We start from the raw sequence: 72,089 nt of genomic DNA, 5'->3' as shown, positions 1-72,089 counted from the left end.
ACATAACATAGCATTTGATCAAATAGCATTGTTTGATCCCCCCTTTCAATCAGTTTGAAACAGCGACCGACACAATATCCTGTTCCTACCTGTTCTCAAGTCCAAAAGAAACTTTACACATGATCTTCTGTTAAGGAAATCCAACCTCATAAATATTATAACGCAATCACATGCATACACAATCAACCAAACACATTTTAACTCAACATAATGTCCCAGGCTTATCATGTAGGTCCTATTTGAGTAAAATCAACGCCAAAAGAATAGCACGACTCACTACAGCCCATTTTGTAAGAACCTTTGGCTGTTCCAGAGCTACAGTTGGCAACTTCATCAGTCGGGTTACACAGACAGGTCGGATTTCTGACCTACGCTTACTGGTAGATCACGCGTCACAAGTCAACGTGATGACCCATACCTCCGAACGTTGCACTTACGTACCCGTTTTTTAACGGTACGTCATCAGCGGCCATGTTGTGTTTGCTTCTATCCATGCTGAAGGTGGTCTCACACGACTTTAGAAGCGTTTTTCATGTTAAGAACTGACTTTCTATCGGCTTCAGTGTTTGACTTTTCGTTATGTAAATTTAATTTTAGACACTATATGTCACTTATCGATCAATATATCATATTCGACGTAATAAGCGTCCGGTTCTTATAAGCGCCCACGGCGACATTTGCATATAATATTGGCTAGTGAACAATACCAATTCCAATTAGCAATTGATCAATGTACGCAAGATTGATTTATTCGCGTATAATACGCACTCGTGTGTTATATGCATCCTTTATTATGGGCAATTAAATTTTGAAAAAATAATCTGTCGTACATCAACATTTCAGGCTGTCAGCATGAACCACGAGATTTATCTTTCAACTCTGTTTTTTTTTCACCAAAATAATATTCCAATAAGAGCCCCCATTTATAATTTTGAGAGCGCCCTGGGCGCTTATTACGTCGAATGCGGTATACATTTTTCAATATGGATGTTGTAGCGAGTACATTTGAAATCTGGTCATTCTTGAAAAAATTAAAGTTTGATCATTGGTGCGAGCGACTTTAGCATATGAAGTTTCAGCTTCATGCCCAATTAGAGCCACGCGACTGTGAAGTTGATGGCAGATTGTAAATAAGAGCCATGTGTCAGACCAATTAGTTTCATTTTTACATTTCAGGCAAAGGACAAACCTGAGTCACATTATAGTATCTCTCTCGGCTGAGTGGTTTCTGAGAAGGCGTTTCACAATTTCAAATTATTTCATTTATTAAAAAGGAGCGGCGGGGTTGTCTAGCGGTTAAATTCCCCACTTGGGTACAATGTGTGAAGTCCATTTCTGGTGTTCTCCGCCGTGGTATGGCTGGAATACTGCTAAACATGGCGTAAAACCGTTCTCAATAACTCACTCACTCATTAAAAACACTATTTTCTATTTCAACGTCATGTGCAATGTGGTGCTAGAAATACCACTAAAGTTGCAAGCTCATCCTTTCAACCAGTTCGAAGATGACGTTGAAATTATTAAGGACAACACGACCTGCAAAAAATATAAATGTAATCGGGTGAACTAAAAAAGACTGTCGAAACAGATTTTATTGGGCATAAAAGGCAACAGCACAATTATATCCATAAATGTATTTGATAGAATTGGAAAACGATGTCAACTCTAATTATTATGAATAACATACTTGCAAGGATGTATTATGTCTTCGCCCTCATCTACAGGATGGTAGAAAAACTGTTATATCAGTTTTTTTCATCATTAATCTGTAAATAAAAGAACATTAGTTTTCCTTCCTGATAGTGGTTGATGGTCTATGGAATGCCAGCAATGAATATTTCGTCGCATATAAATAGTCAATTTCTATCGGACAGATTGAGAAATTATTTCTAACCTTCTTCGTGTTCTTCGTCTGCATCTTCTTCACGTTTTATACATTCTTCATCGTAGCCTTCATCTACTCAATGGTAGGAAAACAGGGTTACAATTCCCCCTTGGGTACAATATGTGAACCCCATTGCTGCTGTTCCCCGGCATGATACTGCTGAAAGTGACCTCACTCACTCACTCACTCACTCACTCGATGTAGGAATATTACATTATTGTTACCAAGATCAATAGGTATTCGTGTGTATCCTCTTGATACATTGAACCGCTGACTTTAAATACTTTGAATATCTTTAGGGACATATTCAAGTACATGAACTGAACTGAACTTATATAATACGCTGTCTGTGTCGTATGACCATTGTTACCAGACATTCCGTTCCTGCAAGACAAATCTGAAATGAAACATTACAATTCAGTTGAAAGAATATTACAGCTCAAATAGAATTTGATCTTTTAAGAGCACCAATGACTGAATTATATCATACGGCTCAACTTTAATCTCATTAGTTTGGTTGTTCAAAAGTCGATTATTTTAGAGTCAGGTTAACTAACAACCAACCATAACTTATGCATGACACGTTAATTACCCAGAGGTTAAATACTTCTTACAGGATGAATATGTAAGTTAGGTTAGGTAACCTCTCTGTAAATGTCTGGCATAATGATTAGACATTGTTCAGATGAGAATCAATCTAGTTGTTCTCAGTTTCCATGCGTCCTGCCCTGTGTGTGTCAGGATTTCTTTTCTGTAGACGTGGTAAACACCATTGCTGGGATTTAGCTTCATATGTTTGATACATAGAATTACATTAATCACAAAAAGCACAAAAAGCACTTCAAGGGACGTAACTCTACATGAATTGTTTGATAGACATTACTTGGAAGTTGACGGATGACAAAGTAGAGATAATTAATGGAAAGGCGACGTTTCGGTATAGATCCTTAAACCGTTGTCAAGCCTTATACCTTGCTTGACAACGGTATAAGGATCTATACCGAAACGTCGCCTTTACAGTAAATAAAGAAGGTGTTATCCATAAATTATTTCTACTTTGTAACTCTACACGTTTTGAAGATGTCTTTAATAATGTTGTGCAGTCCATGCCTAATACTGAGTACTATGGAAACTACTCATATGTCTTAAAGTGCATGTAGCATGAAAAATAGTAATATTTTTAACATCATTAAGTAGCTAGTATGGTGTACATTACGATGGCTGAGAATAAAGATGTGAAAACGTAAAGTTAGCGCTGTTGCGCTTAATTAAAAGTACGTTGTTTTAGTCTGTATTTGTCACAAGCCAAACGAATCTGAAAAGCACTAACAAGGAGGCGTGGCTTAAATAGCACGACCGGCTAGGCCTGCAAGTTCTTTGGATATTACCATCAGCCGGGTACAGAATATACACGATCGTTTCATTAGTCGTTTGGAGACCAGTGTTGTATATATAATACTGGTATGGATTCCATGTATGTCAGGGGTAAGGCTAGTGGGGGCGTGTCAAGTAACCATGATTTAACGTGAATTATATAATTTTAACATCGTAGGATAATTTCCTTTTCAATTATAGGGGCGCGGATGCCCATGGGGATGCATACTTCTTGCCTAAATGTTTTACCCCGAATTTGACATAGATGTTATGAATGAGTCCAGCATTTCACATATTGTTTTCTCAGTAAACTTCACATAGCATTTGCCTTCATTTTTAACAATTTTCCGTGAACCTCTGAGATCCGTGAAGATTCCAGGGTAGAATAGGTCTTCAGCAACTTATGCTTGCCGTAAAATGTGACTATGCTTGTCGTAAAAGGCGACTAACGGGATCGGTGGACAGGCTCGCTGACTTGGTTGATGCATGTCATCGATCCCAATTGCGTGGATTGATGCACCTGATATCAATCACTGGATTGTCTGGTCCAGACTCAATTATTTACAGACCGCCTTCATATAGCTGGAATATTGCTGAGTGCAGCGTTCAACAACAAACCAACCAGCCAACAAACCCTGAACCTCTGTAGATATATATGGAAATGTATCTTTAGTCACTACGTTTGTCACAAAATGGATCAAGGAATGAGGTTTCCCTTCAGTTCGTAATGTGGGATTGTCGTATACAACTTTGAAAATCAAATGTTTCAACACAATCGCACTTCGTTCTTTTCTGAGATTGTAACCCGTCAAGGAAATCCTTTGAGTTCTTGAGAATGCACATGGTATTAATTCCACCTGTCTCAAATACTTTCTGTGAATATTATATAGTCCTTCCTTCATTGTATTAAGGATAATGATTATACCAAGTTCTCTGAGCAAATAATTAATGTAGGGATGCTAACACATAATGGTTATGTTATTTTGGGCCTTGTCAGTAGGAACAATTACAAACTTTTCATGTGGGGCAGCCCGACTTTGGGTGTCAGCTGGCTGGGACAGAATGGGTTTATTCCAAAGACAACATCATGCACTGACATAACCCACTCTGAAAGACATTCAAAGGGTTCATCTTCTCTTTTGGCCAATTTCTTGGCATATATTTCGACAAAACCCATGATTTTAGAATTGTTATACCAATTGGTAGGAGGGCTGCTCAAGATATTTTGGTCCATACTGGAATAACTGGCGAAGGTTGTTATTGGCAACAATAGGGAAGTCACCTGTGATATTACCTACAGGTTGGAAGCGGTATGATGACTTATGGCAACAACAGCTGGTGGAATGTACATCATGAGCTGCCAAGTCCACGTTCTGCAACACTTTCCAAAACTTGAACAACCTAGATGAAAAGTGTTCGAAAAGAAAATGCAATTGTTGGTGGTTCCTGAAATGTATAATATTGAGGCACATTTTGGGAAACTGATTTTTGCCTGAGAATGTTACTTAAATTTAAGGCATCAATTGCCTTGCTGCAAATTCAAGATCATGCGTTCTTTGTCTGATTTAGTGGGGTCTGTTTCTGGTTTGGCCAAACGTTTCAAAGCGATATCAAGAACTATACTCTCTAGTCGATACTGTGGGCTCTAACAGTTTGTTGACCAACAACCCACCAGCAAAAGTTGCTGCAATCTGATACCATATTCTATTCCCGTCTAAAATATATTCTCTCAAACAGACGTAGTGTGGCTTTACATACGTGCTCCAAGCTTATTATTTGGGGGAAATGTTATAATGGTTCATGCATTAATATGTACACATATAAACTGATTTACTTTGGAAAGCTTCTCATGTCCCCGCGATATGGGTTTTCGGACGTTTAAGACGCTACTCACAAGAACAACTGTAATTCATCTCACTCACTCTCATCTGAATATTTACAATGTCTGTGTGACGTCACATCCCTCGTTTTAGCGCGAGTAATCGGGATAAACATGGGCTGTCCGAAAACGTATTGTGTCCGAAAACTATGATTCGATAACTAGAATTGGCCCTTTAATGCCGAGCGCCAGACAGGGTAAGTGAATTACTGTTCTCTGTAAGAATACATGTATGCACTCACTTGGATAATGTATCAATGCTCTACTTTGAGTACCTTACAAAATACATCAACATATTGCATTCATAGATATATTAATTTTCTTGATGAGTGAGATGAGAGAGAGTCTACAATGGCTTGAGTCATCAAACTTATGATTTATTAATTTAGTAACACCTGTCATCTACCCGCCTCAGTCAGATTTTTTTACAACAGTGGCCAACGGCGCCCAGCACTCATGACCAAAGGCAACGCACTAGGGCTGGGACGAGTCCAAATTTACTACCCGGGTACCCACCCCTCAATTACCCGACCCTACCCACTGTAGGTCTCAAGAGATACAAAATGTTCGATTGGGAATTTTTTTACCACAGCACTTGCAAAACGTATTTAGATACATGTATTAAACGATCTGGTCATGCATACACAGAAGTTGACTTAATTTATATCTTTAATCAACCATATGAAAAGTCAGAAGGAATGGGTGCATAGTCGGAGAGAAATGCGAACATTAGTGACTTGTAGTGTAACCATAGAGTTCCAGATAATATTTGTCATTAAACAATATATCACGCGACTAACCACGGGCCCGGGTAGTCCTGTGGGAACCCGGGCCCGTGGTTAGTACCCACCCGACCCGGGTACGCGAGTTACCCGTCCCAGCCCTACAACGCACAACATACTAGGAGCATGAGTTGCAATAAATTATTTCCATCTAAAACCGATCTTCCCAACACATATTTCTAAATACAAAGATGACTGAAAATGATGACACACATGGTTACAATTTAACTGTCAAGGAAGTAATATGATGAGGTTTAGATTTTTCTCTTTACATCATAAGTACCTCGCATTAGGCTAATGCCTACGCTTGTCGAGACTTCCTGCACACAACTGCATATGTAAGATGCTGATTCAGATTCTTAGTTCTTGCCTTTGGCCGTGTGGCTGCCAACATCGTCCAGCACTCATGATTGGTTGGTTGGTTTGTTGTTTTACGCCGCACTCAGCAATATTCCAGCTATATGACGGCGGTCTGTAAATAATCGAGCCTGGACCAGACAATCAAGTGATTAATATCATGAGCATCCATCCACGCAATTGGGATCGATGACATGCATCAACCAAGTCAGCGAGCTTGACCAAGCGATCCCGTTAGTCGCTTTTTACGACAAGCATAGTCACCTTTTACGGCAAGCATGGGTAGCTGAAGACCTATTCTACCCCGGAATCTTCACGGGTCTCCCAGCACTTATGACCATATGCAACGCAGAGGGTCATAGGATGGAGAGTTGATATAATTAATGGAAAATATGAACAGGAGGTTTCAAAATTGGTCACCAAGAACTTTATGGATATCTAGTGCAAAGAGGTTACAATTATTTTCAGCTAAAACCGAACTTCCCAAAACATATCTTTGAATTCAAAGATGACTGAAAATGACGACATACAAACTATATGCAATTTGACTGTCAAGGAAGTAATATGATGAGGTTACATTCGTTCTGTTTACTTTAGTACTTAGCATTAGGCTAATGCCAAACGCTAGTCGAGACTTCCTGCCCTTGCAGTATCATGAATCAAGTGTAGCCGAAACCTGTCAAACTTTGGGTATTCCAGTTCGGAATACCGTACGCTTTATCAGTATAATTTGATTCTACACCAACCCTACGGAGAACTATGTGGCGTGTGTATTCAGTATCGATCGGAATTGTGTCAGTGAGAATCCATTAAACATGTATATTTGCAACAAAGGATCAATTTAAACACTAGTGAGTGAGTGAGTGAGTGAGTATGGTTTTACGCCGCTTTAGCAATATTCCAGCAATATCACGGCGGATGACACCAGAAATGGGCTTCACACATTGTACCCATACCAGGAATCGAACCCGGGTCTTCGGCGTGACGAGCGGATGCTTTAACCACTAGACTACCCGACCGCCCCAATTGAAACATTAAAGTTACTCACTTTGTAATCGATGCAGGGACAAATTTAAATAAAAGCAACAAAAGATTTTTCTTTATCATAAGAAATGTCTGTAACATCGAGCCCAATGTTCGATTCCGACTATAACATGAGCATGTTTTTATGAATCACAATCAAAATAGTGATGATACCAGGAGTTCGCAGAAAGGTGAGCGTATCCTGACCATGAAAAAAGGGAGCATTCGGTACAAGACCAAAAAAAAAATGGAAATTGCATCGGACATATTTTTTTTTTTTGTCGCTAGGGAATCTCAAACTGAATTTTCCCAACAGTCACATCCATTCATTATGTCTCTGGTCAGCCCGGGACAAGTTGTTTAAATCTAACCTGATGTTTTGCTTTGGTTTCTGAATGCATGGTTATCTTTTAATGGCATTTTAAATTCTCGTAGAAGACAACCCACCTTCCGACTTCAATTTTTTTTATGTTGTTATAGAAATTTCAGCCATTGGTCGTTTAAGACCTAGTTTCAACATTAGTCAGTATTAGCATGCAATGCACAGCAGTATTAAACACACGTTGCATCTTCAGAACGTGTAGAGTTACGTCCCTGCAATTGAGCGGTATAACTGCTTACTGTAATGCTAGTTGTCATGCATATGCTACAAAATCCCAGTAATGGTGTTCACGTCGTCTACAGAAAGGCAGTCCTTATATACACATGGCAGGACCTACGGAAATTGGGAATTACTAGATAGATTCTGATCTGAACAATGTCTTCATCATTGTGTTAGATTTTTTTACAGCGTTACATCAGGGTTACATACTAGTATTCATCCTGCAAGAAATACTTTAATCCAGCTGATGTGAATAAAGTATGATTATTCAGCCATTTGTGCTATGAGTGAGTGAGTGGATTGGAGGGTGGGTGGTTGGGAGGGAGGATGGGTGAGTGAGTGAGTGAGTGAGTGAGTGAGTGAGTGAGTGAGTGAGGTCACTTTTACCAATATCATGCTGGGGAACACCTGCAATGGGGTTTGCACATTGTACCCAACTGGGGCAGAGAACCCGGAGTTTGGCGCGACGAACCAACGCCTTATCTACTAGGCCATCCCGCTTCAGACGACGTTTTCAGTATCATTTCTTTCTTTTTGAGACAAATAATATCACCATAATATCTAACCATTGTGTTGTTAAATGGCAGTGTAACTTATTTTGTTAAACACTGATTGTAACTGAATTACATTGTTTCTGTAGATTCAGTAGGTTATGGTTAGTTGTCAGGAATGGAGTACTATTTAATGTAAGCATTGTTGAGGAAGTTGAGATGTTCGAATTACAAAATTTTAGCCTTATGACAAGAGGGATGACTTCAACTTTCCAATAGTAAACTTTCCCTTATTATTGATGTACAATCAAGCATGCTCTTTCTAGCAATATTTCAAAGAGCGTCGTACAACATTCAAGGTGTAAGTTAAGCTTTTCACGCTTCAGAGACAAGAATGATGTCCCATGCAATTCCCTATTTTGATTCCCGTGTTTGTTTGTTTTTCAGTTGAACAATTGACTTGCTTTTGTATGTGTTATGAATCGTAGGATCTATTGTCTGACATGATTCTTCGTGTGAGGGTGTCAATACCCTGAATTTCTTCTTCTTCTTCTTCTTCTTCTTATCATCATCATCATTATTATTATTATTATTAATATTGTTGTTGTTGTTGTTGTTGTTGTTGTTGTTATTATTGAAAGTGTTCTGTCGTTTTTATTTACATCGCTTTAACAATATTCAAACCCAACTACGACTGGGAAACCAATAGACCTAACAAGTCGTACCCATAGAGGAAGTGTGTGATAAGCCAACACGAGAAGCACATGGTATATCAAACGGTATTTAAGGCATCTCCTGACATTGATTACTTGAACATCATTTTGCAAATTGTATCTTAAGTTTCATAAACAATTCGGGTTTTGTTTATTTGGCGCCAATGAACGCCACTATATCATGTTAAGAAGGCCAGGTACCGGTTGGTATGCACCAAATAACCAATGATTTTTAAAGTATTTTCGGTGCAGTAAATATATCGTTAGCACGGTACTTTTTGATGCTCTGTCATCATATTTGAACATATAAACTGATATCAAGCCAGCTATCTGTGCATAATTTCATTTTCCCGATGTGATATTCAGCTTGATAAGAGCGATGAATTTAAGTGTGAGTGCGCATCAATTCACACTGCTAATAAATGATAGATAAAGAGTGAGTGAGGGAGTATGGTTTTACGCCGCTTTAAGCAATATTCCTGCAATATCACGGCAGGGGACACCGGAAATGGGCTTCACGCCATAGATGAGGAAATTGCGAGTGTCGATGTTGACACACTGTATGTGTTATGATCAGCATTTAATTTTTTTAGTAATGAAATTTAAGTTTTATTAGTATCGTATCTATGTAATCTTATCAACATAATCGTGAATAATAATGTCGTCTTTACGACCCACCTGCTGCAAGAATGGTATACATGTCCTGAACACTACTGTATATATAAAGTTGCCAGCATCCACCAATTCCATCAGACAAAGGCACCGACGACTAAAGATGCTGCTTCAGATTCTTCTGGTGGTGTTGGCAACTAGCAGCTATGGGGCTGCCAATAGTGCCCTACGTTATGAACATGTGCAACAAACAAGATCTGTGGACGGTGAGTTACATTCATTGATAATATCCAAGGATTGTGCTAACGTACAATTACGTTGATAGCAAATACAAGGGTTACAGTTATGTCTAGATAAAACCGAATTTCATAAAACATTAGACCTTTTCAAATGGACTCAGAATAAAGACAATCTGACTGCCATTCCACAGTTTTCTTAAACGAGCCAAGTATGTGGGGCATAATCTCATTGTCAATATGATTTGGTTGATGGTTCTGTACTTCGGGGCGGTACAGAAATGAGTGTCAAACAACGAAATGCCATATCAGATCTGCAAAGACTCTGTTTTTCAAGTAGAGGCTTTCTGAACAACCATTACTTCGAATTTATGTGCGTGTGTTGAGAAGATCAGCAACATGATGGTGTGGCTCGATCATTTTATTATCGTCTTCCCAATATGTGTGGTTTTGACACAGGCCCACCATGTTACGACCCAGAATATTTAGCGAGCATCATGTAAAATGATAAATACCAAATTCTGTGGAATAGGTCCGTATGCACCCTCAAACCCGATCAAGCCAAAAAAAACCCCGATCTTGTCCTTTTTGATAAATCCAATGAAATCATTTGTGTCATTGAATTTTCCGTCCCTTTTGACACTAATGTGATTGACAAGATTGAGGAAAAACATAGCACATACGCGCCCTCGCTTTCGAAATATCATGCTTGCATCCCAAGTACCAACATGTCCGATTCCCCATTGTTGTCGGTGCCTTGGGTTTGGTACTTCCCAATCTGTTGACTGGTATGGGTAGAGTTTGCTGCCAGGAAAACAGTCCTTTTGACAATCTGGGCAATGCAGGAGGCTGCAGTGTGAGGGATTTTACACATTCTCCGAAAAGTCCTGGGTGGGTCTGACTGGGCAGGGCGTCCTGGGAGTCTCAATCATAATGCAACAATTACTACAATTACTACTCCCTTGTTGTCATCCATGTTTCATGGTGTAACGTTACGCTGGTGTATTTGTCGTCATTCACTTGATGCTCAGTAAATTAATATATTACAGGAATAATAAGGAGTAGCACCACTCAGATTACCTGACAAAGGTTCACATTTGGGATAACTTGTCTCTTAGAGAATTATTCAATCTCAGATTTGCTTATAAATCCAGGTCTGAAGTGGGGTGAAGGGTGTGTTGTGTAATACACACGTGACAGCGCTGCTTGTGTGGAATAATCAGTTGAGTTACAAAAAAGACATCCATCAAAGGATTAACCGAAAATACGTTGATTGATTAAAAACTGTTATATTTCACAGTGGATTTGTCAAAAGTAAATGTTTATATGTATAGGTTTACTAAAGCAGTCGAAATACACCCATATATTTGCGAAATTACATAACGTTGGTCAGTTGTCATTACGACATTTTGTTTTCATTCATTTGCTGTAGCATTGAACAGAATCATTCTTGTTCCTCAACGGTATCGTTAGGAAGTTCTTTGACGTGAGACAGACATCACTAAGTCGTTGTTTTCACGAGCCCCTACGTTTGTAGGCATGTATATGTCACTGACAATGTGTAAAAATCGATTCATTTATATAGACAATTTATAAAATGTCTAAATTATACAAATTGACTGCAAAATCTGTCCATCTATTTAACAGATTAACTAAAAATTATTAAGAAGGGCTTAAAAACACCACAAAAGACTAATTATGCTAGGTATAAACGGGTAAAGACAAAGGCAACAACGAGTCTCTGTGAATTGGACCCGTTAAGATCCGGGAAAGAATTGGTCTTCAGCAACCCATGCTTGCAGTAAAAGGCGACTATGCTTGTCGTAAAAGGCGACTATGCTTGTCGTAAAAGGCGACTAACGGGATCGGGTGGTCAGGTTCGCTGACTTGGTTAATGCATGTCATCGATCCCAATTGCGTGGATGGATGCTCATGATATTAATCACTGGATTGTCTGGTCCAGACTCGATTATTTACAGACCGCTGGAATATTGCTGAGTGCTGCGTTAAACAACAAACCAACAAACCAACCAACCCTGTGAATTGTCAGAGATCATTGCACCTTTAAGCCAATCACATCTTTATTCTTAAGGCCCTCCATTCATTAAGTTGCAAGTGAACCATTAAGTACCTTATAAGTTGGCGATTCATTCCGTTTTGTAAACCACTCATTCAGTTAGGAATAAGCTGATCATTTTTTGTTCTTAAGGCATGTTCATTCTGAAAAAATAAAGCGACAAGAACCCTTTCCATAATCATGAGAAATCACTGCTAAAAGCAAAAACCATTGTACCACTCCGACTATTCTTAATCATGTGTATAGGAACCACAATACCATAGTGTTGATACTGGGTGTTCTCGAAAAGGTGAACATACCCCACCCCACTGGTGGTTCCCATCACAAACATATGCAAAGCAAGGCAAGTGTTCACCTAAAACAAGGGAACATATAGTTCAAGTCAAAAAGGGAACCGCATTGGACATCATAATGGTTATTGGTGTGTCGCATAAGGACATGTCATCCACATAAACATAAAACGTTTTAAAAACTTTGCAAAGGCCTTGAATGTTTCAACCTTAAAGCAAATTATTGAGCAATAGTATTATGATGGGTTCTTTTTAATCTTTGTAGACGATAATGTAGCTCAACATTTGTGAAATGTAGGCACCAAAAGGTTATCCCTCTTGTCATCCCTCTTGTCATTCAGCCTTGTGGTAAATTTGTTGTCACTCTGAATCTCCGAATCGCATAAATCAAACTTGTATTACCAGATCAGGAGGATAAATCAGTGCAAGGGAAGAGGCAATTTGACTGTTATTGGACGCTTTTTGTCACAATTTTTGGCCAAATTTCCTTGGTTTGATTTTGAAATTCCTATTCATATGCATAAATTATTGTCCCCCTAAGAGGGTATTTAAGTCCAATATCATTCAAAGTATTTTTCTGCATGCCAGGTTTTTAAACGTAGAATATTCGTCATTTTAATGTTTGGCTTAATTAGTACACTGTCGCCAGTGACTGAAGGGATGATATAAATCCTGACGGGGTCCATGCAGGAAGCAAAGGTTCTGTAAGTCCCCATGGATCCTAGCATGGTGATCTATCTTCAGTTGCTGGCGATCTCTAGCCCATTTTTATATTGTGTTCTCTGATACTTATGACTTTTATATATTCTCAACTAGTTTTAAATAGATTCTGTGATATTCTAGTTATTGTACTGTCCTTCGTTGACAGCTTTTTATATTGTATACATTTATGTATTATTAATGTACTTCTCGTCACGATATGGCTGAAATATTGCCGATGTGACGTTAAATATTAACTCACTCACTCACTATTCATATGCATAAAGGAACAGATCAACAAGAAGGGGAACACAATTAGTGCCCATTGGAATGGTTACTTCTTACCCATGTCCTTTCCCGAGGTTACACACTGTTGTCATTTATGAGGATGTCCAGCAGTTTCATAAATTGTTTTCTCAGTAAACATCAGATGACAATTGCTGGTATTTTTAACAAATTGTCCTCAACCTTTGACGACAGGTACGTGAGGTTTTCCTTAACCTTCTCGCGTTCGAAAGTGTTTTACATTGTGGAAACATGAACTATTTTGAAAGAATTGATTGAAGTTGGTTCTCTTCTGAGATTGCAAGATTTCAAGCAAATCATTTGAGGTTTGAGCATCCCCACGCTATAAGTTCTAGTTGTCTCAAATACTTTCCATGAATGCAAAAAGTCTCCTTCCTTGATTATGTTAAGAATTGAGATAAACCTTTGGAACTTGCGATATATATATTAGTATGTAAGGTGAGAAATATTGAAGTCAGTCAATAGGTGTCGCTTCATTATGATGTGATCCGTAATACAACAGGCAGACGGTTAATATTAAATCTTTTGTTTCGTTTGTCTAGTCATGCATTGTTTAATCTGAATCCATGGGAAATTCGAGTGACTTTTGTGAGTCAGGAGAATAATATTATCACTACTATTTTTCCTTTTGCCTAAAATGTATCAGCACATAATCGATTATTATGGCGTTGACGTTTTGTACAAGTATCTCCCATGCTATGATTTCAGTTGAATTATAACTGTTTTGTTTTAGATGGTGAGGTAGACCGAGATATCAAAATGCTTGGTAAGAACTACTTTGTATTTGCATGCCATTGGATAATATGCACTCTGTAATCAGTGTTTTATCATGACCTGGACAGAAATCATTATGGAAAAAACGAGCAATAATATGGCATTAAGGTCAATATACATAGCACGCATTTGATGTTAGCGACCCAACGACAATGCCAGGAGGATACATACACATATACTCTAGAAACTTATTGATTTGCTAAATAACACCAAAACATGGAAGTGCAAACAGTGTCTAAAAAAGCTGTTTCTTTTCTTGCTTTTAGAAATAGTGTTTCAGAACGCAGTTTCCTTAGACTTCCATAAACGTTTGTTATGATACATTTTTCCTTGATACAGCACTGTTTGTTTGTGATGTATTAAGATCGACAATTTTCAAACACTCATAGATGAAGACAAAGATGTGGGAGAAAGGATAGATAATGTCGCGATATGGCACTGTTGGTGTGCAGATATATCAAAGGCCGGTCCTGTTGTTTGATTTAAACGTATGATGCAACTTCTTCAGATTTGCAATACGTTTTCCGTTTCATTGTTTTAGAAGAAGAAGAAGAAGACGAAGATGGGGAAGACGAAGAAGATGAAGAAGAAGAAGTAGACGAAGACGAAAAAGGTTGATATTACTAACGCATACTTCCATGTAGTTATTTATTGTTTCCTTACAGAATCGGAATTTCTGTCATTCCAAAGAAATTCCAACTGGTGGTCAAAAGGATATTTTTTATCTTTTATATGAAACTGTATTCTTGCAGATATTAGTCTGGTCAGTAATCTTCCTCATGTAAAGCTAAATGGATTTCTTAGTATTTATTACTCACTTTTCCCAAAATTGTTTTGAACAAAGATAAAGACGAAGACGGTTATAAATCCTCCAAATTTACAATTGTTTTCCTTCGTCATGATCATTTCAAGAAATTCAACTGCAAGAAGACAGGATATGTGTATATATTCATTTATACTCTGTAGTTAGGGAGGCCAGTTATGTACTGTGATTTAGACACATGATGTTATAAATGCAATGTCTTCAAATTTGCAAAACAATTTTCTGATTAAAGTTCTAAAAGAAGAAGAAGATGAAGACGAAGAACGACGAAAACGTGAGGAAGACGAAGATGACGAGGAAGATGAAGAAGGTTAATACAACCACACACTTCCAGACACTTATTTATTGTTTTCCTTTGCAATCAGAATGTTGTGGCATTGTTCACAAATTTCTAACTTTTCAAGGAACAATGTAATATTATCCCATTCTGATATGACACAACAGTATGGTAAATATAACGAAGGCCAGTTCTGTTCCTTCATTTAAACACATGATCTTATATATGGATGCAACTTTTTCACATTTGCAATACATGACCCTTGTCAATGTTCCAGATGAAGATGAAGATCGCAGAAAACGTGAAGAAGACGAAGATGAGGAAGACGAAGAAGACGAGGAAGACGAAGAAGACGAAGAAGATGAAGAAGATGAAGAAGGTTAATACAACCACACTCTTCCAGACACTTATTTATTGCTTTCCTTTGCAATCAGAATTTTGTGGCATTGTTCACAAATTTCTAACTTTTCAAGTAAGAATGTAATATTATGCTATCCTGATATGACACAACAGTATTGTAAATTTAACGAAGGCCAGGTCTGTTCCTTGATTTAAACACATGATCTTATTAAGAATGGAAGTTTTTCACATTTGCAATACATGTTCCTTGTCAATGTTCCAGATGAAGATGAAGATCGCAGAAAACGTGAGGAAGACGAAGAAGACGAGGAAGACGAAGAAGATGAGGAAGACGAAGAAGATGAGGAAGACGAAGAAGATGAGGAAGATGAAGAAGATGAAGAAGGTCAATACAACCACACACTTCCAGACACTTATTTATTGCTTTCCTTTGCAATCAGAATTTTGTGGAAGGAAGAATGTAATATTATGCTATCCTGATATGACCCAACAGTATTGTAAATATAACGAAGGCCAGTTCTGTTCCTTGATTTAAACACATGATCTTATATATGGATGCAACTTTTTCACATTTGCAATACATGTTCCTTGTCAATGTTCCAGATGAAGATGAAGATCGCAGGAAACGTGAACACGACGAAGATGAGGAAGACGAAGAAGATGAGGAAGACGAAGAAGATGAGGAAGATGAAGAAGATGAGGAAGATGAAGAAGATGAAGAAGGTTAATACAACCACACACTTCCAGACACTTATTTATTGCTTTCCTTTGCAATCAGAATTTTGTGGCATTATTCACAAATTTCTAACTTTTCAAGGAAGAATGTAATATTATCCTATCCTGATATGACCCAACAGTATTGTAAATTTAACGAAGGCCAGTTCTGTTCCTTGATTTAAACACATGATCTTATATATGAATGGAACTTTTTCACATTTACAATACATCTTCCTTGTCAATGTTCCAGATGAACATGACGATCGCAGAAAACGCGAAGAAGACGAAGATGAGGAAGACGAAGAAGATGAAGAAGATGAAGAAGGTCAATACAACCACACACTTCCAGACACTTATTTATTGCTTTCCTTTGCAATCAGAATTTTGTGGAAAGAAAAATGTAATGTTATGCTATCCTGATATGACACAACAGTATTGATAATTTAACGAAGGCCAGTTCTGTTCCTTGATTTAAACACATGATCTTATATATGGATGCAACTTTTTCACATTTGCAATACATGATCCTTGTCAATGTTCCAGATGAAGATGAAGATCGCAGAAAACGTGACGAAGACGAAGATGAGGAAGATGAAGAAGACGAGGAAGACGAAGAAGATGAGGAAGACGAAGAAGATGAGGAAGATGAAGAAGATGAAGAAGGTAATACAACCAGACACTTCCAGACACTTATTTATTGCTTTCCTTTGCAATCAGAATTTTGTGGCATTATTGACAAATTTCTAACTTTTCAAAGAAGAATGTAATATTATGCTATCCTGATATGACACAACAGTATTGTAAATATAACGAAGGCCAGTTCTGTTCCTTGATTTAAACACATGATCTTATATATGGATGCAACTTTTTCACATTTGCAATACATGTTCCTTGTCAATGTTCCAGATGAAGATGACGATCGCAGGAAACGTGAAGACGACGAAGATGAGGAAGACGAAGAAGATGAGGAAGACGAAGAAGATGAGGAAGATGAAGAAGATGAAGAAGGTTAATACAACCACACACTTCCAGACACTTATTTATTGCTTTCCTTTGCAATCAGAATTTTGTGGAAAGAAAAATGTAATGTTATGCTATCCTGATATGACACAACAGTATTGATAATTTAACGAAGGCCAGTTCTGTTCCTTGATTTAAACACATGATCTTATATATGGATGCAACTTTTTCACATTTGCAATACATGATCCTTGTCAATGTTCCAGATGAAGATGAAGATCGCAGAAAACGTGACGAAGACGAAGATGAGGAAGATGAAGAAGACGAGGAAGACGAAGAAGATGAGGAAGACGAAGAAGATGAGGAAGATGAAGAAGATGAAGAAGGTAATACAACCAGACACTTCCAGACACTTATTTATTGCTTTCCTTTGCAATCAGAATTTTGTGGCATTATTGACAAATTTCTAACTTTTCAAAGAAGAATGTAATATTATGCTATCCTGATATGACACAACAGTATTGTAAATATAACGAAGGCCAGTTCTGTTCCTTGATTTAAACACATGATCTTATATATGGATGCAACTTTTTCACATTTGCAATACATGTTCCTTGTCAATGTTCCAGATGAAGATGAAGATCGCAGGAAACGTGAACACGACGAAGATGAGGAAGACGAAGAAGATGAGGAAGACGAAGAAGATGAGGAAGATGAAGAAGATGAAGAAGGTTAATATAACCACACACTTCCAGACACTTATTTATTGTTTTCCTTTGCAATCAGAATTTTGTGGCATTGTTCACAAATTTCTAACTTCCCAAGGAAGAATGTAATATTATGCTATCCTGATATGACCCAACAGTATTGTAAATATAACGAAGGCCAGTTCTGTTCCTTGATTTAAACACATGATCTTATATATGGATGCAACTTTTTCACATTTGCAATACATGTTCCTTGTCAATGTTCCAGATGAAGATGAAGATCGCAGGAAACGTGAAGACGACGAAGATGAGGAAGACGAAGAAGATGAGGAAGACGAAGAAGATGAGGAAGATGAAGAAGATGAAGAAGGTTAATACAACCACACACTTCCAGACACTTATTTATTGCTTTCCTTTGCAATCAGAATTTTGTGTAAGGAAAAATGTAATGTTATGCTATCCTGATATGACACAACAGTATTGTAAATTTAACGAAGGCCAGTCTGTGTCTTGATTTAAACACATGATCTTATTTATAGATGCAACTTATTTAAATTTGCAATACATGTTCCTTGTCAATGTTCCAGATGAAGATGAAGATTGCAGAAAACATGAAGAAGACGAAGATGAGGAAGACGAAGAAGATGAGGAAGACGAAGAAGATGAGGAAGATGAAGAAGATGAAGAAGGTTAATATAACCACACACTTCCAGACACTTATTTATTGCTTTCCTTTGCAATCAGAATTTTGTGGCATTGTTCACAAATTTCTAACTTCCCAAGGAAGAATGTAATATTATGCTATCCTGATATGACCCAACAGTATTGTAAATATAACGAAGGCCAGTTCTGTTCCTTGATTTAAACACATGATCTTATATATGGATGCAACTTTTTCACATTTGCAATACATGTTCCTTGTCAATGTTCCAGATGAAGATGAAGATCGCAGAAAACGTGAAGACGACGAAGATGAGGAAGACAAAGAAGATGAGGAAGACGAAGAAGATGAGGAAGATGAAGAAGATGAAGAAGGTTAATACAACCACACACTTCCAGACACTTATTTATTGCTTTCCTTTGCAATCAGAATTTTGTGGAAGGAAAAATGTAATGTTATGCTATCCTGATATGACACAACAGTATTGTAAATTTAACGAAGGCCAGTCTGTTTCTTGATTTAAACACATGATCTTATTTATAGATGCAACTTATTTAAATTTGCAATACATGTTCCTTGTCAATGTTCCAGATGAAGATGAAGATTGCAGAAAACATGAAGAAGACGAAGATGAGGAAGACGAAGAAGATGAGGAAGACGAAGAAGATGAGGAAGATGAAGAAGATGAAGAAGGTTAATATAACCACACACTTCCAGACACTTATTTATTGCTTTCCTTTGCAATCAGAATTTTGTGGCATTGTTCACAAATTTCTAACTTCCCAAGGAAGAATGTAATATTATGCTATCCTGATATGACCCAACAGTATTGTAAATATAACGAAGGCCAGTTCTGTTCCTTCATTTAAACACATGATCTTATATATGGATGCAACTTTTTCACATTTGCAATACATGTTCCTTGTCAATGTTCCAGATGAAGATGACGATCGCAGGAAACGTGAAGACGACGAAGATGAGGAAGACGAAGAAGATGAGGAAGACGAAGAAGATGAGGAAGATGAAGAAGATGAAGAAGGTTAATACAACCACACACTTCCAGACACTTATTTATTGCTTTCCTTTGCAATCAGAATTTTGTGTAAGGAAAAATGTAATATTATGCTATCCTGATATGACACAACAGTATTGTAAATTTAACGAAGGCCAGTCTGTTTCTTGATTTAAACACATGATCTTATTTATGGATGCAACTTATTTAAATTTGCAATACATGTTCCTTGTCAATGTTCTAGATGAAGATGAAGATCGCAGGAAACGTGAACACGACGAAGATGAGGAAGACGAAGAAGATGAGGAAGACGAAGAAGATGAGGAAGATGAAGAAGATGAAGAAGGTTAATATAACCACACACTTCCAGACACTTATTTATTGCTTTCCTTTGCAATCAGAATTTTGTGGCATTGTTCACAAATTTCTAACTTCCCAAGGAAGAATGTAATATTATGCTATCCTGATATGACCCAACAGTATTGTAAATATAACGAAGGCCAGTTCTGTTCCTTCATTTAAACACATGATCTTATATATGGATGCAACTTTTTCACATTTGCAATACATGTTCCTTGTCAATGTTCCAGATGAAGATGACGATCGCAGGAAACGTGAAGACGACGAAGATGAGGAAGACGAAGAAGATGAGGAAGATGAAGAAGATGAAGAAGGTTAATACAACCACACACTTCCAGACACTTATTTATTGCTTTCCTTTGCAATCAGAATTTTGTGTAAGGAAAAATGTAATGTTATGCTATCCTGATATGACACAACAGTATTGTAAATTTAACGAAGGCCAGTCTGTTTCTTCATTTAAACACATGATCTTATATATGGATGCAACTTTTTCACATTTGCAATACATGTTCCTTGTCAATGTTCCAGATGAAGATGACGATCGCAGGAAACGTGAAGACGACGAAGATGAGGAAGACGAAGAAGATGAGGAAGATGAAGAAGATGAGGAAGATGAAGAAGATGAAGAAGGTTAATACAACCACACACTTCCAGACACTTATTTATTGCTTTCCTTTGCAATCAGAATTTTGTGTAAGGAAAAATGTAATGTTATGCTATCCTGATATGACACAACAGTATTGTAAATTTAACGAAGGCCAGTCTGTTTCTTCATTTAAACACATGATCTTATTTATGGATGCAACTTATTTAAATTTGCAATACATGTTCCTTGTCAATGTTCTAGATGAAGATGAAGATCGCAGGAAACGTGAACACGACGAAGATGAGGAAGACGAAGAAGATGAGGAAGACGAAGAAGATGAGGAAGATGAAGAAGATGAAGAAGGTTAATATAACCACACACTTCCAGACACTTATTTATTGCTTTCCTTTGCAATCAGAATTTTGTGGCATTGTTCACAAATTTCTAACTTCCCAAGGAAGAATGTAATATTATGCTATCCTGATATGACCCAACAGTATTGTAAATATAACGAAGGCCAGTTCTGTTCCTTCATTTAAACACATGATCTTATATACATGTATGGATGCAACTTTTTCACAGTTGCAATACATGTTCCTTGTCAATGTTCCAGATGAAGATGAAGATCGCAGGAAACGTGAAGACGACGAAGATGAGGAAGACGAAGAAGATGAGGAAGACGAAGAAGATGAGGAAGATGAAGAAGATGAAGAAGGTTAATACAACCACACACTTCCAGACACTTATTTATTGCTTTCCTTTGCAATCAGAATTTTGTGTAAGGAAAAATGTAATGTTATGCTATCCTGATATGACACAACAGTATTGTAAATTTAACGAAGGCCAGTCTGTTTCTTGATTTAAACACATGATCTTATTTATAGATGCAACTTATTTAAATTTGCAATACATGTTCCTTGTCAATGTTCCAGATGAAGATGAAGATTGCAGAAAACATGAAGAAGACGAAGATGAGGAAGACGAAGAAGATGAGGAAGACGAAGAAGATGAGGAAGATGAAGAAGATGAAGAAGGTTAATATAACCACACACTTCCAGACACTTATTTATTGCTTTCCTTTGCAATCAGAATTTTGTGGCATTGTTCACAAATTTCTAACTTCCCAAGGAAGAATGTAATATTATGCTATCCTGATATGACCCAACAGTATTGTAAATATAACGAAGGCCAGTTCTGTTCCTTGATTTAAACACATGATCTTATATATGGATGCAACTTTTTCACATTTGCAATACATGTTCCTTGTCAATGTTCCAGATGAAGATGACGATCGCAGGAAACGTGAAGACGACGAAGATGAGGAAGACGAAGAAGATGAGGAAGATGAAGAAGATGAAGAAGGTTAATATAACCACACACTTCCATACACTTATTTATTGCTTTCCTTTGCAGTCAGAATTTTGTGGCATTGTTCACAAATTTCTAACTTCCCAAGGAAGAATGTAATATTATGCTATCCTGATATGACCCAACAGTATTGTAAATATAACGAAGGCCAGTTCTGTTCCTTCATTTAAACACATGATCTTATATATGGATGCAACTTTTTCACATTTGCAATACATGTTCCTTGTCAATGTTCCAGATGAAGATGACGATCGTAGGAAACGTGAAGACGACGAAGATGAGGAAGACGAAGAAGATGAGGAAGACGAAGAAGATGAGGAAGATGAAGAAGATGAAGAAGGTTAATACAACCACACACTTCCAGACACTTATTTATTGCTTTCCTTTGCAATCAGAATTTTGTGGAAGGAAAAATGTAATGTTATGCTATCCTGATATGACACAACAGTATTGTAAATTTAACGAAGGCCAGTCTGTTTCTTGATTTAAACACATGATCTTATTTATAGATGCAACTTATTTAAATTTGCAATACATGTTCCTTGTCAATGTTCCAGATGAAGATGAAGATTGCAGAAAACATGAAGAAGACGAAGATGAGGAAGACGAAGAAGATGAGGAAGACGAAGAAGATGAGGAAGATGAAGAAGATGAAGAAGGTTAATATAACCACACACTTCCAGACACTTATTTATTGCTTTCCTTTGCAGTCAGAATTTTGTGGCATTGTTCACAAATTTCTAACTTCCCAAGGAAGAATGTAATATTATGCTATCCTGATATGACCCAACAGTATTGTAAATATAACGAAGGCCAGTTCTGTTCCTTGATTTGAACACATGATCTTATATATGGATGCAACTTTTTCACATTTGCAATACATGTTCCTTGTCAATGTTCCAGATGAAGATGACGATCGCAGGAAACGTGAAGACGACGAAGATGAGGAAGACGAAGAAGACGAGGAAGACGAAGAAGATGAGGAAGATGAAGAAGATGAAGAAGGTTAATACAACCACACACTTCCAGACACTTATTTATTGCTTTCCTTTGCAATCAGAATTTTGTGGAAGGAAAAATGTAATGTTATGCTATCCTGATATGACACAACAGTATTGTAAATTTAACGAAGGCCAGTCTGTTTCTTGATTTAAACACATGATCTTATTTATGGATGCAACTTATTTAAATTTGCAATACATGTTCCTTGTCAATGTTCTAGATGAAGATGAAGATCGCAGGAAACGTGAAGACGACGAAGATGAGGAAGACGAAGAAGATGAGGAAGACGAAGAAGATGAGGAAGATGAAGAAGGTTAATACAACCACACACTTCCAGACACTTATTTATTGCTTTCCTTTGCAATCAGAATTTTGTGGAAGGAAAAATGTAATGTTATGCTATCCTGATATGACACAACAGTATTGTAAATTTAACGAAGGCCAGTCTGTTTCTTGATTTAAACACATGATCTTATTTATAGATGCAACTTATTTAAATTTGCAATACATGTTCCTTGTCAATGTTCCAGATGAAGATGAAGATTGCAGAAAACATGAAGAAGACGAAGATGAGGAAGACGAAGAAGATGAGGAAGACGAAGAAGATGAGGAAGATGAAGAAGATGAAGAAGGTTAATATAACCACACACTTCCATACACTTATTTATTGCTTTCCTTTGCAGTCAGAATTTTGTGGCATTGTTCACAAATTTCTAACTTCCCAAGGAAGAATGTAATATTATGCTATCCTGATATGACCCAACAGTATTGTAAATATAACGAAGGCCAGTTCTGTTCCTTCATTTAAACACATGATCTTATATATGGATGCAACTTTTTCACATTTGCAATACATGTTCCTTGTCAATGTTCCAGATGAAGATGACGATCGTAGGAAACGTGAAGACGACGAAGATGAGGAAGACGAAGAAGATGAGGAAGACGAAGAAGATGAGGAAGATGAAGAAGATGAAGAAGGTTAATACAACCACACACTTCCAGACACTTATTTATTGCTTTCCTTTGCAATCAGAATTTTGTGGAAGGAAAAATGTAATGTTATGCTATCCTGATATGACACAACAGTATTGTAAATTTAACGAAGGCCAGTCTGTTTCTTGATTTAAACACATGATCTTATTTATAGATGCAACTTATTTAAATTTGCAATACATGTTCCTTGTCAATGTTCCAGATGAAGATGAAGATTGCAGAAAACATGAAGAAGACGAAGATGAGGAAGACGAAGAAGATGAGGAAGACGAAGAAGATGAGGAAGATGAAGAAGATGAAGAAGGTTAATATAACCACACACTTCCAGACACTTATTTATTGCTTTCCTTTGCAGTCAGAATTTTGTGGCATTGTTCACAAATTTCTAACTTCCCAAGGAAGAATGTAATATTATGCTATCCTGATATGACCCAACAGTATTGTAAATATAACGAAGGCCAGTTCTGTTCCTTGATTTAAACACATGATCTTATATATGGATGCAACTTTTTCACATTTGCAATACATGTTCCTTGTCAATGTTCCAGATGAAGATGACGATCGCAGGAAACGTGAAGACGACGAAGATGAGGAAGACGAAGAAGACGAGGAAGACGAAGAAGATGAGGAAGATGAAGAAGATGAAGAAGGTGAATACAACCACACACTTCCAGACACTTATTTATTGCTTTCCTTTGCAATCAGAATTTTGTGTAAGGAAAAATGTAATGTTATGCTATCCTGATATGACACAACAGTATTGTAAATTTAACGAAGGCCAGTCTGTTTCTTGATTTAAACACATGATCTTATTTATGGATGCAACTTATTTAAATTTGCAATACATGTTCCTTGTCAATGTTCTAGATGAAGATGAAGATCGCAGGAAACGTGAACACGACGAAGATGAGGAAGACGAAGAAGATGAGGAAGACGAAGAAGATGAGGAAGATGAAGAAGGTTAATACAACCACACACTTCCAGACACTTATTTATTGCTTTCCTTTGCAATCAGAATTTTGTGGAAGGAAGAATGTAATGTTATGCTATCCTGATATGACACAACAGTATTGTAAATATATCGAAGGCCAGTCTGTTCCTTGGTTTAAACACATGATCTTATTTATAGATGCAACTTATTTAAATTTGCAATACATGTTCCTTGTCAATGTTCCAGATGAAGATGAAGGTTGCAGAAAACATGAAGAAGACGAAGATGAGGAAGAAGAAGAAGATGAGGAAGACGAAGAAGATGAGGAAGATGAAGAAGATGAAGAAGGTTAATATAACCACACACTTCCAGACACTTATTTATTGCTTTCCTTTGCAGTCAGAATTTTGTGGCATTGTTCACAAATTTCTAACTTCCCAAGGAAGAATGTAATATTATGCTATCCTGATATGACCCAACAGTATTGTAAATATAACGAAGGCCAGTTCTGTTCCTTGATTTAAACACATGATCTTATATATGGATGCAACTTTTTCACATTTGCAATACATGTTCCTTGTCAATGTTCCAGATGAAGATGACGATCGCAGGAAACGTGAAGACGACGAAGATGAGGAAGACGAAGAAGACGAGGAAGACGAAGAAGATGAGGAAGATGAAGAAGATGAAGAAGGTTAATACAACCACACACTTCCAGACACTTATTTATTGCTTTCCTTTGCAATCAGAATTTTGTGGAAGGAAAAATGTAATGTTATGCTATCCTGATATGACACAACAGTATTGTAAATTTAACGAAGGCCAGTCTGTTTCTTGATTTAAACACATGATCTTATTTATGGATGCAACTTATTTAAATTTGCAATACATGTTCCTTGTCAATGTTCCAGATGAAGATGAAGATTGCAGAAAACATGAAGAAGACGAAGATGAGGAAGACGAAGAAGATGAGGAAGACGAAGAAGATGAGGAAGATGAAGAAGGTTAATATAACCACACACTTCCAGACACTTATTTATTGCTTTCCTTTGCAGTCAGAATTTTGTGGCATTGTTCACAAATTTCTAACTTCCCAAGGAAGAATGTAATATTATGCTATCCTGATATGACCCAACAGTATTGTAAATATAACGAAGGCCAGTTCTGTTCCTTGATTTAAACACATGATCTTATATATGGATGCAACTTTTTCACATTTGCAATACATGTTCCTTGTCAATGTTCCAGATGAAGATGACGATCGCAGGAAACGTGAAGACGACGAAGATGAGGAAGACGAAGAAGACGAGGAAGACGAAGAAGATGAGGAAGATGAAGAAGATGAAGAAGGTGAATACAACCACACACTTCCAGACACTTATGTATTGCTTTCCTTTGCAATCAGAATTTTGTGGAAGGAAAAATGTAATGTTATGCTATCCTGATATGACACAACAGTATTGTAAATTTAACGAAGGCCAGTCTGTTTCTTGATTTAAACACATGATCTTATTTATGGATGCAACTTATTTAAATTTGCAATACATGTTCCTTGTCAATGTTCCAGATGAAGATGAAGATTGCAGAAAACATGAAGAAGACGAAGATGAGGAAGACGAAGAAGATGAGGAAGACGAAGAAGATGAGGAAGATGAAGAAGGTTAATATAACCACACACTTCCAGACACTTATTTATTGCTTTCCTTTGCAGTCAGAATTTTGTGGCATTGTTCACAAATTTCTAACTTCCCAAGGAAGAATGTAATATTATGCTATCCTGATATGACCCAACAGTATTGTAAATATAACGAAGGCCAGTTCTGTTCCTTGATTTAAACACATGATCTTATATATGGATGCAACTTTTTCACATTTGCAATACATGTTCCTTGTCAATGTTCCAGATGAAGATGACGATCGCAGGAAACGTGAAGACGACGAAGATGAGGAAGACGAAGAAGACGAGGAAGACGAAGAAGATGAGGAAGATGAAGAAGATGAAGAAGGTGAATACAACCACACACTTCCAGACACTTATTTATTGCTTTCCTTTGCAATCAGAATTTTGTGGAAGGAAAAATGTAATGTTATGCTATCCTGATATGACACAACAGTATTGTAAATTTAACGAAGGCCAGTCTGTTTCTTGATTTAAACACATGATCTTATTTATGGATGCAACTTATTTAAATTTGCAATACATGTTCCTTGTCAATGTTCTAGATGAAGATGAAGATCGCAGGAAACGTGAACACGACGAAGATGAGGAAGACGAAGAAGGTGAGGAAGACGAAGAAGATGAGGAAGATGAAGAAGGTTAATACAACCACACACTTCCAGACACTTATTTATTGCTTTCCTTTGCAATCAGAATTTTGTGGAAGGAAGAATGTAATGTTATGCTATCCTGATATGACACAACAGTATTGTAAATATATCGAAGGCCAGTCTGTTCCTTGGTTTAAACACATGATCTTATTTATAGATGCAACTTATTTAAATTTGCAATACATGTTCCTTGTCAATGTTCCAGATGAAGATGAAGGTTGCAGAAAACATGAAGAAGACGAAGATGAGGAAGACGAAGAAGATGAGGAAGACGAAGAAGATGAGGAAGATGAAGAAGATGAAGAAGGTTAATATAACCACACACTTCCAGACACTTATTTATTGCTTTCCTTTGCAATCAGAATTTTGTGGCATTGTTCACAAATTTCTAACTTCCCAAGGAAGAATGTAATATTATGCTATCCTGATATGACCCAACAGTATTGTAAATATAACGAAGGCCAGTTCTGTTCCTTGATTTAAACACATGATCTTATATATGGATGCAACTTTTTCACATTTGCAATACATGTTCCTTGTCAATGTTCCAGATGAAGATGAAGATCGCAGGAAACGTGAAGACGACGAAGATGAGGAAGACGAAGAAGATGAGGAAGACGAAGAAGATGAGGAAGATGAAGAAGATGAAGAAAGTTAATACAACCACACACTTCCAGACACTTATTTATTGCTTTCCTTTGCAATCAGAATTTTGTGTAAGGAAGAATGTAATGTTATGCTATCCTGATATGACACAACAGTATTGTAAATTTAACGAAGGCCAGTCTGTTCCTTGATTTAAACACATGATCTTATTTATAGATGCAACTGATTTAAATTTGCAACACAAGTTCCCTGTCAATGTTCCAGATGAAGATGAAGATCGCAGAAAACGTGAAGAAGACGAAGATGAGGAAGACGAAGAAGATGAGGAAGACGATGAAGATGAGGAAGATGAAGAAGATGAAGAAGGTTAATATAACCACACACTTCCAGACACTTATTTATTGCTTTCCTTTGGAATCAGAATTTTGTGGCATTGTTCACAAATTTCTAACTTCCCAAGGAAGAATGTAATATTTTGCTATCCTGATATGACCCAACAGTATTGTAAATATAACGAAGGCCAGTTCTGTTCCTTGATTTAAACACATGATCTTATATATGGATGCAACTTTTTCACATTTGCAATACATGTTCCTTGTCAATGTTCCAGATGAAGATGACGATCGCAGGAAACGTGAACACGACGGAGATGAGGAAGACGAAGAAGATGAGGAAGACGAAGAAGATGAGGAAGATGAAGAAGATGAAGAAGGTTAATACAACCACACACTTCCAGACACTTATTTATTGCTTTCCTTTGCAATCAGAATTTTGTGGAAGGAAGAATGTAATGTTATGCTATCCTGATATGACACAACAATATTGTAAATATAACGAAGGCCAGTCTGTTCCTTGATTTAAACACATGATCTTATTTATAGATGCAACTGATTTAAATTTGCAATACATGATCCTTGTCAATGTTCCAGATGAAGATGAAGATCGCAGGAAACGTGAGGAAGACGAAGATGAAGAAGATGAAGAAGACGAGAAAGACGAAGAAGATGAGGAAGACGAAGAAGATGAGGAAGATGAAGATGATGAAGAAGGTAATACAACCACACACTTCCAGACACTTATTTATTGCTTTCCTTTGAAATCAGAATTTTGTGGCATTGTTCAAAAATTTCTAACTTTTCAAGGAAGAATGTAATATTATGCTATCCTGATATGACCCAACAGTATTGTAAATATAACGAAGGCCAGTTCTGTTCCTTGATTTAAACACATGATCTTATATATGGATGCAGCTTTTTCACATTTGCAATGCATGTTCCAGATGAAGATGAAGATCGCAGAAAACGTGAAGAAGACGAAGATGAGGAAGACGAAGAAGATGAGGAAGACGAAGAAGATGAAGAAGATGAAGAAGGTTAATACAACCACACACTTCAAGACACTTATTTATTGCTTTCCTTTGCAATCAGAATTTTGTGGCATTGTTTACAAATTTCTAACTTTTCAAGGAAGAATGTTATATTATGCCATCCTGATATGACACAACAATATTGTAAATATAACGAAGGCCAGTTCTGTTCCTTCATTTAAACACATGATCTTATATATGGATGCAACTTTTTCACATTTGCAATACATGTTCCTTGTCAATGTTCCAGATGAAGATGAAGATCGCAGAAAACGTGAAGAAGACGAAGATGAGGAAGACGAAGAAGATGAGGAAGACGAAGAAGATGAGGAAGACGAAGAAGATGAGGAAGATATAGAAAATGAAGAAGATGAAGAAGGTTAATACAACCACACACTTCCAAACACTTATTTATTGCTTTCCTTTGCAATCAGAATTTTGTTGCATTGTTCAAAAATTTCTTACTTTTCAAGGAAGAATGTAATATTATGCTAACCTGATATGACACAACAGTATTGTAAATATAACGAAGGCCAGTTCTGTTTCTTGATTTAAACACATAATCTTATATATGGTTGCAACTTTTGCAATACGTGTTCCTTGTCAATGTTCCAGATGAAGATGAAGATCGCAGAAAACGTGAAGAAGATGAAGATGAGGAAGACGAAGAAGATGAGGAAGACGAAGAAGATGAGGAAGACGAAGAATATGAATAAAGGTTAATACTACCACACAATTCGACACACTTATGTATTGCTTTTCTTCAGAATCAGACTTCCTGTCATTATTTAATAGTTTGTCCAGTGTAAGAAATTGTCGTGATATGTGATATAAGGCATGCAGTTATAACGAAGGCCATTTCTGTTCCACTGTCATTAAAAGATATTGTCGACGAAATAAGTGATCTACAGCTCTGTAATAAAGTTTTGTTATTAATCTTTCAGAAGAAGAAGAAGAACGCAGAGAACGTTAAGATGAAGGAGAATCAGAGTAAAGCTTCTGTTATTTGAAGATTGCAACAAAAAATACAAGGACATTTCAAATAAATTAATGATTGTTCCAACCAAATATTATGTTTTTTATCACACTGCACAGCAGAGATTTCCAATCAAATGACACTATCCCGCTTGTCTTGTACTCCGGGTATTCAATACATTTTCTTTGGGAACGAGCAATTGGAAAGGTTTCATTGTATTCACATTTGTTATCTTTTTCGATTCTATCAAACACGTAAATGTGGTGGCACATAATGTCATCTGTATGGTTCACATATACTGACGGCCAAAAGAAACATAACCACTTTAAAAGTAAAACTTGCAAACATTTAAAAACATAAGTTCAAACTAAATCAATGCAAAACACATTATCCAAACACAACACTGCTCTTTACAGAAAGTGTTACACGCATAGACACGTTTTGCTTCAGAAAATTCGAAAATGTGAAAAACATGTTCTGCTTGGGCAGCCGAAACTACACGTGTAATAAGAGTATATAAATGATACGGACGGTATGTCAGACACTCACACTGATAAAACACCACAACAGAAATGCAACGACTGACACCCGAACAACGCGAACGGGCCCTGGGTATGATACAGATGGGAGCCACCCATGCCCACATTGCTGGAACCTTTGGTTGCTCCCGTGTTGCTGTGACTAACCTGATGCAACGTTACAGAGAGACCTGGAAGACATCGGTCAAGCCAAGAACAGGCAGACCCAGATCGTCGTAAGAGATTGAGTTGGGCTCGGACTGTACGTCTTTGACAGCGACGTGACTGGCAAAGGGACGACTTCACTCACGCCGGTTGTGTCTGTTCAGTGCTGAGGTATTCAGCCAACATATTTACCGCCATTGGGGGGGAACATGAAAGGCGGAATGTTGCATTCAGGAGGTCGTGCCGTATGATGGAGGGGGTGTTATGAGTGAGTGAGTGAGTTTGGGTTTCACGACGCTTTTAGCAATATCCCAGCAATATCACCGCGGGGGACACCAGAAATGGGCTTCCCACATTGTCTTGGTCATCGTTAACGGAAATTTGACAGCATGGCGTTACATGGACGAATCTCTTCGTCCGATTGTCCGATTTTCGGTGCTCCTAGCCTACTTCTACTGTTACCTATGTCTTTCTACTAACAATACAAGTATCTACTAATACTAATAATACTACTATCACGATACTACTATGCTAATACTAAAAGTCTACTTCTTACAATACTAATTCACACAATGAATTTATAACAGCGTGGATGTTCATATATACAAAAACAACAACGCTACTCCACCGTCTCTTTCACAGTAGCTTTATACATAAACTTGTACAGTTTCCGCCCGTATTTCCCCTCCAAAAGTTGTATACTGAATCAAATTAAAAACTTCACATTTTTAAAAGTAATCCCATATATGATATACACCGGACAAATGTATCAGAGAAGGTAATTTTTAATCATTATTGTCCAAAGAAGGATTTTAATTAACGGTGGTAACCATAATTTGTTCCAAGCACCTACGGTATTCGGTAATAACATCAACAGATTAAATCATAAGTCCAAAGCACGAGAATCTGATGGCACACAAGTTCAGTAGCGTGTATGGCCACCATGTGCGTTGACAACTGCCGGTGTCCTCCCATTAGTCATACGGCCCATTAGTCATACGGGTTAAAACAACATATGGTATGGTTGACAGCACCAACAACTTCCTTAGTAATGCCCACAATTAAAGTGGAATGATCCAAGAAATACAAAATTACAACATTTAATAATCTTTTAAAACTCAGCATAGGATATATATTCATCATAGCACATATCATCATCAATGACCAAAATCTTATATGACATATATACATAAATAATCACATTAAGTAATCACTGTAAGTTAAATTATCATTAACGCGGGATCACATATTAACATTTTGAGTTTTCAGTTTCACATTTAGTGGTCAGTTGGATACAGATAACCAGCAGCGTCCAGAAACTGAACACAGTTTTTCTGGCCTACTTGGAGTTGGTCCCACAATCTGATGAGTCGGTTTTCCTTCTCGCGATATACTCGCTTTCTGCCTTGGGGAGCAGTACCAAAGTCAATTTGACGCATCTTGGCAGAGTCAGACTTCTCAATCTGCTTGATCAGTTCAACAAAACGATAAATGTTTGGATGATGATGCGGCAGAGACTTGTTCAGTCGGTAGTGGAAGCCTTCCAGATTATCGTTCGTGCGAGGTCCAATGTTTCGGTTGTGATTCCATAGAAGGATGGGGAATCTAGCATCATCACCAACCCAAGTTGTTACAATATAATCATTAAATCTCTGAGCGTTGTCTAGTGCTGGCGTATCGTCCATGGCGTCGACCAAGGCATCTTGGACGTCATCTTCCGGTAACAGAGCCAGGGATGATGCTCTTCTGACCCAGCGTCTGACCCCAGGATCTTCTTGGTACTACTTCAGGATCTTGTTGGGCAACTGCTTACTGGTACAGGGTTGGCATCGGGGTGATCTCTTCTCTGGCCCTCTTCCTCATGTTACTGACAAATCTAACAGTGTCAGGTTCTTGAGGGCCGTGGTTATCAGGAGTGGTGTAACTCTTACACGGCAAGTTTTCACGACACACTTCCAGTGGATACAGTGTTCCTTTGTAGAGTTCTTGTTGTTAAGGTGACCTTGAAACAGTACCTGCTGTGTATCTCGCCTAGAAGTAACATATTCCACTTCAATCAATCCTGCCATGATAACAAGAGTGATATGCTTGAGTCTAAAACATAGACACTTTTATGTACTAGTTTGTGTTTTTTCACTAAATTGTGTAAACTCGATTTAACTCAGTAAAGAACAGTAAATTAGTTTGAGATGAATCCTGTACTTGTTCCTAAAACATCATAGGTATTTATTTAAACTAATCCCAAGCTTTCTAATTAGTGGACTAATCCATTTTGACCAAAGGGTATATGCCTATTGTTGTTTTAACTAATCCCTCTTTTGCTGTATAACTATTGGGAGTATGACAAATGGGCGTATGACTAATGGGACATGACCCAACTGCCACACAACGCCTCCGCATGGACCTTGTGATGCTTGTGAACACATGATTGGGAAGACGACGCCATTGTTGCTGCAAAATGGTGCCAAGATCTTGCAAATTCTGTGGTTGGTTCTGGAGAGTGCGCAGACTTCTGCCAAGAGCATCCCAGACGTATTCGATGAGATTGAGGTCGGGAGACCTTGACGGCCAGTCCATGACGTTGATCCCGCATTCTGAAGGAAATTCCTTGTCAAAATTGCTGTGTGGGGTCTGGCATTGTCGTGTTGGAAGATCAAACCGGGTCCATGTGCTGCCATAAAAGGCAGAAGTTCTGGTGCCAGTACCTGGTCGCGGTAAGCAGCAGCGTTGAGGTTGCCACGGATGACAAGAAGCCTGGAACGTGCATTGCGACACAAAAGCACCCCACACCATGACACTCCCGCCTCGAAATCTGTCAACTTCCTGTACACAACACTGGGCGTAACGTTCATGACGGCGCCTCCACACCCTCGCCCTACCATCAGCAAATCGAAGATTAAACCGGGATTCATCACTGAAGACGACTTGATTCAAATTCCTCTGAGTCTATAGTAAGTGTCGCTGTGCCAACAATTGACGTTGACGTCTGTGTAATTGAGTCAGAATCGGCCCGCAGTATGGCCGTCGTGCTTGAAGGTGAGCAGTTCTCAGACGGTTTCGAAAAGTTTGCGCACTCAGTCTACCTCTAAACAGTTCATTTCTGGTTGATGTAGCCGTCAAAAATCGGTTACGGAGGTGACATAAGACAATCTGACGATCCTCTGCATGTGACGTGACACGTGGTCGACCTGGCCGAGGGCGATCAGCGGTAGTACTCGTTTGCTGTAGACGCGTCTGTAAATCATAAACAGTCCGTCGACTACAACCCATCGTCCTTGCGACTTCAGCTACGGACGTTCCCGTCTGCAACATGCCGATGGCACGTTCACGTTGCACATTTGAAAGGCGTGGCATGACAAATGGCCGTAAAGTCTTTTGTTTTCTTGTGTTTTTCTTTTTTTGTTAATGACTGCTAACAAGTATGGCTGAAAACACGTGCGGTATTATGGCCACGTGACCAGTTGCACGTGAAAAAACAATTTTGCCACTATAGTGCTGTGCACATGATTTTGATCGATTCACCTGCACAAAAACGAGTGTTATCTGAAGACAATACGTGGCCATAGCTGTTTAAATACACAATAAGGGCCCACAATGATAACTGGTCAAAATGTTAAAATTTTAGGATTGGGAATTTTTTTTTAATTTGGTTCAGTATATATTTGACTGGTTCTTGTTGAAATGTAATTATAAAACAGTCAAACACCGTTGTGTCGAAGTTGAAGTGATGCTTACTTCGAGTTATCCGAGTTCGACAAAGCCGAAAAATGATGAGTAAAGGACTACGCAGCTTATACTTCGAGACAACTAAAAGTTGGACACATCAAACTATGTAATTATGATATATCCAAATTGAATGTAAAAAAATAAACATTTGGAAATCTTCTCGCCTGGAAAACAATTTGTGTTGTATACAGTTGGATTGTTCAGGAGACCAAAAACGTATTATTGAATAAAAAAGGTATTTATGATGACGAATGGAATGCAGGTATTATCCGTATCAGACAATTATTCAATGAGAAGGGACAGTTTTACCAACGTGAAACGATGTCCAAAAGATATGGTATGAATTTAACAACTAGAAAATATAATTTGAATGTAAATGCAGTAAGGATAGGTTTTCACTACAGAGTTAAATTAAAACAAACAAATTAAATCCCAAACAAAACCCTTAAATGTTAAGGCACTAAGGGCTTAATTTTGAAACGTGTTCCTAACTTCAACCATAGAAAATACGTTTCGTCCCACACTTGAAAACCATTTCTATGTCATTTCAATTGACACAATATTCGCGTATACAATTTGAGTGCACGAGTGTAAGTTTATTTGAGTAAATGATAGGGTAATAAACCGGCTACCTGTACGTAATAATACTTTGCTGATCCCATATTAAGTTTGATAAAAGATCAGTTTGTTGATACACGTCAAAATGGATTGCCATATGGTGACAGATAACAACATAACGAACGTAGGCGAAGCAGGTTTTGTACTTGACATTTGCAGGTCTGGTGTAGCCAGGAAGCTGTAATCATTTTCCAAACTGCTCACATTTCCATTTTCATTATTTTAATAAACTAATGAAATTTGAGTTAGCTGCACCAGGATAACACGGACTTAAGATTACATAGTTACAGTGAGTGATTTTACGCCGCTTTTAGCAATATTCCAGCAATATCACGGCGGGGGACACCAGAAATTGGCTTCATGTCAATGGGGACCCATGTCGGGAATCGAACCCGGGTCTTCGGCGTGACGAGCGAACGCTTTAACCACTAGGCTACCCGACCACCCCACATAGTTAGAGAGCTGAGGTTCCTTTCGTCTCCACGGATGGTTGAGATTTTCTACTTTTATGACACGGGACTGGTGGGGTGGCCAAGTGGTTAAAGTGTTTGCTCGTCCGGGGAAGACTCGGGTTCGATTCCCACCCAACATGGTGCAAAGTATGCAGTCCATTGCAGGAATATTGTCAAAAGCGTCGTTACAAAATATTCCCTCACTCCTATGAGTGATTAAGTGAGTGAGTGAGTGAGTTATGTTTAATGCCGCGTTTAACAGTATTCCAGTTATATCACGGCGTGTCAGCTTGATGTGGGAGGAAAGCTAGAAATGATGCAGATCTTAGACGTTTTCCACTTCGATGAAACCCACGAGCATGGGTATGGTGCTGACAAACCTAGAAACATAATTGGGGCGAATCGGGATTCGGACCCACAATCATAGGTTTCTGGCGTACCAAAGGGCGTACACCCTATGACACAGTGATAACCGAAGATACGTTGTACTCTTTATCATTTAACACCCTATCATTTTCGCAAGTACGATGTAAGGAGCGTAAGGTTGGTTGGTTGGTTGGTTTGTTGTTTAACGTCGCACTCAGCAATGTTCCAGCTATATGACAGCGGTATGTAAATAATCGAATCTGGACCAGACAATCCAGTGATTTATATCATGAGCATCGATCCACGCAATTGGGATCGATGACATGCATCAACCAAGTCAGCGAGCCTGACCACCCGATCCCGTTAGTCGCCTTTTACGACAAGCATAGACACCTTTTACGGCAAGCATGGGTTGCTGAAGACATTTTCACTAAAAGGAAACGAGTTTCTTCAACAAAATGATGACGCTTTTCTTATATGATCTAATATGTTACATATGTATTATCTACAAATATTGTTCATATACGTTTATGTTAATTTTGCACGAAGAGTTAGATACAATCAAATCGGATTTATTGATTAAACTAACATTTTATTAGTTGAGTATCTTTGTAATCTACGCAACTGCAGTCACGGGTTTTAAACCCACCTGTTGAATAGGTGGTATTAGTTTCTAACATCCTACTACTTATAGGTATGCTCGCACCATGCTATTCCATCCCGCAGACACTGACGAAGAAAGATGCTGATTTCGATTGTTGTCGTGGTTGTTGCAGCCAACGTATACGCGGCTGCCGAAGATGCTCTGTGTCCCATCCCGAAGCACCATATACACTTCGGCTACCATGAAGGTTCGGGGGATGGTGAGTTACATTTATCGACAGTCTTAGAAATGGTTAATTGTTTCAACCACATTCTGGTTGACATGTTGCTGTTGAAAATCATCGCTAAGTGAATATAGGTATTTTTTGCTCCAGCTGACCTCTACCTTTGAACTTTCCAAATGAAACTGAAAAAACTCATTCATAATCATGAGAAATCTCTGCTTTCACCTTTATACTTTTCCACCAAAGCTTGAAGCTGAAGGAATATTGCTCGACAAACGGGAAAGTTGACTATTGGAAAGTTGTAGCCACCCCTCTTGTCATACAGACTCATGTCATACAGCATCATTTTTCATTATTCTTTTATCACCCACTCCCACCCAGCCAAACCCCTACCCCCTTAGCTTTATTAGATTAGTACTGTAAAGTTTATATTTTTGGGGGTTGCACTTCTTTATTTATTCATTACACTTTTTTTACCCAAATAGTATAAAGTGCAACCCCGTGTGCGAAATACGCTTCAGTCGGAAAGCGCACGTTAAATCTCCTATGATGATGATGATGATGATGATGAGCCCGGCAATTAACAGAAGTAGGCTCTTAGTAGTATTACACAAGAATCTAAAGTAAACTCTACAATGTACGATAACGAACAAGCTATTAGTGGCACTTGCATATACATCTCTCCAGACCGAATCAATTGAGATGCAGCTTATTCCTATTATTGAAATTCAGCACTGACCAAGCAGCTGGGTTATCTCGTAACCTCAAAAGTATATTTAGCTTACTGGGTGGCCCAGTCGTTTCAGGACCCGCAGTTCGTCATGCAGAGCTGCTACTTTTAGGCGTGGTAGAAACCTGTGATATTGGAATCGAATCCCAGATGTGTTCTCCGTCCATCATGTTGTGACAGTATCACCCTTCTGTTGTCATTACTTACTCATGTTATCCCACTCATGTATGTATTTGTTACTCCTGTTAATCCTCTACAGTGAATCCTCCACCTACTATATATATTCTGTACAATGTTCCTCATTCAGTCTTGCTTGACAACGGTATAAGGCTCTATACGGAAAGGTCACCTTTACAGTAAATAAAGAAGTTGTTATCCATAAATTGTGTCTACTTTGTCATCCGTCAACTTCAAAGCAATGCCTATCTAACAATTGAATCCCTGATTCGCCATGAATTCGTTCTTGGTTTGTCAGAACTGTATCCCTCCACGCTCGTGGATTCATCAAATATGTAAACGTCTGAGATCTGCATCCCGTCTAAGATCCTCCCACAGTCAGTTGACATTTAACTGAAATACCCAATATTTTGTTCCAGATCCTTCTCACTGGCACGATCTGGACACCGACACCCGCTGCTGTGACGGGTCCCAGCAGTCTCCCATTGACATCGAGAGTGACGACGCGACATGCCACCCTCTGGGCGGCATCGAATATGAACCAAAAGGAGCTGTGTCTGGGAATTTAAAAATGAATGGTAATATTTTAAATTTATTTACAAGTATTGGTTACAAATACCTAACACCTGGACCTTTCATCAACTTAGGTTTGCATAGTAACATTCTTAAGACTTATTCTTATTCTTATTCTTATTTGAACTGTATTCATCTGAGAAACTAAGCGTTCCTCAACGAATTTCTCGTTATTTAAATATCAGCCATGTTAATACTATATTTATGCTATAACTTTCAAAATGATTTCGTACGGTTTTGCTCAGTTTTTAAATCATACAGACCCGGTGGTTCATAAATGCTCTCACCATACCCAGGCCCTTATAGGTGATCGTTACAATTAAAATGGTCAGAGATGAATTGCATCTGATATGTTTAGTTTCCACATATTTGTGCGAAGAACCCTTTGTTGGGTCTAAATGTCTGCTAGAATTCCGAGTTAGAATAGGTCCCAGCAATGTTAGAGTGAGTGAGTGAGTTGGGTTTAACGCCGCTTCTAACATTATTCCAGTTATATCACAGCGGGTCAGATTAATGTGGGAAGAAAGCCCGAAGTGATGCAGGTCTCAGATGTTTACCACTTAGGTGAAACCCATGATCACGGGTATGGTGCTGACAAACCTAGAAACATAATCGAGGCAAACCGGGATTGGAGCCCACAATCATAGGTTTCTGGCGTGCCCAAGGGACGCAACTCTGCACAGCGAATAGCGGCGCCTTAAACGACTGGATGTTAGACGATCAAATGGATCAGGTTTTCAGGCTCGGAGACCTGGTTGATTGCGTGTCAGTGTATGCTGGCGGCGTGGATCGTTGCCAACAATATCATAATCACTTTATTGTCTGGCCCAGACACGATTATTTACAGGCCGCTGTCATATAGCTGGAACATAGCTCAGTGCAGCGTTAAATGACAAACAAATTAAAATATCATTTTTCCTCCTGCAAAGTCTTCTGCGCTTAATATCTGGATTTACTTTACATGCAGGTAACGATTTGCTGGTGAGCTGTTTGAAGTTGAAGTATGTGTCAATCTTACCTCAGTCATGTTGGAAAAAAACCTATAATTTCTTTCGTTTTCTGACACTTGTGTAGATGTCAACGAGATATTTTAGTGTAATGGTTTAAACTAATCTCTTTGATCTTTTCGTTTTATTGCAGGCCATGGCGCGAGTCTTGCCTTCTTCAAAAATGAACGTCTCGTGACGGAGGACATGCCTTTCACTGACGGCGAGTACGTCCTGGACTCAATGCACTTCCACTCTCCCTCGGAACATCTCGTCAATGGCAAGCACTACGATGGGGAGGTATGGCTATAATAAATTATTTACCAATCGGAATATTTCGTCAATTGAGAGGAACTTGAAGTGAATGACTATTTCATGAAACAAACGAAAAAGAAATGTAACATTTATTTTGGTTACAGTAGCTTTTTGACCCATATTGTTCATTTTGTTCTCAAAAAGAAAGGGACTCCACAGCGCCTATTTACTTCATTTAGTGTGCTATAATATTAAAAAAACGTCGTCTTCCTTGTGATTGTAGTTGCATATGGTTCACTACAAGAAGGAGTATGGGAGTGTTGGGGCGGCTGTCGACAAGGAAGACGGCTTGGCTGTCGTTGGAGTGTTCCTTGAGGTAAGAGCCTTCAGATCCCTTTTCTCGCCTTTTAAAGCTGCCCTTGAAAAACCGCCTCCGTGGTCTAGTGGTAGAGCGTCCGCCCGGAGAGCAAAAGGTCCGGGGTTCGATCCCCGGCCGCGTCATACCAAAAGACGTTAAAAGATGGTACTTGTTGTTACCCTGTCTGGCGCTCGGCATTAAGGGACTAAAACAAGGACTGGTCGGCTCGGAGTCAGTATACTGTGTTTTAATGGGGTATTTATGTTGCATGGTATCTCAGTGAGCTAGCACTATAAATCGGCATCAGTCCGGACTAGTACAAGCAGCCACACACACGTGCATGCACGTCGCTATATAAGTGCAATAATCTTAGACGCGACGTTAAACCCCATTTCACCTCACCTCACCCTTGAACAAGAAAACGTCTTGGTCGCATGATGTTGTTACCCTGTCTGGCGCTCGGCATTAAGGGGCTAAAACCTGGTCGGCACGGAGTCAGTACACTGTCGGGTTTTCATGTTAATCTGTCGCATGGTATCTCAGTGAGCTAGCACTATAAAATCGTCATTAGTCCGGATTAGTACAAGCAGCTACACACACACGTGCATGCACGTCGCTATATGAGTGCTATTATCTTTAACGCGATGTTAAACCCCATTTCACCTCACCTCTTGGTCGTCTGGATATATAGACTATTAACATAAGCTCAGAAAACAAGACTGATGCCATGAAAAACTATCCACCAGTGCGTGTGAAAGTTACCGGGCCTAACATGATTTTCTCCGGATTTTAACTTGACATTATGAAGTTTATATGATTTGTTTATATAATATTTGTCTGTTAAATGTAGTTTGTTGGTATGGACGAACTGTGCCTTCCAACTCTGCCTTTAATAGCCTATCCTGCATTTTGTTCCAGCAATCAATTCATTACCTGTTTCTTTAAACTAATATGAAGGGGCTATGTATGTCACATATAAGTGCAATAATCTTGGACGCGACGTTTAACCCAATTTCACCTCACCTCACCATCATTGTACCATTGTAACTCTGATGTAGCTGGGCATTTCGTAAATACACAATGAAACTGATTGCCTTAATTTTTTCGTGGAGTTCAACGGTCGCAGCAGTGGAAGTAGAAGTGGTGATCCGCGCAGGCAGAGATCGGCTTAATGTTGTTTGTTAGTGGATTTATAAAATAGTCTTAATAAACTAAAAGCGGTATATATCTGTGTAGTTTCTTTCTAATACAGTTGTTGTTGTCTGTATACATTTTTTAACATACCAGTTTGAGTCTACATGTGAACACAATCGATGGTTGAAATGTTAGTCTAAGAACAAAACATGAACTAATTCTCAAGAACTCTGATGTATAAAGTTACCTTCATCTTTGATTGACTGATGTATTTTCAATCTTTATTCAGCACTGAAGAGGCCATGGGCCTATGGTACGAAGCATTAAGTTTATGAATAATCAGCATTGATTTTGACTCCATAAACTGTCATAAAGTATTCATAAAGTATCAGGGGTCATTTCAACTTGCAAAATGTTTGACATAGTCCTTTATAGAGCGAGGATTTGGCTGTTTTCCCACCTGATTGACTGATATTACAACATTCACATGGTTTAGAATGGTACAATGAATGGTGAAGCATGATATCTAACGACTAGTATTATATCTACCTATTTACCACTTTATTGTCTCATATTGCGGTAGTTAAAAGAAAACACAGTGCTCAAAGTAAAGCCCTTTTCACTCCACATTCTCAACATCGTCTCTATCAGAAGTGTTTGGCAACTATTGAACTGCATGGCAAGTATTTATAAAACGAACGGGGGAGGAAATATTCTGGGGGGAGATAATATTTCGTAGGGTGGGTAGAGAGTTTATTTCGAGAGGGGCGGAACTGTACCGGTATAAATTCGCCGGGGGGAGATTTTATTCTGGGGGCGAATATATTTCGTGACACCGGCAATACCCGCAGAACAGAATACCTTTAAGTGGCATTTTAGAAGCTGTAGTATCAGATGTGGCATCTTTATGCAGGAGATAAGTTGCCGATGATGATCCAATTTGTGGACACGTCCACAAGTGCTTAAATAGAATGTTGTTAATTTGCAGTTCAGTATAGAGTGAGTGAGTGAGTATGGTTTTACGCCGCTTTTAGAAATATTCCACCAATATCACGACGGGGACACCACAAATGTGTGATTAATGATGGATTAACTCTCTCACCAGAAAATTAAATCAATTCACTTGGGATAGATACTTTCTCCCTAAATAATGATTATACCAGTTGAGAAGCAGTTAACCAAAGTGTAGCCGTTCATAACCGACGGCCTCCTTAACCTTTCCTAGGTGACATGTGAGTCGCAGGATCATGCCTTCAACAGGTTCGTGGATGGAGTGGCGCATCTGAAAGTCGGTAAGTATATCGACATGTCCACTCATAACATACATAAAACTCTGTAACCTTGAAACTGTCATCAATTGTACCCGACGGTTGAAACGTCCTGTAAGTGAATAATCTTCTGCCACGCCCACATTTAACTTTAGTTTGGGCTGTGTCCGGGGGGTGGGGGTGGGGGTGGGGGTGTGTGGGGGTGGGGTGGGGGGCGTTTGAAACGTTGTTAGGAATTACCGTGTGAAGATGACAAGATTGTTTTGTTAGTTTGTATATTGTTTATCGCCGCGCTCAGCAATATTCCAGCTATATGACGGCGATCTGTAACTAATCGATTCTGGACCCGATAATCCCATGATTGACATCATGAGCATCGATCCACGCAATTTGGATACGATGACATCCATGGACCAAGTCAGCAAGCCTGACCACCCGATCCCGTTAGTCGCCTCTTACGACAGGCATAGTCGCCTTTTACGGCAAGCATGGGTTGCTGAAGACGATGACATGAGCTTGTTACAGAATAATGAATGTGAGCAATACCTTTATCAGTAGAAAAAGTATATTGCTTAATTACTGACAAGTTCAAGCGAGAATCACCAGTCTCGATTATCAGACGAAACAGATTCCATTGGGCATAATAGGGGTGAAAGTAATATGAATGGATCCCTGAAAATCAGTGATGACACTAGGTGTTTGCGAAATGTTTCTGAATAATATAAATGATGCATGCAAACGTAAAAGCGCCAATGAAGCAATAAATGGCTACCTGCTTAGTCGTTTTAAACTTTATACTATACAATAATTATTTGATCGTCAATACTTCCTGGGTTTATATTCGTAGTGTATACAAATTTGTGAAGTATTATTGATGTACTTATTCTTGAATTTATTTTGAATGTTAAGGCATCATATTTACAGAGATCTTATATGTAACAATACATGAACATTGTAAAGGCACTAAAATGAGTGATATCTTATCTTTTATTTAGTTCACATTCATTATTTATTTCATTTTTATTATTTATTTACAATACATTATGTCAGTACATGTAGACAGATATAAATTAACTGACAAACAGTTCGGTCTCGAGATGTTGATTCGTTGTATCTGTGTTTCAAATTGAGTCCCCTGCGTGATAATGAGTTATTATTTTCTGAATTTATGTTTCACCACGTCTCTTACAAGTGACACTTCCGTATGCATGCCTTAATGGGTGTTTTTTTTTTATTAACTATGAAAACAGACATGCTTTCGGGGATCACCTGTATGTATATTTGAAACAACAAACAATCCTGTTCTATACATTTTGATGAAAAGTAGATAATTAATTAATGAAGTATAACGATAGTATGTGACAGTCTTTTAGAAATGACTGATGATAAAGACTGATCTTCCTCAGTATTGTATGGTAGTTTTGTTGCTATGGTATAGGTGAAGCTGAGAATGTGACTCTGGACCCCAGCGAGCTGCTGCTGCTTGATGACGATTACTACACGTACAAGGGTTCGCTTACCACCCCGCCCTGTTCGGAGTCTGTCCGATGGGTTCTTATGGTTTTGCCTGTTCTCACCACAGAGGATAGGGTAAGAACTTGCGGCATACGTTGTTTCAGGGTGAAATCATATTTCGTACAAATCGCCCACAGGAAATCATGATACTTGGTATCCGTACGTATTTGATAAATATATAAGTTATATCTTTCTATACTGACTGATTGGACAATCAGAGGTTTCAAATAATATTTGTAGGTATCAAATGAAACAGGAATGAATTAGTCTGTAAATGTAATCTAGCTTTAAGCTACTGAACGCGCCATCACTCGAAATATGTAGATTGCATCGTGGTAATTACTTTCCGTCGTGTTGTATTGAAGCATCACTGAAGACCAGAATGATCCTAATCCTGTATATCGTTACTTCCTTAGATCCGCGTGCTGAGGGCTGTTCCAGTTGCCGACGGCGAACCACTTTCGGTCGACACAAACGACAGACCAGCCCAACCGCTGAACAACCGCACCGTTTATCTTTCCTGCTGATAAACACATACAATGTACATGTATAAATGTTTCAAAGACAGAATATATTGGCCATGAAACAAACCGTGAATGCTTGTGACCACCAGTTGGAATGAATCCACACAGTCATCGACATACGATACGAAGGTTTGGTAACCCGCTGTCATAATAGGCCCAGTAGGAGATTGGGTTCCCTAGTTCGATTCCCGATTTGGTACAATATGTGAAGCCCACACTTAACCTATTATCTTATCCCCCGCGCGCGCGCGCGTGTGTGTGTGTGTGTGTGTGTGTGTGTGTGTGTGTGTGTGTGTGTGTGTGTGTGTGTGTGTGTGTGTGTGTGTGTGTGTGTGTGTGTGTGTGTGTGTGTGTGATTTGTAACGAATATATTAAGGAGAACTGACGGGGGGGGGGGGGGGGGGGGGATTAAAATGTAGAAGAATGTCTCGCATCTGGACACGTCAGCTAAATCAATACGGGTAAACTGTTGGTGGAACGACGTCAGTTAAACTGTCTCAACAGATATTGCCATCTTCATTTATTTGAAACAATGCGTTCATATGACGTCAAGTGGCCTCCCAAAGAACGAAAACAATCCGATATCTTTGCCCCTTTGAGTAATATATTACATGATTGTTTCGGCCACCAAACGCAGGGCTCTTTCTATATAAGCCTCTGCTCCTCCTAATAAGAAAAACTTAAAAATTCACATAACTCATAACATCTTACGAGTGAGTGAGTGAGTATGGTTTTACGCCGCTTTTAGCAATATTCCAGCATTATCACGGCGGGGGACACCAGAAATGGGCTTCACACATTGTACACCCATGTCGGGAATCGAACCCGGGTCTTGGGCGTGACGAGCGAACGCTTTAACCACTAGGCTACCCGACCGCCCCTAACAACTTACGAAATGTATATACGTGTTTCTCTCTTTGGTCAGTATGTGCTGCTTTGGAACATATAGAAATACATGAATGAATAAATGATATTGAAAGATTTGCTGTTTCCATGTTCTCTCTTTCTTCATGACCTGATCTACGTCCCTTGGGCACGCCAGAAACCTATGATTGTGGGTTCGAATCCCGATTCGCCCCGATTATGTTTCTAGGTTTGTCAGCACCATACCCGTGCTCGTGGGTTTCACCGAAGTGGTAAACGTCTGAGACCTGCATCACTTCGGGCTTTCCTCTCACATTAAGCTGACCCGCTGTGATATAACTGGAATAATGTTAAAAGCGGCGTTAAACCGAACTCACTTACTCACTTACTCACTTACTCACTCACTAATGCCCGGAACAGTTTTCATTGCCTACGTACACCTGGATTCTTCATGTGCATTTTGGCAATAAACATGAAGCGAAATCAGTGTCTGGGATGGTGTAACGGTTACCAAGTTACGTCGATCATGTTACCAAACAATGAGTTGCCTTATTATCTTCAGGGTACCGCGGCATGCTGGGAATATAGCCGACAAACTCTTATTATATACATCGCAAAAATATCAAATCCTGCTTCTATTAATTACAGTGTGAACACAAAGAAACCATTGGGGACAGCAGTGTCACTTTGATTGACTAGATATCTAACATTGTAAAGTGGTGCATTATAACAATCCGCTGGTAAAAGGGAAGTACCAGTTCTTTGTGGTACATTCAATATATGACATGACATTAGTTATTCAGAGCTCCATATAACTTTTTGAGCAATCGAGTTTTTACTCGAAGGTTTCTATTTGAATTGGGTTGTTTCATTTTTCATTGGGTGACCAATATTTTTTCACTCATCTATTCATCATTCTATTGGTTTTTTCCCAAATGAGTGAACATTTTAAGATTTACACACAAAAATTGTAGATGTACATGTATATAACGGTTCTGAATATACAGGATCGACTCGGAAAGTAAATTAGCTAGTAATTGTGTTTCGGAAATTAGCTCCGTTGTATGCATGCTGAAAAAGCTTTATTGGGATATTTTTCATTTGATTTTTATTAATTTCATGTAATTTCTGTTCTGTACGCAAGTTAATTGTAAGTAATTGGGCTTTGAGTATTTATTGTTTATGTGGTGTTTCTTGTGTATTTTTTTTTCTTTTGGGTTGGAAGGAGAGGGGGGTATTTTACGTAAATACGCTGCTTATCTGTAGCTCTGTTATTGGTCCTAGTGTTGATTATGTTACTGACACTGCCTTAGGCTACATTACATAACATTTGATCAAATAGCATTGTTTGATCCCTTCTTTCAAACCATTTGAAACAGCGACCGACACAATATCCTGTTCCTATCTGTACTCAAGTCCAAAAGAAACTTTACACATGATCATCTATTAAGGATATCCAACCTCATAAATATTATAACGCAACCACATGCATACACAATCAACCAAACACATTTCAACTCAACATAATGTCCCACGTTTATCATGTAGGTCCTATTTGAGTAAAATCAACGCCAAAAGAATAGCACGACTCACTGCAGGTCAACGCGGGGGAGCAACTGGAAAGCCTATTTTGTAAGAACCTTTGGCTGTTCAAGAGCTACAGTTGGCAACTTCATCAGTCGGGTCACACAGACAGGTCGGACTTCTGACCTACGCTCACTGGTAGAGACCGCCTCCGTGGTCTAGTGGTAGAGCGTCCGCCGGGGAGCGGAAGGTCCGAGGTTCGATACCCGGCCGCTTCATACCAAAAGACGTTAAAAGATGGTACTTGTTGTTACCCTGTCTGGCGCTCGGCATTCAGGGGCGAAAACAAGGACTGGTCGGCTCGGAGTCAATATACTGTGTCTTAGTGGGGTATTCATGTTAAACTGCGGCATGGTATCTCAGTTGGCTAGTACTATAAATCGGCATCAGTCCGGACTAGTACAAGCAGCCACACACACACACGCACACACACACACGTGCATGCACGTCGCTATATAAGTGCAATAATCTTAGACGCGACGTTAAACCCAATTTCACCTCACCTCACCATGCCCTGTGTGTGTCAGGATTTCCTTTCTGTAGACGAGGTAAACACCATTGCTGGGATTTCGTTTCATATGCTTGATACATGGAATTACATTAAGCAGTAAAAGCACTTCATTCAAGGGACGTTACTCTACATGAATTGGTTGATAGGCATTACTTAGAAGTTGATGGATGACAAAGTAGAGATAATTTATGGATAACAACTTCTTTAATAACTATAAAGGCGACGTTTCGGTGCAGATCTTTATACCAAGCCTTGCTTGACAACGGTATGAGGATCCATACCGAAACGTCACCTTTAAGTAAATAAAGAAGTTGTTATCCATAAATTATCTCTACTTTGTAACTCTACACGTTTTAAAAATGTCTTTAATAATGTTGTGCAGTCCATGCCTAATACTGAGTACTATCATAATGGAAACTACTTATTTGTCTTAAAATGCATGTAGCATGAAAAATAGTAATAACTTTTTTCTTTCACGTCATTATGTAGCCAGTATGGTGTACAATACGATGGATAAAGATAAAAATAATAGATGTGAAAACGTGAAGTTAGCGCTGTTACGCTTAATTAAAAGTACGTTGTACTAGGTCTGTATTTGTCACAAGCCAAACGAATCTTAAAAGCACTAACAAGGAGGCGTGGCTTAAATAGCACGACTGGCTAGGCCTGCAAGTTCTTTGGATATTACCATCAGCCGGGTACAGAATATACGCGATCGTTTCATTAGTTGTTTGGAGACCAGTGGTGTATATATACTACTGGTATGGATTCCATGTATGTCAGGGGTAAGGCTAGTGGGGGCGTGTCAAGTAACCATGATTTAACGTGAATTATATAATTTTAACATCGTATGATAATTTCCTTTTCAATTATAGGGGCGCGGATGCCCATGGGGATGCATACTTCTTGCCTTAATGTCTTACCCCAAATTTGACATAGATGTTATGAATGAGTCCAGCATTTCACATATTGTTTTCTCAGTAAACTTCATAGCATTTGCTTTCATTTTATCAATTTTCCCTGAACCTCTGAAGATAGATATGGAAATGTATCTTTAGTCACTACGTTTGTCACAAAATGGATCAAGGAATGAGGTTTCCCTTCAGTTCGTAATGTGGGATTGTCGTATACCCACCCGACCCGGGTACCCGAGTTACCAGTCCCAGCCCTACAACGCACAACATATTAGGAGCATGAGTTGCAGTAAATTATTTCCATCTAAAACCGATCTTCCCAACACATATTTCTAAATACAAAGATGACTGAAAATGATGACACACATGGTTACAATTTAACTGTCAAGGAAGTAATATGATGAGGTTTAGATTTTTCTCTTTACATCATAAGTACCTCGCATTAGGCGAATGCCTACGCTTGTCGAGACTTCCTGCACACAACTGCATATGTAAGATGCTGATTCAGATTCTTAGTTCTTGCCTTTGGCCGTGTGGCTGCCAACATCGTCCAGCACTCATGATTGGTTGGTTGGTTTGTTGTTTTACGCCGCACTCAGCAATATTCCAGCTATATGACGGCGGTCTGTAAATAATCGAGTCTGGACCAGACAATCCAGTGATTAATATCATGAGCATCCATCCACGCAATTGGGATCGATGACATGCATCAACCAAGTCAACGAGCCTGACCACCCGATCCCGTTAGTCGCCTTTTACGACAAGCATGGTCACCTTTTACGGCAAGCATGGGTAGCTGAAGACCTATTCTACCCCGGACTCTTCACGGGTCTCCCAGCACTCATGACCATATGCAGCACTCATGACCATATGCAGCACTCATGACCATATGCAACGCAGAGGGTCATAGGATGGTGAGTTGATATAAAAAATGGAAAATATGAACAGGAGGTTTCCAAATTGGTCACCAAGAACTTTATGGATATCTAGTGCAAAGAGTTTACAATTATTTTCAGCTAAAACCGAACACATATCTTTGAATTCAAAGATGACTGAAAATGACGACATACAAACTATATGCAATTTGACTGTCAAGGAAGTAATATGATGAGGTTACATTCGTTCTGTTTACTTTAGTACCTAGCATTAGGCTAATGCCAACGCTAGTCGAGACCTCCTGCCCTTGCAGTATCATGAATCAAGTGTAGCCGAAACCTGTCAAACTTTGGGTATTCCAGTTCGGAATACCGTACCCTTTATAAGTATAATTTGATTCTACACCAACCCTACGGAGAACCATGTGGCGTGTGTATTCAGTATCGATCACAATTGTGTCAGTGAGAATCCATTAAACATGTATATTTGCAACAAAGGATCAATTTAAACATTAGTGAGTGAGTGAGTGAGTATGGTTTTACGCCGCTTTAGCAATATTCCAGCAATATCACGGCGGATGACACCAGAAATGGGCTTCACACATTGTACCCATACCAGGAATCAAACCCGGGTCTTCGGCGTGACGAGCGGACGCTTGAACCACTGGACTACCCGACCGCCCCAATTGAAACATTAAAGTTACTCACTCGATGCAGGGACAAATTTAAATAAAAGAAACAACAGTTTTTTCTTTATCATGAGAAATATCCGTAACATCGAGCCCAATGTTCGATTCCGACTATAACATGAGCATGTTTTTATGAATCACAATCAAAATAGTGATGATACCAGGAGTTCGCAGAAAGGTGAGCGTATCCTGACTATGACAAAAGGGAGCATTTGGTACAAGACAAAAAAAAAATGGAAATTGCATCGGACATATTTATTTTTTTTGTCGCTAGGGAATCTCAAACTGAATTTTCCCAACAGTCACATCCATTCATTATGTCTATGGTCAGCCCGGGACAAGTTGCTTAAATCTAACCTGATGTTTTGCTTTGGTTTCTGAATGCATGGTTATCTTTTAATGGCATTTTAAATTCTCGTAGAAGACAACCCACCTTCCGACTTCAATTTTTTTTATGTTGTTATAGAAATGTCAGCCATTGGTCGTTTAAGACCTAGTTTCAACATTACTCAGTATCAGCATGCAATGCACAGCAGTATTAAACACACGTTGCATCTTCAGAACGTGTAGAGTTACGTCCCTTTAATTGAGCGGTACAACTGCTTACTGTGATGCTAGTTGTCATGCATATGCTACGAAATCCCAGTAATGGTGTTCACGTCGTCTACAGAAAGGCAGTCCTTATATACACATGGCAGGACCTACGGAAATTGGGAATTACTAGATAGATTCTGATCTGAACAATGTCTTCATCATTGTGTTAGATTTTTTTACAGCGTTACATCAGGGTTACATACTAGTATTCATCCTGCAAGAAATACTTTAATCCAGCTGATGTGAATAAAGTATGATTATTCAGCCATTTGTGCTATGAGTGAGTGAGTGGATTGGAGGGTGGGTGGTTGGGAGGGAGGATGGGTGAGTGAGTGAGTGAGTGAGTGAGTGAGTGAGTGAGTGAGTGAGTGAGTGAGTGAGGTCACTTTTACCAATATTATGCTGGGGAACACCTGCAATGGGGTTTGCACATTGTACCCAACTGGGGCAGAGAACCCGGAGTTTGGCGCGACGAACCAACGCCTTATCTACTAGGCCATCCCGCTTCAGACGACGTTTTCAGTATCATTTCTTTCTTTTTGAGACAAATAATATCACCATAATATCTAACCATTGTGTTGTTAAATGGCAGTGTAACTTATTTTGTTAAACACTGATTGTAACTGAATTACATTGTTTCTGTAGATTCAGTAGGTTATGGTTAGTTGTCAGGAATGGAGTACTATTTAATGTAAGCATTGTTGAGGAAGTTGAGATGTTCGAATTACAAAATTTTAGCCTTATGACAAGAGGGATGACTTCAACTTTCCAATAGTAAACTTTCCCTTATTATTGATGTACAATCAAGCATGCTCTTTCTAGCAATATTTCAAAGAGCGTCGTACAACATTCAAGGTGTAAGTTAAGCTTTCAAAATGTGGAGGACATTTCCAAATTTCACGCATCAGAGACAAGAATGATGTCCCATGCAATTCCCTATTTTGATTCCCGTGTTTGTTTGTTTTTCAGTTGAACAATTGACTTGCTTTTGTATGTGTTATGAATCGTAGGATCTATTGTCTGACATGATTCTTCGTGTGAGGGTGTCAATACCCTGAATTTCTTCTTCTTCTTCTTCTTCTTCTTCTTCTTATCATCATCATCATTATTATTATTATTATTAATATTGTTGTTGTTGTTGTTGTTGTTATTATTATTGAAAGTGTTCTGTCGTTTTTATTTACATCGCTTTAACAATATTCAAACCCAACTACGACTGGGAAACCAATATACCTAACAAGTCGTACCAATAGAGGAAGTGTGTGGTAAGCCAACACGAGAAGCACAGGGTATATCAAACGGTATTTAAGGCATCTCCTGACATTGATTACTTGAACATCATTTTGCAAATTGTATTTTAAGTTTCATAAACAATTCGGGTTTTGTTTATTTGGCGCCAATGAACGCCACTATATCATGTTAAGAAGGCCAGGTACCGGTTGGTATGCACCAAATAACCAATGATTTTTAAAGTATTTTCGGTGCGGTAAATATATCGTTCAGACGGTACTTTTTGATGCTCTGTCATCATATTTGAACATATAAACTGATATCAAGCCAGCTATCTGTGCATAATTTCATTTTTCTGATGTGATATTCAGCTTGATAAGAGCGATGAATTTAAGTGTGAGTGCGCATCAATTCACGCTGCTAATAAATGATAGATAAAGAGTGAGTGAGGGAGTATGGTTTTACGCCGCTTTTAGCAATATTCCTGCAATATAATGGCTTCAGGCAATGGATGAGGAAATTGCGAGTGTCGATGTTGACACATTGTATGTGTTATGATCAGCATTTAATTTTTTTAGTAATGAAATTTAAGTTTTATTAGTATCGTATCTATGTAATCTTATCAACATAATCGTGAATAATAATGTCGTCTTTACGACCCACCTGCTGCAAGAATGGTATACATGTCCTGAACACTACTGTATATATAAAGTTGCTAGCATCCACCAATTCCATCAGACAAAGGCACCGACGACTAAAGATGCTGCTTCAGATTCTTCTGGTGGTGTTGGCAACTAGCAGCTATGGGGCTGCCAATAGTGCCCTACGTTATGAACATGTGCAACAAACAAGATCTGAGGACGGTGAGTTACATTCATTGATAATATCCAAGGATTGTGCTAACGTACAATTACGTTGATAGCAAATACAAGGGTTACAGTTATGTCTAGATAAAACCGAATTTCATAAAACATTAGACCTTTTCAAATGGACTCAGAATAAAGACAATCTGACTGCCATTCCACAGTTTTCTTAAACGAGCCAAGTATGTGGGACATAATCTCATTGTCAATATGTTTTGGTTGATGGTTCTGTACTTCGGGGCGGTACAGAAATGAGTGTCAAACAACGAAGTGCCATATCAGATCGGCAAAGACTCTGTTTTTCAAGTAGAGGCTTTCTGAACAACCATTACATCGAATTTATGAGAAGATGAGCAACATGATGGTGTGGCTCGATCATTTTATTATCGTCTTCCCCATATGTGTGGTTTTGACACAGGCCCACCACGTTACGACCCAGAATATGTAGCGGGCATCATGTAAAATGATAAATACCAAATTCTGTGGAATAGGTCCGTATGCACCCTCAAACCCGATCAAGCCAAAAAAAACCCGATCTTGTCCTTTTTGATAAATCCAATGAAATCATTTGTGTCATTGAATTTTCCGTCCCTTTTGACACTACTGTGATTGACAAGATTGAGGAAAAACATAGCACATATGCGCCCTCGCTTTCGAATTATCATGCTTGCATCCCAAGTACAAACATGTCCGATTCCCCATTGTTGTCGGTGCCTTGGGTTTGGTACTTCCCAATCTGTTGACTGGTATGGGTAGAGTTTGCTGCCAGGAAAACAGTCCTTTTGACAATCTGGGCAATGCAGGAGGCTGCAGTGTGAGGGATTTTACACATTCTCCGAAAAGTCCTGGGTGGGTCTGACTGGGCAGGGCGTCCTGGGAGTCTCAATCATAATGCAACAATTACTACAATTACTACTCCCTTGTTGTCATCCATGTTTCATAGTGTAACGTTACGCTGGTGTATTTGTCGTCATTCACTTGATGCTCAGTTAATTAATATATTACAGGAATAATAAGGAGTAGCACCACTCAGATTACCTGACAAAGGTTCACATTTGGGATAACTTGTCTCTTAGGGAATTATTCAATCTTAGATTTGCTTATAAATCCAGGTCTGAAGTGGGGTGAAGGGTGTGTTGTGTAATACGCACGTGACAGCGCTGCTTGTGTGGAATAATCAGTTGAGTTACAAAAAAGACATCCATCAAAGGATTAACCAAAAATACGTTGATTGATTAAAAACTGTTATATTTCACAGTGGATTTGTCAAAAGTAAACGTTTATATGTATAGGTTTACTAAAGCAGTCGGAATACACCCATATATTTGCGAAATTACATAACGTTGGTCAGTTGTAATTACGACATTTTGTTTTCATTCATTTGCTGTAGCATTGAACAGAATCATTCTTGTTCCTCAACGTTATCGTTAGGAAGTTCTTTGACGTGAGACAGACAACACTAAGTCGTTGTTTTCACGAGCCCCTACGTTTGTAGGCATGTATATGCCACATACAATGTGTAAAAATCGATTCATTTATATAGACAATTTATAAAATGTCTAAATTATACAAATTGACTGCAAAATCTGTCCATCTATTTAACAGATTAACTAAAAATTATTAAGAAGGGCTTAAAAACACCACAAAAGACTAATTATGCTAGGTATAAACGGGAAAAGACAAAGGCAACAACGAGTCCCTGTGAATTAGATCCGGGATAGAATAGGTCTTCAGCAACCCATGCTTGCAGTAAAAGGCAACTATACTTGTCGTAAAAGGCGACAACGGGATCGGGTAGTCAGGCTCGCTGACTTGGTTGATGCATGTCATCGATCCCAATTGCGTGGATGGATGCTCATGATATTAATCACTGGATTGTCTGGTCCAGACTCGATTATTTACAGACCGCTGGAATATTGCTGAGTGCGGCGTTAAACAACAAACCAACAAACCAACCAACCCTGTGAATTGTCAGAGATCAGTGCACCTTTAAGCCAATCACATCTTTATTCTTAAGGCCCTCCATTCATTAAGTTGCAAGTGAACCATTAAGTACCTTATAAGTTTGCGATTCATTCCGTTTTGTGAACCATTCATTCCGTTAGGAATAAGCTGATCATTTTTTGTTCTTAAGGCATATTCATTCTGAAAAAATAAAGCGACAAGAACCCTTTCCATAATCATGAGAAATCACTGCTAAAAGCAAAGTCCATCGTACCACTCCGACTATTTCTTAAACATGTGTATAGGGACCACAATACTATAGTGTTGATACTGGGTGTTCTCGAAAAGGTGAACATACCCCACCCCACTGGTGGTTCCCATCACAAACATATGCAAAGCAAGGCAAGTGTTCACCTAAAACAAGGGAACATATAGTTCAAGTCAAAAAGGGAACCGCATTGGACATCATAATGGTTATTGGTGTGTCGCATAAGGACATGTCATCCACATAAACATAAAACGTTTCAAAAACTTTACAAAGGCCTAAAATGTTTCAACCTTAAAGCAAATTATTGAGCAATAGTATTATGATGATTTTTTAAAAATCTTTGTAGACGATAATGTAGCTCAACATTTGTGAAATGTAGGCACCAAAAGGTTATCCCTCTTGTCATCCCTCTTGTCATTCAGCCTTGTGGTAAATTTATTGTCACTCTGAATCTCCGAATCGCATAAATCAAACTTGTATTACCAGATCAGGAGGATAAATCAATGAAAGGGAAGAGGCAATTTGACTGTTATTGGACGCTTTTTGTCACAATTTTTGGCCAAATTTCCTTGGTTTGGTTTTGAAATTCCTATTCATATGCATAAAAGAACAGATCAACAAGAAGGGGGACACAATTAGTGCCCATTGGAATGGCTACTTCTCACCCATGTCCTTTCCCGAGGTTACACACTGATGTCATTTATGAGGATGTCCAGCAGTTTCATAAATTGTTTTCTCAGTAAACATCAGATGACAATTGCTGCTATTTTTAACAAATTGTCCTCAAACTTTGACGACAGGGACGTGAGGTTTTCCTTAACCTTCTCGCGTTCGAAAGTGTTTTACATTGTGGAAACATCAACTATTTTGAAAGAATTGATTGAAGTTGGTTCTCTTCTGAGATTGCAAGATTTCAAGCAAATCATTTGAGGTTTGAGCATCCCCACGCTATAAGTTCTAATTGTCTCAAATAGTTTCCATGAATGCAAAAAGTCTCCTTCCTTGATTATGTTAAGAATTGAGATAAACCTTTGGAACTTGCGATATATATATTAGTATGTAAGGTGAGAAATATTGAAGTCAGTCAATAGGTGTCGCTTCATTATGATGTGATCCGTAATACTACAGGCAGACGGTTACTATTAAATCTTTTGTTTCGTTTGTCTAGTCATGCATTGTTTAATCTGAATCCATGGGAAATTCGAATGACTTTTGTGAGTCAGGAGAATAATATTATCACCACTATTTTTCCTTTTGCCTAAAATGTATCAGCACAAAATCGATTATTATGGCGTTGACATTGTGTACTAGTATCTCCCATGCTATGATTTCAGTTGAATTATAACTGTTTTGTTTTAGATGGTGAGGTAGACCGAGATATCAAAATGCTTGGTAAGAATTACTTTGTATTTGCATGCCATTGGATAATATGCACTCTGTAATCAGTGTTTTATAATGACCTTGACAGAAATCATTATGGAAAAAACGAACAATAATATGGTATTAAGGTCAATATACATAGCACGCATTTGATGTTAGCGACCCAGCGACAATGCCAGGAGGATACATACACATATACTCTAGAAACTTATTGATTTGCTAAATAACACCAAAACATGGAAGTGCAAACAGTGTCTAAAAAAGCTGCTTCTTTTCTTGCTTTTAGAAATAGAGTTTCAGAACGCAGTTTCCTTAGACTTCCATAAACGTTTGTTATGATACATTTTTCCTTGATACAGCACTGTTTGTTTGTGATGTATTAAGATCGACAATTTTCAAACACTCATAGATGAAGACAAAGATGTGGGAGAAAGGATAGATATTGTCGCGATATGGCACTGTTGGTGTGCAGATATATCAAAGGCCGGTCCTGTTGTTTGATTTAAACGTATGATGCAACTTCTTCAGATTTGCAATACGTTTTCCGTATCATTGTTTTAGAAGAAGAAGAAGAAGACGAAGATGGGGAAGACGAAGAAGATGAAGAAGAAGAAGTAGACGAAGACGAAAAAGGTTGATATTACTAACGCATACTTCCATGTAGTTATTTATTGTTTCCTTACAGAATCGGAATTTCTGTCATTCCAAAGAAATTCCAACTGGTGGTCAAAGGATATTTTTTATCTTTTATATGAAACTGTATTCTTGCAGATATTAGTCTGGTCAGTAATCTTCCTCATGTAAAGCTAAATGGATTTCTTAGTATTTATTACTCACTTTTCCCAAAATTGTTTTAAACAAAGATAAAGACGAAGACGATTATAAATCCTCCAAATTTACAATTGTTTTCCTTCGTCATGATCATTTCAAGAAATTCAACTGCAAGAAGACAGGATATGTGTATATATTCATTTATACTCTGTAGTTAGGGATGCCAGTTATGTACTGTGATTTAGACACATGATGTTATAAATGCAATGTCTTCAAATTTGCAAAACAATTTTCTGATTAAAGTTCTAAAAGAAGAAGAAGATGAAGACGAAGAACGACGAAAACGTGAGGAAGACGAAGAAGATGAGGAAGATGAAGAAGGTTAATACAACCACACACTTCAAGACACTTATTTATTGTTTTCCTTTCAATCAGAATTGTGTGGCATTGTTAAAAAAATTCTAGCTTTTCAGGGGACAATGTAATATTATGCCATCCTGATATGACACAACAGTATTGTAAATATAACAAAGGCCATTTCTGTTCTTTGATTTAAACACATAATCTTATATATGTATGGAACTTTTTCACATTTACAATACAAGTTCCGTGTCAATGTTCCAGATGAAGATGAAGATCGCAGAAAACGTGAAGAAGACGAAGATGAGGAAGACGAAGAAGATGAGGAAGACGAAGAAGATGAAGAAGGTTAATACAACCACACACTTCCAGACACTTATTTATTGTTTTCCTTTCCAATCAGAATTTTGTGACATTGTTCACAATTTTCTAACTTTTCAAGGAAGAATGTAATATAATGCTATCCTGATATGACACAACAGTATTGTAAATATAACGAAGGCCAGTTCTGTTCCTTGATTTAATCACATAATCTTATATACAGATGCAACTTTTTCAAATTTGCAATACATGTTCCAGATGAAGATGAAGATCGCAGAAAACGTGAAGAAGACGAAGATGAGGAAGACGAAGAAGATGAGGAAGACGAAGAAGATGAAGAAGATGAAGAAGGTTAATACAACCACACACTTCCAGACACTTATTTATTGCTTTCCTTTGCAATCAGAATTTTGTGGAAGGAAGAATGTAATATTATGCTATCCTGATATGACACAACAGTATTGTAAATTTAACGAAGGCCAGTTCTGTCCCTTGATTGAAACACATGATCTTATATATGAATTCAACTTTTTCAAATTTGCAATACATGTTCTTTGTCAATGTTCCAGATGAAGATGAAGATAGCAGAAAACGTGAAGAAGACGAAGATGAGGAAGATGAAGAAGATGAGGAAGAAGACGAAGATGAGGAAGACGAAGAAGATGAGGAAGATGAAGAAGATGAGGAAGATGAAGAAGATGAGGAAGATGAAGAAGATGAAGAAGGTTAATACAACCACACACTTCCAGACACTTATTTATTGCTTTCCTTTGCAATCAGAATTTTGTGGAAGGAAGAATGTAATATTATGCTATCCTGATATGACACAACAGTATTGTAAATTTAACGAAGGCCAGTTCTGTCCCTTGATTGAAACACATGATCTTATATATGAATTCAACTTTTTCAAATTTGCAATACATGTTCTTTGTCAATGTTCCAGATGAAGATGAAGATAGCAGAAAACGTGAAGAATACGAAGATGAGGAAGATGAAGAAGATGAGGAAGAAGACGAAGACGAAGAAGATGAGGAAGACGAAGAAGATGAGGAAGATGAAGAAGATGAAGAAGGTTAATACAACCACACACTTCCAGACACTTATTTATTGCTTTCCTTTGCAATCAGAATTTTGTGGAAGGAAGAATGTAATATTATGCTATCCTGATATGACACAACAATATTGTAAATATAACGAAGGCCAGTTCTGTTCCTTGATTTAAACACATGATCTTATATATGAATTCAACTTTTTCAAATTTGCAATACATGTTCTTTGTCAATGTTCCAGATGAAGATGAAGATCGCAGAAAACGTGAAGACGAAGATGAGGAAGATGAAGAAGATGAGGAAGACGAAGAAGATGAGGAAGACGAAGAAGATGAAGAAGATGAAGAAGGTTAATACAACCACACACTTCCAGACACTTATTTATTGCTTTCCTTTGCAATCAGAATTTTGTGGAAGGAAGAATGTAATATTATGCTATCCTGATATGACACAACAGTATTGTAAATTTAACGAAGGCCAGTTCTGTCCCTTGATTTAAACACATGATCTTATATATGACTTCAACTTTTTCAAATTTGCAATACATGTTCTTTGTCAATGTTCCAGATGAAGATGAAGATCGCAGAAAACGTGAAGAAGACGAAGATGAGGAAGATGAAGAAGACGAGGAAGAAGACGAAGATGAGGAAGATGAAGAAGATGAGGAAGACGAAGAAGATGAGGAAGATGAAGAAGATGAAGAAGGTTAATACAACCACACACTTCCAGACACTTATTTATTGCTTTCCTTTGCAATCAGAATTTTGTGGAAGGAAGAATGTAATATTATGCTATCCTGATATGACACAACAGTATTGTAAATTTAACGAAGGCCAGTTCTGTCCCTTGATTTAAACACATGATCTTATATATGAATTCAACTTTTTCAAATTTGCAATACATCTTCTTTGTCAATGTTCCAGATGAAGATGAAGATCGCAGAAAACGTGAAGAAGACGAAGATGAGGAAGATGAAGAAGATGAGGAAGACGAAGAAGATGAGGAAGACGAAGAAGATGAAGAAGATGAAGAAGGTTAATACAACCACACACTTCCAGACACTTATTTATTGCTTTCCTTTGCAATCAGAATTTTGTGGAAGGAAGAATGTAATATTATGCTATCCTGATATGACACAACAGTATTGTAAATTTAACGAAGGCCAGTTCTGTCCCTTGATTGAAACACATGATCTTATATATGAATTCAACTTTTTCAAATTTGCAATACATGTTCTTTGTCAATGTTCCAGATGAAGATGAAGATCGCAGAAAACGTGAAGAAGACGAAGATGAGGAAGATGAAGAAGATGAGGAAGAAGACGAAGATGAGGAAGACGAAGAAGATGAGGAAGATGAAGAAGATGAAGAAGGTTAATACAACCGCACACTTCGAGACACTTATTTATTGCTTTCCTTTGCAATCAGAATTTTGTGGAAGGAAGAATGTAATATTATGCTATCCTGATATGACTCAACAGTATTGTAAATTTAACGAAGGCCAGTTCTGTCCCTTGATTTAAACACATGATCTTATATATGAATTCAACTTTTTCACATTTACAATACATGTTCTTTGTCAATGTTCCAGAGGAAGATGAAGATAGCAGAAAACGTGAAGAAGACGAAGATGAGGAAGATGAAGAAGATGAGGAAGAAGACGAAGATGAGGAAGACGAAGAAGATGAGGAAGACGAAGAAGATGAGGAAGATGAAGAAGATGAAGAAGGTTAATACAACCACACACTTCCAGACACTTATTTATTGCTTTCCTTTGCAATCAGAATTTTGTGGAAGGAAGAATGTAATATTATGCTATCCTGATATGACACAACAGTATTGTAAATTTAACGAAGACCAGTTCTGTTCCTTGATTTAAACCCATGATCTTATATATGAATTCAACTTTTCAAATTTGCAATACATGTTCTTTGTCAATGTTCCAGATGAAGATGAAGATAGCAGAAAACGTGAAGAAGACGAAGATGAGGAAGATGAAGAAGATGTGGAAGTAGACGAAGATGAGGAAGACGAAGAAGATGAAGAAGATGAAGAAGGTTAATACAACCACACACTTCCAGACACTTATTTATTGCTTTCCTTTGCAATCAGAATTTTGTGGAAGGAAGAATGTAATATTATGCTATCCTGATATGACACAACAGTATTGTAAATTTAACGAAGGCCAGTTCTGTCCCTTGATTTAAACACATGATCTTATATATGAATTCAACTTTTTCAAATTTGCAATACATGTTCTTTGTCAATGTTCCAGATGAAGATGAAGATCGCAGAAAACGTGAAGAAGACGAAGATGAGGAAGATGAAGAAGATGAGGAAGAAGACGAAGATGAGGAAGACGAAGAAGATGAGGAAGACGAAGAAGATGAGGAAGATGAAGAAGATGAAGAAGGTTAATACAACCACACACTTCCAGACACTTATTTATTGCCTTCCTTTGTAATCAGAATTTTGTGGAAGGAAGAATGTAATATTATGCTATCCTGATATGACACAACAGTATTGTAAATTTAACGAAGCCCAGTTCTGTCCCTTGATTTAAACACATGATCTTATATATGAATTCAACTTTTTCAAATTTGCAATACATCTTCTTTGTCAATGTTCCAGAGGAAGATGAAGATCGCAGAAAACGTGAGGAAGACGAAGATGAGGAAGATGAAGAAGATGAGGAAGAAGACGAAGATGAGGAAGACGAAGAAGATGAGGAAGACGAAGAAGATGAGGAAGATGAAGAAGATGAAGAAGGTTAATACAACCACACACTTCCAGACACTTATTTATTGCTTTCCTTTGCAATCAGAATTGTGTGGAAGGAAGAATGTAATATTATGCTATCCTGATATGACACAACAGTATTGTAAATTTAACGAAGGCCAGTTCTGTCCCTTGATTGAAACACATGATCTTATATATGAATTCAACTTTTTCAAATTTGCAATACATGTTCTTTGTCAATGTTCCAGATGAAGATGAAGATCGCAGAAAACGTGAAGAAGACGAAGACGAGGAAGATGAAGAAGATGAGGAAGAAGACGAAGATGAGGAAGACGAAGAAGATGAGGAAGACGAAGAAGATGAGGAAGATGAAGAAGATGAAGAAGGTTAATACAACCACACACTTCCAGACACTTATTTATTGCTTTCCTTTGCAATCAGAATTTTGTGGAAGGAAGAATGTAATATTATGCTATCCTGATATGACACAACAGTATTGTAAATTTAACGAAGGCCAGTTCTGTTCCTTGATTGAAACACATGATCTTATATATGAATTCAACTTTTTCAAATTTGCAATACATGTTCTTTGTCAATGTTCCAGATGAAGATGAAGATCGCAGAAAACGTGAAGAAGACGAAGATGAGGAAGATGAAGAAGATGAGGAAGACGAAGAAGATGAGGAAGACGAAGAAGATGAAGAAGATGAAGAAGGTTAATACAACCACACACTTCCAGACACTTATTTATTGCTTTCCTTTGCAATCAGAATTTTGTGGAAGGAAGAATGTAATATTATGCTATCCTGATATGACACAACAGTATTGTAAATTTAACGAAGGCCAGTTCTGTCCCTTGATTGAAACACATGATCTTATATATGAATTCAACTTTTTCAAATTTGCAATACATGTTCTTTGTCAATGTTCCAGATGAAGATGAAGATCGCAGAAAACGTGAAGAAGACGAAGATGAGGAAGATGAAGAAGATGAGGAAGAAGACGAAGATGAGGAAGACGAAGAAGATGAGGAAGATGAAGAAGATGAAGAAGGTTAATACAACCGCACACTTCGAGACACTTATTTATTGCTTTCCTTTGCAATCAGAATTTTGTGGAAGGAAGAATGTAATATTATGCTATCCTGATATGACTCAACAGTATTGTAAATTTAACGAAGGCCAGTTCTGTCCCTTGATTTAAACACATGATCTTATATATGAATTCAACTTTTTCACATTTACAATACATGTTCTTTGTCAATGTTCCAGAGGAAGATGAAGATAGCAGAAAACGTGAAGAAGACGAAGATGAGGAAGATGAAGAAGATGAGGAAGAAGACGAAGATGAGGAAGACGAAGAAGATGAGGAAGACGAAGAAGATGAGGAAGATGAAGAAGATGAAGAAGGTTAATACAACCACACACTTCCAGACACTTATTTATTGCTTTCCTTTGCAATCAGAATTTTGTGGAAGGAAGAATGTAATATTATGCTATCCTGATATGACACAACAGTATTGTAAATTTAACGAAGACCAGTTCTGTTCCTTGATTTAAACCCATGATCTTATATATGAATTCAACTTTTCAAATTTGCAATACATGTTCTTTGTCAATGTTCCAGATGAAGATGAAGATAGCAGAAAACGTGAAGAAGACGAAGATGAGGAAGATGAAGAAGATGTGGAAGTAGACGAAGATGAGGAAGACGAAGAAGATGAAGAAGATGAAGAAGGTTAATACAACCACACACTTCCAGACACTTATTTATTGCTTTCCTTTGCAATCAGAATTTTGTGGAAGGAAGAATGTAATATTATGCTATCCTGATATGACACAACAGTATTGTAAATTTAACGAAGGCCAGTTCTGTCCCTTGATTTAAACACATGATCTTATATATGAATTCAACTTTTTCAAATTTGCAATACATGTTCTTTGTCAATGTTCCAGATGAAGATGAAGATCGCAGAAAACGTGAAGAAGACGAAGATGAGGAAGATGAAGAAGATGAGGAAGAAGACGAAGATGAGGAAGACGAAGAAGATGAGGAAGACGAAGAAGATGAGGAAGATGAAGAAGATGAAGAAGGTTAATACAACCACACACTTCCAGACACTTATTTATTGCCTTCCTTTGTAATCAGAATTTTGTGGAAGGAAGAATGTAATATTATGCTATCCTGATATGACACAACAGTATTGTAAATTTAACGAAGCCCAGTTCTGTCCCTTGATTTAAACACATGATCTTATATATGAATTCAACTTTTTCAAATTTGCAATACATCTTCTTTGTCAATGTTCCAGAGGAAGATGAAGATCGCAGAAAACGTGAGGAAGACGAAGATGAGGAAGATGAAGAAGATGAGGAAGAAGACGAAGATGAGGAAGACGAAGAAGATGAGGAAGACGAAGAAGATGAGGAAGATGAAGAAGATGAAGAAGGTTAATACAACCACACACTTCCAGACACTTATTTATTGCTTTCCTTTGCAATCAGAATTGTGTGGAAGGAAGAATGTAATATTATGCTATCCTGATATGACACAACAGTATTGTAAATTTAACGAAGGCCAGTTCTGTCCCTTGATTGAAACACATGATCTTATATATGAATTCAACTTTTTCAAATTTGCAATACATGTTCTTTGTCAATGTTCCAGATGAAGATGAAGATCGCAGAAAACGTGAAGAAGACGAAGACGAGGAAGATGAAGAAGATGAGGAAGAAGACGAAGATGAGGAAGACGAAGAAGATGAGGAAGACGAAGAAGATGAGGAAGATGAAGAAGATGAAGAAGGTTAATACAACCACACACTTCCAGACACTTATTTATTGCTTTCCTTTGCAATCAGAATTTTGTGGAAGGAAGAATGTAATATTATGCTATCCTGATATGACACAACAGTATTGTAAATTTAACGAAGGCCAGTTCTGTTCCTTGATTGAAACACATGATCTTATATATGAATTCAACTTTTTCAAATTTGCAATACATGTTCTTTGTCAATGTTCCAGATGAAGATGAAGATCGCAGAAAACGTGAAGAAGACGAAGATGAGGAAGACGAAGAAGATGAGGAAGACGAAGAAGATGAGGAAGATGAAGAAGATGAAGAAGGTTAATACAACCACACACTTCCAGACACTTATTTATTGCTTTCCTTTGCAATCAGAATTTTGTGGAAGGAAGAATGTAATATTATGCTATCCTGATATGACACAACAGTATTGTAAATTTAACGAAGGCCAGTTCTGTCCCTTGATTGAAACACATGATCTTATATATGAATTCAACTTTTTCAAATTTGCAATACATGTTCTTTGTCAATGTTCCAGATGAAGATGAAGATCGCAGAAAACGTGAAGAAGACGAAGATGAGGAAGATGAAGAAGATGAGGAAGAAGACGAAGATGAGGAAGACGAAGAAGATGAGGAAGACGAAGAAGATGAGGAAGATGAAGAAGATGAAGAAGGTTAATACAACCACACACTTCCAGACACTTATTTATTGCTTTCCTTTGCAATCAGAATTTTGTGGAAGGAAGAATGTAATATTATGCTATCCTGATATGACACAACAGTATTGTAAATTTAACGAAGGCCAGTTCTGTCCCTTGATTGAAACACATGATCTTATATATGAATTCAACTTTTTCAAATTTGCTATACATCTTCTTTGTCAATGTTCCAGATGAAGATGAAGATCGCAGAAAACGTGAAGAAGACGAAGATGAGGAAGATGAAGAAGATGAGGAAGAAGACGAAGATGAGGAAGACGAAGAAGATGAGGAAGACGAAGAAGATGAGGAAGATGAAGAAGATGAAGAAGGTTAATACAACCACACACTTCCAGACACTTATTTATTGCTTTCCTTTGCAATCAGAATTTTGTGGAAGGAAGAATGTAATATTATGCTATCCTGATGTGACACAACAGTATTGTAAATTTAACAAAGCCCAGTTCTGTCCCTTGATTTAAACACATGATCTTATATATGAATTCAACTTTTTCAAATTTGCAATACATCTTCTTTGTCAATGTTCCAGAGGAAGATGAAGATCGCAGAAAACGTGAGGAAGACGAAGATGAGGAAGATGAAGAAGATGAGGAAGAAGACGAAGATGAGGAAGACGAAGAAGATGAGGAAGACGAAGAAGATGAGGAAGATGAAGAAGATGAAGAAGGTTAATACAACCACACACTTCCAGACACTTATTTATTGCTTTCCTTTGCAATCAGAATTTTGTGGAAGGAAGAATGTAATATTATGCTATCCTGATATGACACAACAGTATTGTAAATTTAACGAAGGCCAGTTCTGTCCCTTGATTGAAACACATGATCTTATATATGAATTCAACTTTTTCAAATTTGCAATACATGTTCTTTGTCAATGTTCCAGATGAAGATGAAGATCGCAGAAAACGTGAAGAAGACGAAGATGAGGAAGATGAAGAAGATGAGGAAGAAGACGAAGATGAGGAAGACGAAGAAGATGAGGAAGACGAAGAAGATGAGGAAGATGAAGAAGATGAAGAAGGTTAATACAACCACACACTTCCAGACACTTATTTATTGCTTTCCTTTGCAATCAGAATTTTGTGGAAGGAAGAATGTAATATTATGCTATCCTGATAAGACACAACAGTATTGTAAATTTAACGAAGGCCAGTTCTGTTCCTTGATTGAAACACATGATCTTATATATGAATTCAACTTTTTCAAATTTGCAATACATGTTCTTTGTCAATGTTCCAGATGAAGATGAAGATCGCAGAAAACGTGAAGAAGACGAAGATGAGGAAGACGAAGAAGATGAGGAAGACGAAGAAGATGAGGAAGATGAAGAAGATGAAGAAGGTTAATACAACCACACACTTCCAGACACTTATTTATTGCTTTCCTTTGCAATCAGAATTTTGTGGAAGGAAGAATGTAATATTATGCTATCCTGATATGACACAACAGTATTGTAAATTTAACGAAGGCCAGTTCTGTCCCTTGATTGAAACACATGATCTTATATATGAATTCAACTTTTTCAAATTTGCAATACATGTTCTTTGTCAATGTTCCAGATGAAGATGAAGATCGCAGAAAACGTGAAGAAGACGAAGATGAGGAAGATGAAGAAGATGAGGAAGAAGACGAAGATGAGGAAGACGAAGAAGATGAGGAAGACGAAGAAGATGAGGAAGATGAGGAAGATGAAGAAGGTTAATACAACCACACACTTCCAGACACTTATTTATTGCTTTCCTTTGCAATCAGAATTTTGTGGAAGGAAGAATGTAATATTATGCTATCCTGATATGACACAACAGTATTGTAAATTTAACGAAGGCCAGTTCTGTCCCTTGATTTAAACACATGATCTTATATATGAATTCAACTTTTTCAAATTTGCAATACATGTTCTTTGTCAATGTTCCAGGTGAAGATGAAGATCGCAGAAAACGTGAAGAAGACGAAGATGAGGAAGATGAAGATGATGAGGAAGAAGACGAAGATGAGGAAGACGAAGAAGATGAGGAAGACGAAGAAGATGAGGAAGATGAAGAAGATGAAGAAGGTTAATACAACCACACACTTCCAGACACTTATTTATTGCTTTCCTTTGCAATCAGAATTTTGTGGAAGGAAGAATGTAATATTATGCTATCCTGATATGACACAACAGTATTGTAAATTTAACGAAGGCCAGTTCTGTCCCTTGATTGAAACACATGATCTTATATATGAATTCAACTTTTTCAAATTTGCAATACATGTTCTTTGTCAATGTTCCAGGTGAAGATGAAGATCGCAGAAAACGTGAAGAAGACGAAGATGAGGAAGATGAAGAAGATGAGGAAGAAGACGAAGATGAGGAAGACGAAGAAGATGAGGAAGACGAAGAAGATGAGGAAGATGAAGAAGATGAAGAAGGTTAATACAACTACACACTTCCAGACACTTATTTATTGCTTTCCTTTGCAATCAGAATTTTGTGGAAGGAAGAATGTAATATTATGCTATCCTGATATGACACAACAGTATTGTAAATATAACGAAGGCCAGTTCTGTTCCTTGATTTAAACACATGATCTTATATATGAATTCAACTTTTTCAAATTTGCAATACATGTTCTTTGTCAATGTTCCAGATGAAGATGAAGATCGCAGAAAACGTGAAGAAGACGAAGATGAGGAAGATGAAGAAGATGAGGAAGACGAAGAAGATGAGGAAGACGAAGAAGATGAGGAAGATGAAGAAGGTTAATACAACCACACACTTCCAGACACTTATTTATTGCTTTCCTTTGCAATCAGAATTTTGTGGAAGGAAGAATGTAATATTATGCTATCCTGATATGACACAACAGTATTGTAAATTTAACGAAGGCCAGTTCTGTCCCTTGATTGAAACACATGATCTTATATATGAATTCAACTTTTTCAAATTTGCAATACATCTTCTTTGTCAATGTTCCAGATGAAGATGAAGATCGCAGAAAACGTGAAGAAAACGAAGATGAGGAAGATGAAGAAGATGAGGAAGAAGACGAAGATGAGGAAGACGAAGAAGATGAGGAAGATGAAGAAGATGAAGAAGGTTAATACAACCACACACTTCCAGACACTTATTTATTGCTTTCCTTTGCAATCAGAATTTTGTGGAAGGAAGAATGTAATATTATGCTATCCTGATATGACACAACAGTATTGTAAATTTAACGAAGGCCAGTTCTGTCCCTTGATTGAAACACATGATCTTATATATGAATTCAACTTTTTCAAATTTGCAATACATGTTCTTTGTCAATGTTCCAGATGAAGATGAAGATCGCAGAAAACGTGAAGAAGACGAAGATGAGGAAGATGAAGAAGATGAGGAAGAAGACGAAGATGAGGAAGACGAAGAAGATGAGGAAGACGAAGAAGATGAGGAAGATGAAGAAGATGAAGAAGGTTAATACAACCACACACTTCCAGACACTTATTTATTGCTTTCCTTTGCAATCAGAATTTTGTGGAAGGAAGAATGTAATATTATGCTATCCTGATATGACACAACAGTATTGTAAATTTAACGAAGGCCAGTTCTGTCCCTTGATTTAAACACATGATCTTATATATGAATTCAACTTTTTCAAATTTGCAATACATGTTCTTTGTCAATGTTCCAGATGAAGATGAAGATCGCAGAAAACGTGAAGAAGACGAAGATGAGGAAGAAGACGAAGATGAGGAAGACGAAGAAGATGAGGAAGATGAAGAAGATGAAGAAGGTTAATACAACCACACACTTCCAGACACTTATTTATTGCTTTCCTTTGCAATCAGAATTTTGTGGAAGGAAGAATGTAATATTATGCTATCCTGATATGACACAACAGTATTGTAAATTTAACGAAGGCCAGTTCTGTCCCTTGATTTAAACACATGATCTTATATATGAATTCAACTTTTTCAAATTTGCAATACATGTTCTTTGTCAATGTTCCAGATGAAGATGAAGATCGCAGAAAACGTGAAGAAGACGAAGATGAGGAAGATGAAGAAGATGAGGAAGAAGACGAAGATGAGGAAGACGAGGAAGATGAGGAAGACGAAGAAGATGAGGAAGATGAAGAAGATGAAGAAGGTTAATACAACCACACACTTCCAGACACTTATTTATTGCTTTCCTTTGCAATCAGAATTTTGTGGAAGGGAGAATGTAATATTATGCTATCCTGATATGACACAACAGTATTGTAAATTTAACGAAGGCCAGTTCTGTCCCTTGATTGAAACACATGATCTTATATATGAATTCAACTTTTTCAAATTTGCAATACATGTTCTTTGTCAATGTTCCAGATGAAGATGAAGATCGCAGAAAACGTGAAGAAGACGAAGATGAGGAAGATGAAGAAAATGAGGAAGAAGACGAAGATGAGGAAGACGAAGAAGATGAGGAAGAAGACGAAGATGAGGAAGACGATGAAGATGAGGAAGACGAAGAAGATGAGGAAGATGAAGAAGATGAAGAAGGTTAATACAACCACACACTTCCAGACACTTATTTATTGCTTTCCTTTGCAATCAGAATTTTGTGGAAGGAAGAATGTAATATTATGCTATCCTGATATGACTCAACAGTATTGTAAATTTAACGAAGGCCAGTTCTGTCCCTTGATTTAAAAACATGATCTTATATATGAATTCAACTTTTTCAAATTTGCAATACATGTTCTTTGTCAATGTTCCAGATGAAGATGAAGATCGCAGAAAACGTGAAGAAGACGAAGATGAGGAAGATGAAGAAGATGAGGAAGACGAAGAAGATGAGGAAGACGAAGAAGATGAAGAAGATGAAGAAGGTTAACACAACCACACACTTCCAGACACTTATTTATTGCTTTCCTTTGCAATCAGAATTTTGTGGAAGGAAGAATGTAATATTATGCTATCCTGATATGACACAACAGTATTGTAAATTTAACGAAGGCCAGTTCTGTCCCTTGATTGAAACACATGATCTTATATATGAATTCAACTTTTTCAAATTTGCAATACATGTTCTTTGTCAATGTTCCAGATGAAGATGAAGATCGCAGAAAACGTGAAGAAGACGAAGATGAGGAAGATGAAGAAGATGAGGAAGAAGACGAAGATGAGGAAGACGAAGAAGATGAGGAAGACGAAGAAGATGAGGAAGATGAAGAAGGTTAATACAACTACACACTTCCAGACACTTATTTATTGCTTTCCTTTGCAATCAGAATTTTGTGGAAGGAAGAATGTAATATTATGCTATCCTGATATGACACAACAGTATTGTAAATTTAACGAAGGCCAGTTCTGTCCCTTGATTGAAACACATGATCTTATATATGAATTCAACTTTTTCAAATTTGCAATACATGTTCTTTGTCAATGTTCCAGATGAAGATGAAGATCGCAGAAAACGTGAAGAAGACGAAGATGAGGAAGATGAAGAAGATGAGGAAGAAGACGAAGATGAGGAAGACGAAGAAGATGAGGAAGACGAAGAAGATGAGGAAGATGAAGAAGGTTAATACAACTACACACTTCCAGACACTTATTTATTGCTTTCCTTTGCAATCAGAATTTTGTGGAAGGAAGAATGTAATATTATGCTATCCTGATATGACACAACAGTATTGTAAATATAACGAAGGCCAGTTCTGTTCCTTGATTTAAACACATGATCTTATATATGAATTCAACTTTTTCAAATTTGCAATACATGTTCTTTGTCAATGTTCCAGATGAAGATGAAGATCGCAGAAAACGTGAAGAAGACGAAGATGAGGAAGAAGACGAAGATGAGGAAGACGAAGAAGATGAGGAAGATGAAGAAGATGAAGAAGGTTAATACAACCACACACTTCCAGACACTTATTTATTGCTTTCCTTTGCAATCAGAATTTTGTGGAAGGAAGAATGTAATATTATGCTATCCTGATATGACACAACAGTATTGTAAATTTAACGAAGGCCAGTTCTGTCCCTTGATTTAAACACATGATCTTATATATGAATTCAACTTTTTCAAATTTGCAATACATGTTCTTTGTCAATGTTCCAGATGAAGATGAAGATCGCAGAAAACGTGAAGAAGACGAAGATGAGGAAGATGAAGAAGATGAGGAAGAAGACGAAGATGAGGAAGACGAGGAAGATGAGGAAGACGAAGAAGATGAGGAAGATGAAGAAGATGAAGAAGGTTAATACAACCACACACTTCCAGACACTTATTTATTGCTTTCCTTTGCAATCAGAATTTTGTGGAAGGAAGAATGTAATATTATGCTATCCTGATATGACACAACAGTATTGTAAATTTAACGAAGGCCAGTTCTGTCCCTTGATTGAAACACATGATCTTATATATGAATTCAACTTTTTCAAATTTGCAATACATGTTCTTTGTCAATGTTCCAGATGAAGATGAAGATCGCAGAAAACGTGAAGAAGACGAAGATGAGGAAGATGAAGAAGATGAGGAAGAAGACGAAGATGAGGAAGACGAAGAAGATGAGGAAGACGAAGAAGATGAGGAAGATGAAGAAGGTTAATACAACTACACACTTCCAGACACTTATTTATTGCTTTCCTTTGCAATCAGAATTTTGTGGAAGGAAGAATGTAATATTATGCTATCCTGATATGACACAACAGTATTGTAAATTTAACGAAGGCCAGTTCTGTCCCTTGATTGAAACACATGATCTTATATATGAATTCAACTTTTTCAAATTTGCAATACATGTTCTTTGTCAATGTTCCAGATGAAGATGAAGATCGCAGAAAACGTGAAGAAGACGAAGATGAGGAAGATGAAGAAGATGAGGAAGAAGACGAAGATGAGGAAGACGAAGAAGATGAGGAAGACGAAGAAGATGAGGAAGATGAAGAAGGTTAATACAACTACACACTTCCAGACACTTATTTATTGCTTTCCTTTGCAATCAGAATTTTGTGGAAGGAAGAATGTAATATTATGCTATCCTGATATGACACAACAGTATTGTAAATATAACGAAGGCCAGTTCTGTTCCTTGATTTAAACACATGATCTTATATATGAATTCAACTTTTTCAAATTTGCAATACATGTTCTTTGTCAATGTTCCAGATGAAGATGAAGATCGCAGAAAACGTGAAGAAGACGAAGATGAGGAAGAAGACGAAGATGAGGAAGACGAAGAAGATGAGGAAGATGAAGAAGATGAAGAAGGTTAATACAACCACACACTTCCAGACACTTATTTATTGCTTTCCTTTGCAATCAGAATTTTGTGGA

At 37.8% G+C, this 72,089-nt stretch overlaps 2 protein-coding genes and 4 long non-coding RNA genes across 6 annotated transcripts; 5 read left to right on the top strand and 1 right to left on the bottom strand.

Annotated features, from left to right (window-relative positions):
* The first annotated feature begins 9,869 nt into the window (after positions 1 to 9,869).
* LOC124144362 lies at positions 9,870 to 14,682 on the top strand. The gene is made up of 3 exons (XR_006862402.2): positions 9,870 to 9,983; positions 14,059 to 14,091; positions 14,641 to 14,682. It is a non-coding gene; the product is annotated as an uncharacterized LOC124144362 (long non-coding RNA).
* Positions 14,683 to 28,118: 13,436 nt separating this feature from the next.
* LOC125372151 lies at positions 28,119 to 28,740 on the top strand. The gene is made up of 3 exons (XR_007218002.1): positions 28,119 to 28,159; positions 28,404 to 28,505; positions 28,723 to 28,740. It is a non-coding gene; the product is annotated as an uncharacterized LOC125372151 (long non-coding RNA).
* A 1,098-nt stretch (positions 28,741 to 29,838) lies between these two features.
* On the top strand, positions 29,839 to 30,222 carry LOC124144361. The gene is made up of 2 exons (XR_006862401.1): positions 29,839 to 29,877; positions 30,104 to 30,222. It is a non-coding gene; the product is annotated as an uncharacterized LOC124144361 (long non-coding RNA).
* A 1,873-nt stretch (positions 30,223 to 32,095) lies between these two features.
* Positions 32,096 to 32,503, bottom strand: LOC124144384. The gene has a single exon (XM_046513742.2). The coding sequence runs from the start codon at positions 32,501 to 32,503 to the stop codon at positions 32,096 to 32,098; it is 408 nt and encodes a 135-aa protein (XP_046369698.2).
* A 4,194-nt stretch (positions 32,504 to 36,697) lies between these two features.
* Positions 36,698 to 44,332, top strand: LOC124144356 (carbonic anhydrase 2-like). The gene is made up of 7 exons (XM_046513727.2): positions 36,698 to 36,843; positions 38,134 to 38,292; positions 39,428 to 39,573; positions 39,812 to 39,904; positions 42,246 to 42,312; positions 43,727 to 43,878; positions 44,220 to 44,332. The coding sequence occupies exons 1-7, from the start codon at positions 36,723 to 36,725 to the stop codon at positions 44,328 to 44,330; spliced, it is 849 nt and encodes a 282-aa protein (XP_046369683.1). The 5' UTR covers positions 36,698 to 36,722; the 3' UTR covers positions 44,331 to 44,332.
* Positions 44,333 to 52,337: 8,005 nt separating this feature from the next.
* Positions 52,338 to 56,646, top strand: LOC124144357. Its single transcript, XR_006862399.2, has 3 exons — positions 52,338 to 52,451; positions 56,023 to 56,055; positions 56,605 to 56,646. It is a non-coding gene; the product is annotated as an uncharacterized LOC124144357 (long non-coding RNA).
* Positions 56,647 to 72,089: the final 15,443 nt, after the last annotated feature.

Source organism: Haliotis rufescens, unplaced genomic scaffold (genome assembly GCF_023055435.1).
Source record: "Haliotis rufescens isolate VD_foot unplaced genomic scaffold, xgHalRufe1.0.p SCAF_37, whole genome shotgun sequence".
Classification (NCBI taxonomy): Eukaryota; Metazoa; Mollusca; class Gastropoda; order Lepetellida; family Haliotidae; genus Haliotis; species Haliotis rufescens.
The sequence above is the reverse complement of the archived record's forward strand: the minus strand, read 5'-3'. Positions and strand labels throughout refer to the sequence as shown.

Coding starts and splice junctions, on each gene's coding strand:
- LOC124144356 (XM_046513727.2), top strand. CDS start 36,723: ATGCTGATTTCGATTGTTGTCGTGGTTGTTGCAGCCAACGTATACGCG. Junction 38,293..39,427: donor TGGGAATTTAAAAATGAATG/GTAATATTTTAA, acceptor GTTTTATTGCAG/GCCATGGCGCGAGTCTTGCC. Junction 39,574..39,811: donor GCAAGCACTACGATGGGGAG/GTATGGCTATAA, acceptor TTGTGATTGTAG/TTGCATATGGTTCACTACAA.
- LOC124144384 (XM_046513742.2), bottom strand. CDS start 32,503: ATGGACGATACGCCAGCACTAGACAACGCTCAGAGATTTAATGATTAT.